The following is a 66,262-nucleotide window of genomic DNA, read 5'->3' on the forward strand; positions in this document are numbered from 1 at the left end:
GTCATCTTCCGCGGCGGCAGAGGGCTGGCGCCGTCGTTCGGCGTCTACGCTGCGCCGGTGACTTTCGTCTCTCTGTCTCGCTGCTGGCGCGTCGCTACTTCGCTTTAGTTTTCCGCGTCTCTCTTCTGCCGTTGCTGCTGTGGGCTTACTGTTCCAGCGCTTCGTTGCTGCGTCGACGCTGGCGGCTTATCTTTTCGGCGCTTCTCGTCTTCGGCCGTCGCTGAATTGATGCTGTTGGCTACCGTTTCGGCTCATGGTGTATTTCTCTCTCTCTCTTTGGCTTCCGATGCGTTGTTGTTGTCGGGTTTTTGTTTCTTGGTGTATTCCTCCCCGTTTCGGCGTCGGTGCCGTTATGTTTCGGTTCTTGGTGTATTCCTCGCCGTTGCTGTGTCGGTGCCGTTGGATTTCGATTCTTGGTGTATCCCTCTCCCTCTTTGGCTGCTGCTGCGTCGTTGTCGTTGGGTTTCTGCTTTCTCGGTGTATTCACGCCGTTGCTGCGTTGATGCCGTTGATTTTCGGTCCTCGATGTATTCCTCTCTCGTTTTGGCTGCTGCTGCGTCGTTGTTGTTGGGTTTTGGTTCTGAAAAGCCAGTGGCGTCCGCCGTGATCGCGGCCCGGCTGCGGGTAATCTTTATGCGGAAGCAAGTGCCGTCATGGACCTCCAGTCGCCGGACTCCCAGTCGGTAGGCGCGATCGCGTAAGAATACGGTGGTGTTGGATATGAGGTCCCGGGGCAACTGTCGACCTGGCGCGTTGGTCCGCCATTCGGGGGAGCCTCTGCCCATTCCGGGTCGTCCTGCACCGCGGCTACCGTAGGGTGGAGTCGGAGGATCTGCAGCAGGTCGGCCATCTCGCCATACTCCAGCGGGAGGCTCTCTTCGGAGTCGAAGTCACCGACTCCCTCATCGGGACGTTGTGGGGGTAGTCCGGCGTGGGCGGCTACGAGGGGAGGCGGGACGTCATCTGACCACGACGGGAGTAGTTATTATATAAGCATTTTGCTATGGGACAGTGTTAGGTACACAAAGGAGGAATATAAATTATAGAGAAAGTAGAAAGGTTCAAGGGCATCGAATCCGTTTTCAGGAAACACTTAAAAAATACCTCTAAACTATCACATTAGATTCATTGCAAAGGGATGACCTACCTGTTTGAGGGTTGTTTGAATCGCAACACGGTACCAATCGTAAAAACAGGTTCATTGACAGTAAGAGGGAGGAGAGAGAATATAAATGAGCGAAGGATCGATTTGAGAGGATTTTACATGGCTGAGAAACAGGATTGAGATCGAAGTTAGTTCATATTATCACCGATAGGTGGCGCCACCAAGTAGTAAGGATAAGGTACGGTCATATTTTAGACTGAATTACCAAATGCGCAACGTGTTGCAGCAACATATGCTTAAGAATGTGCAGCTTGGCAACATGTTGAATGTAAATGTGCATCATATTGCTATGTTATTACGTGATCATGTTAAATAAATACTTATAAGATATTTTATTAACATTGAATTGGGAAACAATTTCTGCTATGTTATTAACTGGTCAAGTTAAATAAATACTTATAGGATATTTTATAAGTATAGAGGGTTGAATGGTAAGAGAACACAAATTAATGGAGATATATACAGGAGCACACAAAGAATAAAATTATAATAGGAAGACATAAAAATTAATTAAAGCTACTTATATTAAATATACGGCCGTCCCTTATCCTTACTACTTGGTGGCGCCACCTATCGGTTCAAACGATTCAAACAACCCTCAAACAGGTAGGTCAGGTAGGTAGGTTTTCTTTCGAATATCTTTCGTAGTGATCAGACGTGTTTTTGTTTTGCGCTCCGCATTTTTTCCTTTTGTTTTGAATAAACAGCCGGTGTTTTCCTAACTAAATTCTAATTATACTTCCTAACCAGACAACAATCTGGAAACCTATTCTATTACGCGAGTGCATGCCTTTTGATTTGTGTTAAAACATTATTTAACTTTTAATTTTTCGGCGTCGGCTTGTGCTTGTGCTTGTGTTTGTGTTGTTGCAGTGAGTGAGTACGCATTACATTGCATTGCAGTCCGCTCTGGTCTGGTAGCTTTTGTTGTTTTATCACTCTCTCGCTATCACCTCAACTTCAATAACTGTTCTTTCTCTCTCGCTCTTCAAACTTTCCGAGCAATAGCGCTCTCTGCTTAGTAGCTCTCGCTATAACCGCTCTCCACTCTGCTCTCTTTTTTTTACCAATTCCGCTTTGAGCGTTTTCTGGCACATTGGTCTGATACCAATTTGTTTTGCAAATAATAGTATATATATAAATAAATAATAAAATGAAATGGAATACGCTGTGGTCTGTGCCAAAAAAAGCTGTAAGAAGCAGATCACCCACGATCAGCCGAATGTCCCCTGCTGGCTCTGCGACAGCGTAGTGCACGCAAAATGCGCTGGATTTTCTGGCCTCGTGAGTGATGCTATAGCCAAACGTAATGGCTTGCATTACAGTTGCGAGGCATGCCGTGTGGTGGAGAAAGACATGGTGGCTTTCATGAGGCAGACGCGGAGTGGCTTTAAGGAGCTGACCGTTGGTTTTAAAAACCAATATGATCGGCTCCTAGCCATGGAGGCTCAGTTTAGCGGTTTAAAACTGCTGAATGAGTCTCCGAGGCGCAAAAAGGTCACTCCGCGGGATCTGCAATTGCCAACCGTCACTCAGCCGTGCGCCGCCGAAAAACTGACTCCGACCACTCCAAGTGTGCAGCAGTTGATCTCGTTTGCCACTCCAAGGGCAACGACAGCTGCTGGCGATGCAGATTCGGTAGCCGAATTCATCGCCTCGGAGAATGTGCAGCCAAGTACGTCTGCAGCGTCCGTGTCCGTGGTGTCCGCAAGTTCGCTAGTTGTCCCGTCTATCCCGATCCCACCAGTAAATAGACGTTCCGGACCTCCGGATATTGCCACCACAGGTACTAGGCCTGTGGTGACTAAACCACTGGTGGGAGTCCCACCAAAACGACAAGTTTTTGTTTCACGGCTGGCCCCTGACCTCACTTCTAATGATGTAATTGCTTTTATTCAAAGCAAAATAAAAGCCGTGGGTTTAAAGGTGGAGAAATTTAACTTCTCTTATGCCAGGGAGATAGCCTCGTTTAAGATAAGCATCTCCCCAACTCAATTTGACACCATTTGCTCCGACAAATTTTGGCCGGAGCATTTGGTGGTGAAGGAGTTTAAGGCTAAGAAGAAGAATAGGCCCCCCATATCCCTTCCAAATCTTTCCAGTGTGCCACCCTCAACCTCAACTTCCTCTCCCTCAACTTCCCGTCTTGCTTCCACCTTTCCAAAAAACTAACTTCTCTTTTAGTAACCTATCAGAATGTAAGAGGCTTGCGTAGTAAGCTCAGCATTCTTTTCCGGGATAGTGTTGCATTTGCTTCCCACGTTATTGTGTTTACTGAAACCTGGTTAAAGCCGGACATTTTTAGTTCCGAGGTTTTGGCAGGTCGGTACACAACTTTTAGAAAGGACCGTTCGTCTCGACGGGCAGGGGGGTTCTAATTGCAGTGGACTCTTACTTCACGTCGGAACACTTCACAGTCCAAGTTCAACAGGAACTGGAATTCCTGTGTGTAAAACTGATTCTTCCCGCTTTCGCTATATTCATTACTTGCTCGTATATCCCACCTTCTTCGGATATTTCAATTTATGAGCAGCACTTGTCCGCTTTAACCGCTGTTTCTTCCTCGCTATCTGATAAAGATCGTATGATAGTTCTTGGTGACTTCAACTTGCCAGGAACTGTTTGGTCTTCGGTAAACGAGTCTAGTATCCTAGTGCCCATGTCACGACATGACTTTGTTGACGGCTTGCTTGACCTATCCCTGTCTCAAGTCAACCATGTGAAAAATTCCTTGGGTCGATTGATTGATCTGTGCTTTGTATCGGATCCGACCATAGTGTTGTTAACCCGAGCCCTTCCGCTCACTATACCTGAAGACGCCTACCACCCTACTTTCGAGGTGTCGCTAGATATAGGACCAACTGTATTGGATCGGTCGAGTAGGCTGCCCGAACGTGTCCGCTGCTTTCGTAAAGCCGAGTTTGCGAAGCTTAATAACCTCATTAGGGATTTTGATTGGTCCGCTTTGTACTTGTGCACTGATATCATAAAAGGCACAAACATTTTTTACAATGCTCTTGGCACATTTTTCGATTGTTGTGTCCCGCTTTCTTGTCCGACTAGATCTGGAAAACCCCCTTGGTTTACCAAAGAGTTATCCAGTCTAAAAAACTTAAAATCAAGACTTTATAAAAAATTTCAAGAAGTGGGATCTCCTACTTCTCACTCTCGCTATGTACTAGCTCGGTCAAACTTTTCAGTTCTTAATGCTCAATGGTATAAGAACTACCTATCTCGATGCAGGATACGTTTTTCTCAGGACCCTAAACAGTTTTACAGCTTCGTAAACAGTAAGCGTAGAACGTCCGCACACCCATCCTCGCTATCATTTTGTAATACGTCGGCAAATAATGATCAGGCAATTGCCGATCTTTTTGCCCAATTCTTCCAAACCACCTATTCTGAGGAAAGCTACTCTGGTCCGTACCCATACGGTTTACCGAGGTCGAACGGCATTTTCAGTCCCTTGTTAAATGAATGTTCCCTACTTCATGATCTTCGACTAGTTAAGCCGGTGTTTTCACCGGGTCCAGACGGGGTTCCAGGTTGTGTACTCAGGTACTGCGCCGAGGCTCTGTGTGGACCTTTGCTTAAACTATTCACCCTATCCATTGATTCTTCTTGCTTCCCCCCGATCTGGAAGGAATCGTTTATAATTCCTCTCCATAAAAAAGGTAGCAAGTCTGATGCAAAAAATTATAGAGGTATAGCAAAGTTATCCGCTATTCCTAAAATGTTTGAGAGGGTTTTAACTCCGCACTTGCAACATCTCTGCAAGTCACTTATATCTCCAACTCAGCATGGATTTATAAGGCGGCGATCAACCACCACGAACTTGTTAGAGTTTACCTCTTTCATTATTAAAGGCTTTCAATGTAACTTACAGACGGATGTTATTTACACCGACATTAGTAAAGCATTCGACTCTGTAAACCATTCCCTTTTAGCGCATAAACTTGACCTTTTAGGGTTTCCGCCCAACCTCCTGAGATGGATTTCTAGCTATCTTTGTTCTAGGTCTCAAAGAGTCCTCTTCAAAAACTCCCTCTCTTTCCCAGTAAAGGTTTCTTCGGGAGTACCACAAGGCAGCCATCTAGGCCCCTTACTCTTCACACTCTTTATTAATGACTTACCTTCAGTATTAACATACTCTCGAGTACTTATGTATGCGGATGATGTTAAACTCTGTGTCCAGTACAAGGACATTTCATTTCATTCTCGCTTGCAATCCGATCTCAATAACTTTCAGTCATGGTGTTGTGCAAACTTGTTACACCTTAATGCCTCGAAATGCAAAGTTATTACATTTCATTGTTCTAGCCCTTTGTTGGCTCCCTACACCCTATTTGGTGGTTCTCTTGAGAGAATTACCCTGGTGGATGATCTGGGTGTTATGTTAGACCCCAAGTTAAAGTTTTCCGAACACATTTCTACCATGGTAAATAAGGCCATGGGCGTGCTTGGGTTTATAAAGAGGTGGTCAAAGGAATTTGACGACCCCTATATAACAAAGACTGTCTATACCTCGCTTGTTCGTCCGATCTTAGAATACGGCTCCTGTGTATGGTGCCCTCAGTACAAAGTACACCAGGACCGTATAGAATCAGTACAGAAAAACTTTCTACTCTTTGCTCTGCCGGGCCTTAACTGGGATGCGGGTGTAAGCCTCCCATCTTACTCTAGTAGACTACTATTAGTAAACCTCCCATCCTTAGTTAACCGTAGAAAAATGCTTGGTGTGATATTTATGCACAACTTGATCAGGGGTGACATAGACAGCCCTGATCTGTTGAGCCGCATAAACTTCACGATTCCTATTAGACTAACTAGAAATTTTATACCGTTGTTCCTTCCACTTTGTAGATCGAATTATTCCTTGCATGAACCGTTTAGGGTCTTATGCTCGGATTATAATTCCCACTACCATATTATATCCACCACTAATTCTCTTCCTCTTATTAAATTATTAATCCTTACACACCTTTCTATTAATTAGTAACTGTAGTGGTATTTGTACTTTGATTGCATGCTTAGTATCTTAGTAAGTTTAGTACTAATTTTCCTCGAATGTTAGTCTAATAGCTATCTTTCTTGCATGTTCGCGTTTGGTTCGGCTACGCACCGCGCGTCATGCGGAAGCGCACCTCGGTCGGTTGGGCGGGAGGAGGGATGGGTTTTGCCTGGGATCCGCGCGTAACAGCCTTCTGCTGGTGTCACACGGGCCACTTGTCGGTGCAGTAACTGCATCGCCTCTTGAAAGATGTAGTCATTGCATGTCAACGTCCACAAAAAATATGCATGAGTCCATAGCCAGCTCTTTGTGTTGTTGTCCGGTTTTTCGGGGGCAAAGCTGCCGTCATTGAAACGGGTTTCGGGACCGGAGGGGGCTGCGGCTGCTGCTGTTCATTAGCACTGGCTGTGGAGTGGCAGGGAAAGGCGGCAAAACTAATCCAGTGTGCCCTTGACTGAGTGCCAGGCCACGCCCGTGTCGAAGCGTGCATATGCCCGCTGCCAAGATTACGAAATTATGCAGATTCAACATAATTTCTGTGAACCACATTTCAAAATATTTTGTTGTCGTCCCTGTTATTTTTGCTTGCATTGTATTCTCCGTTTCGTGAAATTGAATTAATTTCGTGATCGTTGTTAATGCGATTATGACTGCAGTTGCGTTGCGTGTCGGTGGCATGTCGGGTTCAATAGCATAAGTGCAACAATACGTACAACACAGCTCAGCTTGAACAATGGAAACAACATTCATTGCATTGCCAACTGAATGCATGAATAAGCAACAATGCAACAGAAAAGTTATGCAAATTGTTATTATTATAAAGTTGGATTCGAAATGGAATGAAATGGAAATGAAAAGGAATGACGATTTCAGGGGGAGCGCTGGGGCTGATGCGTTTCAAAATGCAATCAAAACTACATGAATGGGATAGGATGGGTCTACAAATGTCTATGTCTACCTTTCACTTCCAAGTTACAACAGCCATAAGAAATACACCGAAAAGTCCAAAGTCCAAAGCGTACAAATTATTATCGCTCCTCAGCGACACTCACACTCGAGCGCAGAAACACGCACTCGCATACGACAAAATTGTTTAATGTTGAGTCATGCCCAAAGAAGAGAAGCTTTTGGGCTTGTCGCGCATGCAAATTGCGTCGTTCGCATGGGAGTGGAGCGGAGCGAAGCGAAGCTTGAGGCTGGCTCCACTGGCGGAGTCGAGATCAACTTATGGGGGAACACTTTTGTTCTCAACACTTTTACCCGCACAAATCGAATAAACTGAAAAACTTGTTTTGCACAAGCGAAATGTGCTTGGACATAATTATAATCTAATTGTTATTTAATTGTACAACGGTTAGTCCATAAGCGCTAGCGTAAGCTGGGTCAAGTCAAAGTTGATGGGACGTGAGAAAAGCGGAGCCACACGCACATGCCATGTGCTGATAATACTCGCACACAGTCCGAATCGTATCGTATCGTATCATATAGGCGGATGGGTCACCACTCCACTCTGCTCTCCTCTCTCGTTCACTCACATAAATAACCGTAACGTGCAGCGGTAACGGTACGTTCGAGTTGACGCGCTTGCCTACAAACAGTTAAAAGTGAAATTCGAAAATGACTCTGGAAACGCGAAACAAAACGAAACGAAACGAACGCCGAACCACACCGAACACTCGGAAACTAATCTCCGCGCCAGCTGAGCGAGCGCTACGACGGCTGTTTGGCAACTGAAATGTGCTCGGAGACCGGGCCCCAGACCATGCTTCTGTCTGTCGTTCATTTGAATCTTTCGTTTGTTTGTTTGTTTGTAGATTTTATTGGTTTTCTGGTCGTCTGCCGGGCAGCAATTTCGCTCGCCCTGACTTTTGTTCCAACAATTAAGACTTAATTTCTAACTGGCAATGATGCTCAGAGGGAGGGAGCAAGCACCGGTATTTGCATAATTTGTCATTGCATGTCAACGTCCACAATCCCTTTGCAATGAATCTAATGTGATAGTTTAGAGGTATTTTTTAAGTGTTTCCTGAAAACGGATTCGATGCCCTTGAACCTTTCTACTACCTCTATAATTTATATTCCTCCTTTGTGTACCTAACACTGTCCCATAGCAAAATGCCTATATAATAACTACTCACAGCTAACAGCTAGTACATAAACTAGTAATCTTTCAACAACGATGGATGACCTTGAAATCATTTTTATCTATTCCCAACCGGAATCAACCATAAATCTGGACTCTCAGCCGAGCTCCGTAGACCTGTCCTTGATTTTTGGGATTAAGACCCAAACCTATCTCGAGAGCAACTTGACCTGGTTAAGTGACATTAAATGGGATGATGACGACGATGACCCAAGGAATGCAACGCCTAATAATGATAATCCATCATACATTTTCCCGGATGATGACAACATTTTCGATTTAGTAGAGGATCAGGATGATGATAAAAGATCTCAACTCCAGGAACTACTTCGGGATGAAGATGATGATGACTTAATTGCTGCGGTAAAATTAGCTGAGGCGAATTTTTAATAATACGAATACATATTTATATAATAAGAATATTTTATGTATTTTTCTAAAAATAATATAAACATATGTATATAATAAATATAACACATTTAACCACTATTTATTTTAAATGTTTGCTGTTTTACTTTTGATTGGTTGAATTTCACTTCCTCTTATTACAAGAGAATCATAGGATTCGTTTGAAACAGGTTTCTTCCAAGTGAGGATTACATAAAAAGAATAAGTGGATTTCAGGTAGAATAGAGGTTGTAACCTTTCCCTCATATTATTAGATTGACCCAGTAGGAATCGTTTGAAACAGGTTTGTGAGCAGGTACTGTTTGTTTTGGATATAAAAGATTAAGAAGGTGTTTGGAGGCCTAAAAAGATACAATTTAAAAAGGAAACCCTTAGTCCTATTTCAATAGTGAAAGTGGTTAGTTCGATACAAAAAAAAAAAAAAAAAAAAAAACTTAAAATGGCATCAAAAGTTAAGTGCAACATGTGTGATAAGTCCGTTGACTTTTCAGAGTTTCAATCTCATTATGAGAGATGCTCTGATTATCGTAATAATGTGGTGTGTGATCTTTGCTCTAAGTCCATCGACTTAATAGAGTTTGATAGTCATTATGAAGCATGCTTGGGACCTAGGAATGCTTTTGAGATTCTTATGAGCAAAGGATATAATTCAAGTGATCTTCAAGGTCCTTCAACGTCAGGAGCTTCAAAACGGCCTCGATTGGATACTCCGATGGAACTAAGGATTATTGACTGTTCAATTTGCGGTGAAAGTTACCCTTCGTCTAGGGAAAGACGCCATATGATGTCGGACAAACATAAGAATGCAAGAGCAGCTCAACTAGAGGAAAATGAAAACGTTATTTTAATTTCAACGGAGTCGCGATTTCCTTTAAAATCATATCGTGTTCACTCAAATAAAAGTGAACAGATTGATTTAAAAGAGTTTTTTCATGATTGCAAAAATGATATTATCAATTTATTGCGTCACTGCATGAGTGAGTACAGATCCATAAAATACAATTTAAAAGTATATGGATTATACGTTAAAAACACTGATGATGAAAGCTTAACAGAAACAATGAAGCATTTCATTACTCCATACAAACCAATATATGAAAACGAGCTGATTGATGATCATCTAAATGATACCATAGAAAATTTGATAACTCTCAGCAGTGAATTCCAGGAGAAGGATTCAGGTTGGGCAATAAAGTGTTTTAAATATTTTGAACTTACCATGATAAAACTAGAGCATATCGCTGCAAACAGGTTTATCCAAGCTCCCAAAAAAATTAAGTCACGAAATGCACTCATAAATGTTAAAAATGACGATGATTTTTGTTTCAAGTGGTGTGTTTTAGCATCATTGGCCTATGAAAAACACCTTAAAACTATATATCAAACAGCAGCATTAAAAAAAATTTCCCGAGATAAGTTAACAATACCATCATCCTATCGATGTGGAAACATACGGCAAGACATCATTTATTATGAAGGAGTAAGATTAAATTTTTCCGGAATTGAGTTTCCAATAACAAGCAAAGGAATCAAGCGATTCGAATCAGCAAATGAGGATTTTAGCATCAATGTTTATGAAGTCGATGAGAATGGAAAAAACGTTGTGGGACCCACAGTGAGGACTAAGAAAATTCGGACTCACCACATAAACTTGCTTGGAATTAATAGTGATAATATGCAAATGATGCATTATGCATATATAACGTGCATGAGAAAATTATGTTATTCACAACATAGTAAATCCCATAATACTGCATATTTTTGCGAGAACTGCTTGCAATTTTATAGTACAACAAATACTATACATAACACTAAAGAGCGTGGAAAAGTTGCTGCTTTGTATCCTGAACCTAATACCAAAACTGTATTCAAAAGTTTTTCTAAAAAACTATCTCCACCAGTAGTAATTTATGCTGACATCGAAGCAGTTTTGGAAAATTACCATATAAATCTTAATGATCCATCAAAATCATCAACTACTATGGCACAGAGGCATACAGCATGTGCAGCACCATTTTATATTGTACATAAATACAATGAACATCTAAATGAGATGTGGACATACGAAGGTAAATATTTTAACATTCCAGCAAAGGCAATAAACTCATAAACATTATGATTTCGTTATTTCAGGACCGGATTGTATCCAAAAATTTTGTCAAGCACTTAGGATGAAAACCGATGGACTTTATGAGAAGTACTGGAAGTCCTATAAAAAACCAATCTATCAGTTTAACATTTGGGATGAGGATTATCAGGAACACGGTGATTGCTATGCCTGCGAGAAACAAATTTCTGATGATGATCGGGAAAAATTCTTTGATCAGTTTACAGGACAATATGTAGGTCCTATTCATAAGCTGGGTAAACAGACATTTAGATTAAGCGATCCCTTTTCCGGTAGTTTTTCATAACTTGTCTCGTTATGATATACATTTATTTGTTACGTCAATAAAAGATGAACTAAGACCCATTCCTTGCAATAAAGAGTTATATATTGCGTTAACTCAAAATTGTAAGCTCGATGAATCTTATCTTCATCAATATAAAATTAGATATATAGATTCAAATAGATTTTTAAATTCAAGCTTAGAAAAACTCGCTAGTTATATGAACATAGCGAATTTTAAAATTTTGAAAACTAAATATCAAGGTGAAAAATTTGATATGCTACGAGGAAATTCGTAATTATTCGGAAATTAAGCAATTCGCTTCTAGCTCTTGCTTAAGCCGGTTGTGTTTTTTTCTTGCTCCCGCATTCTCCGCCCTTTGCCTAAATATCATACAACATTGTTGTGTCTTTGTTTTGATTTATTATCGCATCTCTTTAATTTGATTCTACTTTGTGTTAACCACCAGTGTTTTGTTTGTAAACAAGTGTTTAATATAAATTCAATATTGCAACGTAACACATCGGACTCGTGCAGGCAATTTGTTATTGTTTTTTGCCCAGTCTGCTTTTCGTTATCGCTTCTTCGGTGTGCACTGTTCTCGCGCATCAGCGTTTGCATCGCCCACACTCTCTCGTGAGCATACGCGGGCTTCTCGCATTGTTGCTCTCACTCTCTCTGGATTGCCTACACTCTCCCTCTCTGTGGACTTTTCTTTTGTGTCTCTGCTTTGGTGAGTTTACCGCTCGTTTTCTGCACTTCGTTGGATCATCTGCTTTGAATTATTGCCGCTGCAGCTGATTGTCTGGCTCGCTCTGCTGTCTGCTCTCCTACTTTACCTGCGATCTCACTCCGTTCTCTTATTATTCGTGCACAGTGATTCTACTGCTGTCAATAATGGCAATCGTTTGTAGTGCAAAGAAATGTGAATTCGGTGGTGTTATCATTGGTGATTCATTTCTTAGCTGCTGGCTGTGCGACAATTTTGCCCACATAAAATGTGCTGGTGGTGGAAATTTTGGCCGGCTGAATGATCTGATCTCGAAACGCATGGGCCTGTCTTGGTCATGTCTGGCTTGTCGGGAGATTGAGGCCGAAATGCGCACATTTATGAGACAGACTCGAACTGGGTTTCTGGATGTCCGGAAACAATTTGTGGCTCTCAACGAGAAATTTCTTGCCCTTGAATCACAGTTTCTTGGGCTCAAACTCTTGAGCGAATCGCCTAGACGGAAAATTCCGCATAATGATACCAATCTCTTGCAACCTAATCCGATTGTTACGCCTGCCTCCCACCTTCATCCATCGGAAGCATTTCCGTGTAGGCATGCCACGCCGTTGTCTGTAAATCCGCCAACGGTGGCTCCGGAGTTCTTTACACCGAGCAATGTGCTTCCTTCGAGCACCCAACTCCCCAACAGCATCAATCCCATCCCTGCAGTTTCTGTGGCCGTCACTTCTGACGCGGTGAGTGCTCCTAGTGCGGGTGTGCTGGTTGCTGACGACGTCTTGCCAATTCCTGCTCCAATTCCTGCTCCAATTCCTGCTGCAATTCCTACTCCAATTCCTGCTACAGCCATTGCTGCCAATTCCTCTGCCCTTGTACCGAGATCTCTTTTAGGTGTGGCTCCACCATCTCGATCTCGCTCGGGACTTCAACTTAAAGCAGTGGTCCCTCGGAAAGCAATATTTGTTTCTCGTCTTATTCCTGAGGCTACAACGGAGGATGTTAAACAACATCTTGCCACTAAACTTAACACTTCGCCTGTTGATATAGTTGTGACTAAATTTTCATTTAAACATAAGCGCAACATATCATCATTTAAAATTCTTCTCCCTGATTCTTTACTATCCTGTTTCTAGAACCGTCAATATGGCCTGAGCATACAATTGTGCATGAGTTCCTTCTCAAAGATTCGAACTCGAATCCAAGAATTACCGAACATGCTCCAAAAAACTAATGTACTATTTTTCCATGCACTATCAGAACGTTCGCAGTTTGCTGGGAAAGTTGCGTCAAATTCATACTAATAGCGCGTCCTTTGATTTCGATGCCATCGCGTTTACCGAAACCTGGCTTAACTCCTCTGTCAATGATCACGAAATTTTCATTGATAGTTACACTATTTATAGAATGGACCGCCCATCTTTTGCAGGTGGGGTTCTGATTGCAGTTAAATCTGTTTTCTCATCTGAGTTATTCCCATTCAATAACATTCATGGAATTGAATTTGTTGCAGTCAAAGTTCGTGTTGGCTCCGCATTTTTCTATTTAACCTGCTCTTACATTCCTCCCAGGTCTGATGCTGAGCTTTACTTACACCACCTTTCAGCAATTAATAATGTTGTTTCTACATTAGGGTGCAATGATCGAATTATTGTCATGGGGGACTTTAACCTCCCATTTCTTTCTTGGCTGCCTTGTAATGACGCTAACCTGTTGTTTCCCAATTGCCATAATGACTTTATCAATGGGCTAACGGATATTTCCCTTGTCCAAATTAATGCCGTTAAAAACATTAGGGACAGACTTCTTGACCTCGTTTTTGTTAACGATGGTTCTCTTACTACTGTATCTAGAGCAAGCCCAATATCTCTCCCTGAAGATCCTTACCATCCAACTTTGTTGATATCACTGGAGTGTACACAATCTGGAGGTGCTGACAGTTCCATGGCTCCTTGTCACATAAAGTGTTTTCGCAAAACAAACTTTATTGATTTAGATCTACATCTCTCGCGTGTTGATTGGTCGTTTCTTTATTCATTACCGAACATAGATGCAACTGTTAACTCGTTTTATAGTTCTATTTACTCCGCCCTTAATACGTTTGTTCCAGATATCACTGTACCTGTATCGTCCAAGCCTCCCTGGTTCTCCAAGTATTTGTCATACTTAAAAAATAATAAATCCCGGCTCTATAAAAAGTACCAGAAGTCGGGCTCCACGTTGGCCTTAGCTCTATACTCCTCCGCTCGCTCTCTGTTCCTTGCCGTCAATAGTCAGTGTTATAATCATTACCTTTCACAATGTAGTAGTAATTTTCGTAGTGATCCTAAAAAATTCTATTCGTTCGTTAATTCTAAGCGCAAGTCAAACGTTTTTCCTCCGTCCCTTCATTACCAGAACAAAACAGAAGCTTCTGCTGTTGGTATTGCAAATTTATTCGCTAACTTTTTCCAAACAACGTACTCGTCTCATATTTACAACGCATCCACTCCGTATCCGTACCAGCTACCTCAAGCTAACAGTATTTTTCTGCCCTTTTTCGAGGAAAGCGTTGTTCTTGAAGGTTTGTCATCTATGGACATATCGTTTTCTGCGGGTCCAGATAAGGTACCAAGTTGCATCTTAAAACACTGTGCCCAGTCCCTTTGCAAGCCCTTGACCTTTCTCTTCAACCTCTCCTTGGAACAGTCTTGTCTCCCAGTAATTTGGAATGAGTCCTACATCATTCCGCTTCACAAAAAAGGTTCAAGATCAAACATTGAAAACTATCGTGGTATCGCAAAGCTTTCCGCCATCCCGAAGCTTCTTGAGTTCCTGGTCACCCGGCAACTGCAACATCTTTGTTGCAGCTTGATATCTCCGTCGCAACACGGTTTTTTCAGACATCGTTCAACATCGACTAACCTTCTTGAGTTTTCTAACCTAATCCACCGTGGTTTTCAAATTGGTTTGCAGACGGATGTAGTTTTTACGGACTTCAGCAAGGCATTCGATTCTGTGAACCATGCTCTGCTTATTCAAAAGCTCTCCTTATTAGGGTTCCCAACGAATCTTCTAGATTGGATTTTGTCCTATCTCTCTAACCGTACTCAACGTGTTTTGTTTTCTAACGTGTTGTCAAATACTGTTAATGTTACTTCAGGTGTGCCACAGGGAAGTCATCTGGGCCCGCTTCTGTTTATTTTATTTGTGAACGACCTTCCTCAAGTTATAACATACTCTACTACACTAATGTATGCTGATGATGTCAAAATCTGTCTTTCTTACTCTGATTGGTATTTGCACACACGCCTTCAACTTGATCTAAGTGAACTACTATTGTGGTGTTCAACTAATCTTCTTTTTCTGAACCTTTCCAAATGCAAACTTATGACATTTTACCGTCGCGCTCCTCATTTTGTCTCATATGTTCTAGGAAATCATGTCCTTGAGCGAATTTCGAGTTCAAATGACCTCGGAGTCCTTTTTGATCATAAGATGTGTTTCAACACCCATATAGCTGAAACTGTAAATAAAGCTAAGGGTGTTTTAGCGTTCATCAAGCGTTGGTCCAAGGAGTTTGACGACCCGTACGTTACGAAACAACTGTACATCTCGTTAGTACGTCCTATATTGGAGTATTGTTCTTGTGTGTGGAGCCCGCAGTATAAAGAGCAGCAGGCTGTTATTGAATCCGTGCAAAAGCAATTTTTAATTTTTGCCCTTCGGAACTTTAACTGGGACTCGGGTAGAATCTTGCCACCCTACCGGTCTAGGCTAAATCTTATTGACCTGCCGTCGTTGCACCATCGCAGAATATGCAATGGCGTAATGTTCGTGCACAAGCTCCTTCTTGGGACTGTTGACTCCCAAACTCTCTTGGGTCAGATTGACTTGGCCGTTCCATCCAGACCTACCCGTACTTTTAGGCCTATCCGTCTACCCATATGTAGGTCTAATTATGCTGATCATGAACCTTTTAGGGTTTTATGCCATAATTATAACTCCCTCTGTCTAACCCTATCCCCTGAACTGTCTCTTAAACTAATTGCATGCAATATTTATAATCATTTAAATTTAGCTAACTTTTAACTTATCTTTTTCTGCCTTTAGTAACTAAGTACCATTATTAACAGATAATTTGTTAATTTAATAAATAAATAAAGGGAGTATTTCCCTATGATTATTTGGATAGTTTTGAAAAATTTGATGAATCCCTGCTTCCTTCGCGAGATAATTTTTATAATTCACTGAATGATGAGGAATGTAGTGTTGAAGACTACAACTTTGCTCAGAAGGTTTGGAGCGCATTTACTTGCAAATCTATTAGAGATTATTTAAAATTATATTTGGAAAGCGATGTTTTAATTCTTGCTGATGTATTTGAGAATTTTAGGAGTCTTTGTTCCCGAGTGTACAGGTTAGACCCCATTAATTATGTTACTGCTCCTTCAGTTTCATGGGATGCAATGTTAAAATACACAAGGGTAGAATTATAACTTGTTAGTGATCCTGACATTTATAATTTTTTAAAAACTGCTGTTCGTGGAGGGTTGACCCAATGTACTCAACGGATTGCAACAGCAAATAACAAATATTTAAATAATAAATTTAAGCCTACCGAACCCATAAATTTCCTTTCATATATTGACGCCAACAACTTATATGGATGGGCTATGAGTCAACCCCTTCCATTTTCTAATTTTAAATTTCTAAGTAACGATGAAATTTCATCTTTCAACGTTCTTAGCATATCGGTATCTAGTGATGTTGGATATATTTTAGAAGTAGATATGCGATATCCTGATGATATTCATAATAAGCATAATAGTTTACCTTTTTGCCCCGAAAATAAGATTCCACCAGGAGGAAAGCAGACAAAACTAATAGCTGACTTAAGTGATAAAAAGAACTTTATAATCCATTTGAAGCAGCTACAGTTATGTATAGAGCAAGGTATGATTTTAGAAAAAATATCTAGAGTTTTATCATTTAATCAGTCCTGTTGGCTGAAACCTTATATTGACCTCAATACATCTCTTAGAAAATTAGCTAGCAATGACTTTGAGATAAACTTTTACAAATTAATGGTTAATGCCGTTTACGGTAAAACAATGGAGAATGTAGAAAAACGTCGTGAGGTTGCATTAGTTAAGCATTATGATTCAAGACAAAACTCAGCAGGGTTTAGACAACGCATAGCAAGACATAATTTCCACAGTGTTGAAATCTTTGGAGATAATTTGGCTGCCATTGAATCAACTAAGTCCCGAATTTTTTATGATAAGCCCATATACATTGGAGTTAGTGTACTAGAACTTTCAAAATGGTTAATGTATGACTATTTCTATAATTTTCATTCTGTAAAATGTCCATCATCAAAAATACTCTATATGGATACAGATTCATTTATTATATCATCAGAAGAAGATTTTTATGATTTAATTAAATTCAATCCTAATCGCTTTGATACAACCAATTACCTAGCCTCAAACAGATTCGGTATCAATCTCGCTAATAACAAAGAGCTTGGATTAATGAAAGACGAAAATGCAGGAAAAATAATGACGTCGTTTGCAGGATTAAAAGCGAAAGCATACTCATATTTAATTGCTAAAGATGATAACACTGACTATAACGTAAAAAAGGTTAAAGGTGTAAAAAAGTCAGTAGTGAAACGATTAACTCATACTCATTATATTGAATGCATTAAACATAAAAAAACTTATTATGGACAACAGAGAGTTATTAGAAGTAGAGGTCATAAAATTTATACTGAAATTGTAAATAAGATAAGTCTAAATTATAAGGATGACAAAAGATTTATATTACCTGATAATATTTCAACATTAGCTCATAATCACTATGAAATTAAAAATATTTTAGGTGTTAGTAATAATACACAAAATATGGTATAAGTAAATTTAACATTATATTATTATTATTTTTTAATTTGTGTATAATTAAAACTATATTTCAATGTAAAAAATACACAAAAATAAATTAAATCTGATAAATATTTTGCGTGCTTAATTATTTTAATATACTCTTTTTATCTATCTATGAATTGTGTGTTTCATCGAAACCTAACCATTTAACAAAAACTTGTTCTTTTTTCCTTCTGAGTATTTTTTCCACTAAGAAAGCATTTTCATCTTTAACTTTTTGGAGTTCTTGATCATAAAATGAGCCTTTGATCATTTCCCCCTTATAGTCCTCCAGTTCATATGTTACAGGATTAGTAGACTTTACTTTTAAAATTTTAAAAACTTCGGTTGTCCAGTTTGGATCATAGCCCTTTTTAAAAATACCTTTATATTTACTTATTCTAACAGGATCACCAATGGAAAACTTGTGTTTAGGAAATACCTTACAAATATTATAAGCTGTTTTCAAAATAAACTCTTCATTTTGTTTGTTTACATCTATAGGCCTCATTTTTATAGTACGGTGATATGAATTAATATAATCTTTTAGTAAGTCATGCAAGGTATAAATCCACGTATGATTACCCTGCATACTAAAGATTTTCCACATACGATTTTTTAATGTTCTATTAAAACGTTCACAAATAGATGCCTTAAGGTGTGTATATGTATGGTAATGGTTAATGTTATTCTTTTTCATTAACTCTCCGAAGTCTACATAAAAAACTCCTTTCCTTGATCAGACTGAATATTTTTAGGTTTATGTTTAGATATTTTTAATATTTTCTTCAATGCTGATAAAACATCTAAAGCTGTTTTAGACTTAACGGGAACTGCATATGCATACTTCGAGAACGTGTCAATTACTGTCGTCAGCAAGTACCTATATCCTTTGTTTTCCTTATAAAAGGGTATCATTTCAACTAAATCGATTTGCCACATGTCATTAATTCCCTTTTGTACGAATTTACGACGAATGAAATTTCTTCTAGCAGGCTTATGTATTTCATTAACAACTTGTTGCTTACTCATTTTTAATATAATTTTTATTTTCTATTGTTATGTTGGGATGATTGCTTATTTAAAAGTGTTTGCTTATACTCAAGAACATCGCGTTTTATTTGATTACACATTTTTTTGGAAATTTCAAAGCATAAACGGGTTAAATCTATTTGCACATTTCTATCATAAGTACCGTCTAAATCAGCTAGTTGAACATCAAATTTTTGTAAGGCTGCACACTTAGGAATAATATTATTATAGTAGAGGTATATAATTTGTTGCTTAAGTATCGTATTCCAACATAAAAATGTGGTAAAAAAAATGCCTAATCTTAAAAACGATCTCCAGGACTCACTATCAAATTCAATTTTATTTCCAAACTGATTTATTATAAACACATACTGCTTATCTGATTTTCGAAATCTAAAATTACACTTAATTGTGGGCAATAATGGATGGTCTATAATTGTATCAGGCATCAAAAAATCATACTGATCAAGTTTCAATTGGATATACTCCTTGTATGTAACCAATTGCATCCATTCATCTTTATCTAAACCGACGAAATTGTTTTTGCTTTGCTGCATCCATATCATTGGAGTGAATTTTCTTGTAGTTGAAAAACCGCATTTAAGTTTTAAATTATGTACTACATAATATTCGAGACCGAAAATGACTTCGTGATCCTGCTTCTTTCTAGTGGACCTAATTCTTTTTGATTGAAACGTGTCCATTTGGGTTGAATGCTTTTGTTAAACTAAGAACTCTTACTGAATTGGGCTGTATATAAAGGAGATAGGAATCAACGACTCATTCAGTTTATTACAAAATCTCAACCCAACATGAACACAATCGACAGGAATTCAAGCGTTATAGTTGATTTTCAATATCTCTTTGGAAATAATAAACAACTTTTTATTAAGGAATTGGCGTTTCATTTCAAACCACCATATAATCTGAATGAATTGGATAATGAAATGATTAAACAACAAAATATTAATCGTCAAACCATAAATGGATTGGAATGGTCAGATGAGGAAATATCATATTTAAGTTTAGGTGAAATACTTTCACCACTAAATAGATTTAACAACGTTATTGTACGTGGTGAAATTAAAAAAAAATTTTTATCTAAGTATTTAACAAATAATATTATTGATATCGATATAGGAAAAAGTCTCACATTTTATCCAAATTTTTTTACAAACTGTAGAATCCACAAAAAAAATTCCTCTGAGATGTGCTCTAAATAATTTATTTAAGCTATTTAAGATAACAAATCTTGGAAAATTCTAACTACGCTATCTACTGTAATAGTGACTCATATGTTTAGATTTTCAGTTTATATTCAGCACTTGTAGTAACTAGTTGTTTAAAATGGATTCAATTAAGCGTTTGTTTGAAAAGGATCCTCACAAAAGCGGATACACACAAGTTGTTTATTGTAATTATTGCGGATCTGATACTCACTTAGAAAAAAACTGCCCCAAAAAGCGCGATCAGGAGACGCGTAATTAGAATATCTTAGATGTTAGAAAACATTTATAAAATATTAATAAATAAATCATAACCCAAAAATGTTTAAGCAATTTATACATCCTTTTACAATGCTTATTTGCGGACCTTCAGGATCTGGTAAGACAACGTTTTTAGAAAATTTAATAAACAAAAGGAATGATTTGCTGAGCATTTCAATTAATCGCATAATTTGGTGTTATGGAGAGGAGCATGCTAAGCCAAATTTTAATACCATCGAATACTATAAAGGAGTTCCCGAAACAATTGAAAAAAAAAATCATGAGCCTATTCTTTTAATACTAGATGACTTAATGATGGGTGCATTTAATAAAAATGTCTGTGAGCTATTTACAAAAGGATCACACCACAGGAATTTATCCGTAATAGTGGTTACACAAAATATATTTCATAAATCATCACATACTCCAGATATTTCACTAAACACAAAATACATCGTTGCGTTCAAAAATCCTAGAGATAAGCTACAATTTCAATGCTTAGCAAGACAAATTTATTCTGAAAATTCTCAGGAGCTTTTCAGAATATATAAGGAGGTGACAGATGAACCACATGGTTAGTTACTTATTGATCTTACTCAGGGAATAAATGATCTCCTTAGATTTCGTACACATATTTTTAATTCTGAGTATACGGTTTGCTTTTCATATGAAAATGGTTTACAAAAAGAATCTAAATCGACTGAAAGCGAACTAACATTTATTGTATGTGCTCAAAAGGGCAAATAATAAACTTCGAAATGCAATTATAAGTAATTGTGACATTGAGTTAGTAAAAGCATTAGTGGAGATAGTGTTGAATACTCTACGAGGAAATCATAAGATATCAAAAAGCAACTATATGCTCTAAAAAAGTATAAAAATGCATTACGTCTTATTTCATGTCCAAAACGGTCAATAAATTCTAAGAGAAAAGTTCTCATCCAAAAAGGAGGATTTTTACCTGTTTTAATAAGTTCATTGCTTTCGGGGATTTTTGGAAAAATATTGAACAATGCTTAAAAATAAGCATCAATTAACCAAAGTTATTTTAATTCATCCGAATGCATATCAAAAATTGGTAAATAATGCCCAGAAAAACGATTTAATAAATATAACGTTTTTGCCTATTTTAAATGATAAAAAAAACTAGTGACTTTAATAAATGGATTAAAATACGTCAAGAATTGTGTTACTATCAAAATAAAAAAAGAAATAAGACAATGGATATACGAACTACGCAGAACAAACGACTTTCACCACCTCAAAGCATTGAAATACAAACACAAGACGAGTCAGTTTGGTTAGATGTAAAACCTAACACTTCCATTCTTAACAATACAAATAATGAGTCCTCAAAAAAGGAACTCTCTATCACAAATGAGTTCTCTGATTTACCTAACGACATCGATGATGAAGATTTTCTGACCGAAAAATCTTTCAACTCAAAACCTAATAAGCGTAAAGTTGAGGATACTTCATTTTTAGACACTCAAGCATCAAAAAAATCAGCATTGACTAAAGTGAAGCTTACTGATAAACAGCGAAAGCTAAGAGTAAAACTTAAGAGGTATAAAAGTGAACCAAATCCATTTCAAGACTTGAAATACGTAAGTGGACGAGAAAAGTTGATGAGGGCTGTTAGAAACAGTAAGGCCGTGCAAATTGGAAAAAACAAAATTAATTGGTTTTCCTATAATTAATAAACTGCAAAGAACGTAGAACTAAAAATGGTAAATGTAACAGAGTTTTTCGTGACAGTACTTAGTAATGATTCGTTAAATGTATATCATGATAACGTTAAGTGTGCATTTACAAACATTGTAAATATTCCTGAAAACATGAACGATGACTGGGAAGTAGGAATTACAGACTTATATCTAAATAAATGTATAAAAAGCAGACCTGAGAATACCTCAATCGCATCTGAAGAAACAACAGAATTCGTTATTAGCTTAGTAAATGGAGAAACATTTCGATATGAAAATGAGTCAATAGAGTCTGAACAGTTTCAAAATGGGTTGATTTTTGTTTACACTGAAATTATCAAACCAAGATGTGTTGGAAATAAAAGACCTCGATGTCTTCGAGTATTACATTATAATGGAAAAGAGCAACTTATACAATTCAATAATATTGAATATTATCCCATTGAAATATGGTCTACAAAAGAAATTTCGATCTTAATTACCGATTCCAAAGGGTATAAAGTACCATTTGAATCTTCTTTTTGTTACCCTTCACTTTAAAAAACGAAAAGAAATGATATAAATAATACTGTAAAGATGGAAATTTATTCAGAGTAGAAATAACCACCATGACGAAATCTTATCAACAATATTATTTAAATCAGTGTGGAGGAGGGTTGAATCATATAGGAAGTCTTTATGTTTCACCCAGAGTTATCCAACAAGGTAGAGGAATTGGGAATTTTTTTAGTGGTCTTTTTAATTACATAAAACCACTATTCCTTTCGGGGATAAACACTATTAAAAACCAAGCTTCTGAGACTGGAAAGGCAGTAATGAATGAGTTTGGTCGAAAACCTTTAAGAACTATTATCCAAGAACAAAGCAAAATTGCTTTGCAAAACCTGTCAAATAAAGCCATTAATAAGTTAACCCGATTCCAGAATGGGGCAGGTAAAAAGAATAAAAAGAGAAGGTCTAGGAAAAAACTATCTCATTTATCATCTAAAGAAGGAAGCAAACATACGCAGTCGAGACCCAAAAAAAAAAAATCAACAAAGAAATTAACTATAAGAGACATTTTTTCTAAATCAAAATGACCACCCATATTGAATGTATGAAAAGCGAATTGGATCTCTTTGAGCCACATCCTACACAAAGCTCTATTCTGAGAACAGAAGAAGTTTCATATAACCCCATAGCTTCGTTGGACAGTGCTTCTTCAATTGAATTCGTTTGCTTAGGAAATGGGGAAACATATCGAGACCTGTCAAGTGTTTACTTAAGACTTGTTGTGCAACTAAGAAAAAGTGATAATACCAACATTGAAGGAAACGATGTTGGAGTAGTGAATAATATTTTGCATTCAATGTTTAGAAGTTCGTCCGTATATTTAAATAATATTTTGGTTTCTCAGAGTGATAATAACTATCATTATAGATCGTATTTGCAAACGATTTTAAACTATGGTAGTGATGCCAGTGAAAGTCACTTAGCCACTCAAGGTTATTATCCTAATTATGGTAAATTAATATCTGGTAGATACGTTAACACCGATGGATCCATTATGCTCAAAAATATTTTTCAAAACAGTAATAAGGTTGAACTATTCGGAAAAGTTCATGGAGATATATTTAATCAACCAAAACTGCTTATAAATAATGTAGATTTGAGGATTACTTTTGTGTGGACGTTGACATGCAATGACTGCATCTTTCAAGAGGCGATGCAGTTACTGCACCGTCAAGTGGCCCGTGTGACACCAGCAGAAGGCTGTTACGCGCGGATCCCAGGCAAAACGCAGCCCTCCTCCCTCCCATCCGACCGAGGGGCGCTGCCGGATGGCGCGCGGTGCGTAGCCGAACCAAACGCGAACATGCAAGAAAGATAGCTATTAGACTAACATTCGAGGAAAATTAGTACTAAACTTACTAAGAAACTAAGCATGCAATCAAAGTACAAATACCACTACAGTTACTAATTAATAGAAAGGTGTGTAAGGATTAATAATTTAATAAGAGGAAGAGAATTAGTGGTGGATATAATATGGTAGAGGGAATTATAATCCGAGCATAAGACCCTAAACGGTTCATGCAAGGAATAATTCGATCTACAAAGTGGAAGGAACAACGGTATAAAATTTCTAGTCAGTCTAATAGGAATCGTGAAGTTTATGCGGCTCAACAGATCAGGGCTGTCTATGTCACCCCTGATCAAGTTGTGCATAAATATCACACCAAGCATTTTTCTACGGTTAACTAAGGATGGGAGGTTTACTAATAGTAGTCTACTAGAGTAAGATGGGAGTCTTACACCCGCATCCCAGTTAAGGCCCCGCAGAGCAAAGAGTAAAAAGTTTTTCTGTACTGATTCTATACGGTCCTGGTGTACTTTGTACTGAGGGCACCATACACAGGAGCCGTATTCTAAGATCGGACGAACAAGCGAGGTATAGAGAGTCTTTGTTATATAGGGGTCGTCAAATTCCTTTGACCACCTCTTTATAAACCCAAGCACGCCCATGGCCTTATTTACCATGGTAGAAATGTGTTCGGAAAACTTTAACTTGGGGTCTAACATAACACCCAGATCATCCACCAGGGTAATTCTCTCAAGAGAACCACCAAATAGGGTGTAGGGAGCCAACAAAGGGCTAGAACGATGAAATGTCATAACTTTGCATTTCGAGGCATTAAGGTGTAACAAGTTTGCACAACACCATGACTGAAAGTTATTGAGATCGGATTGCAAGCGAGAATGAAATGAAATGTCCTTGTACTGGACACAGAGTTTAACATCATCCGCATACATAAGTACTCGAGAGTATGTTAATACTGAAGGTAAGTCATTAATAAAGAGTGTGAAGAGTAAGGGGCCTAGATGGCTGCCTTGTGGTACTCCCGAAGAAACCTTTACTGGGAAAGAGAGGGAGTTTTTGAAGAGGACTCTTTGAGACCTAGAACAAAGATAGCTAGAAATCCATCTCAGGAGGTTGGGCGGAAACCCTAAAAGGTCAAGTTTATGCGCTAAAAGGGAATGGTTTACAGAGTCGAATGCTTTACTAAAGTCGGTGTAAATAACATCCGTCTGTAAGTTACATTGAAAGCCTTTAATAATGAAAGAGGTAAGCTCTAACAAGTTCGTGGTGGTTGATCGCCGCCTTATAAATCCATGCTGAGTTGGAGATATAAGTGACTTGCAGAGATGTTGCAAGTGCGGAGTTAAAACCTTCTCAAACATTTTAGGAATAGCGGATAACTTTGCTATACCTCTATAATTTTTTGCATCAGACTTGCTACCTTTTTTATGGAGAGGAATTATAAACGATTCCTTCCAGATCGGGGGGAAGCAAGAAGAATCAATGGATAGGGTGAATAGTTTAAGCAAAGGTCCACACAGAGCCTCGGCGCAGTACCTGAGTACACAACCTGGAACCCCGTCTGGACCCGGTGAAAACACCGGCTTAACTAGTCGAAGATCATGAAGTAGGGAACATTCATTTAACAAGGGACTGAAAATGCCGTTCGACCTCGGTAAACCGTATGGGTACGGATGACCAGAGTAGCTTTCCTCAGAATAGGTGGTTTGGAAGAATTGGGCAAAAAGATCGGCAATTGCCTGATCATTATTTGCCGACGTATTACAAAATGATAGCGAGGATGGGTGTGCGGACGTTCTACGCTTACTGTTTACGAAGCTGTAAAACTGTTTAGGGTCCTGAGAAAAACGTATCCTGCATCGAGATAGGTAGTTCTTATAGCATTGAGCATTAAGAACTGAAAAGTTTGACTGAGCTAATACATAGCGAGAGTGAGAAGTAGGAGAACCCACTTCTTGAAATTTTTTATAAAGTCTTGATTTTAAGTTTTTTAGACTGGATAACTCTTTGGTAAACCAAGGGGGTTTTCCAGATCTAGTCGGACAAGAAAGCAGGACACAAGAATCGAAAAATGTGCCAAGAGCATTGTAAAAAATGTTTGTGCCTTTTATGATATCAGTGCACAAGTACAAAGCGGACCAATCAAAATCCCTAATGAGGTTATTAAGCTTCGCAAACTCGGCTTTACGAAAGCAGCGGACACGTTCGGGCAGCCTACTCGACCGATCCAATACAGTTGGTCCTATATCTAGCGACACCTCGAAAGTAGGGTGGTAGGCGTCTTCAGGTATAGTGAGCGGAAGGGCTCGGGTTAACAACACTATGGTCGGATCCGATACAAAGCACAGATCAAGTAATCGACCCAAGGAATTATTCACATGGTTGACTTGAGACAGGGATAGGTCAAGCAAGCCGTCAACAAAGTCATGTCGTGACATGGGCACTAGGATACTAGACTCGTTTACCGAAGACCAAACAGTTCCTGGCAAGTTGAAGTCACCAAGAACTATCATACGATCTTTATCAGATAGCGAGGAAGAAACAGCGGTTAAAGCGGACAAGTGCTGCTCATAAATTGAAATATCCGAAGAAGGTGGGATATACGAGCAAGTAATGAATATAGCGAAAGCGGGAAGAATCAGTTTTACACACAGGAATTCCAGTTCCTGTTGAACTTGGACTGTGAAGTGTTCCGACGTGAAGTAAGAGTCCACTGCAATTAGAACCCCCCCTGCCCGTCGAGACGAACGGTCCTTTCTAAAAGTTGTGTACCGACCTGCCAAAACCTCGGAACTAAGAATGTCCGGCTTTAACCAGGTTTCAGTAAACAAACAGCATTTTATTTAATGGAATCTGAAACTGAATCAAATCTTAAAATATTGGAGGCCCAACTATTCATGAACCACATAACTATTAATCCGAGCATTTTATTGGCTCATCATCATGTTTTACAAACTAAAAATGCCATTTATCCATACAGCAAAGTTCAAGTAAAATCATTTACAATATATCCAGGAAATAATAAATTATCAATTGACAATGCAGTTATTGGACAGCTTCCCAATTTTTTGGCTTTTTGCATGGTAAAAAACAAATCATATTCTGGAAATCGGGCATTAAACCCCTTCCATTTTGATCATTTTAAAATTCAACGCTTTAATCTATTGAGTTTGATTTCTCGAACTCTGAAAATGCTCAAAGCTCTAGAGGATATAATATGCTATTCAGATCAAGTGGAATAAAACATTATGATCGAGGCTTACAAATTACAAAGGAAATGTTTGATAAAAATAGTTTTATATTAGCATTTGACCTAACTGCAGACCATCACAATTCAACTGTATGCTCAAATTTAATTTCACAAGGAGCCATCCGAATTGAAGGACGATTTTCGGAGCCTCTTACAGAAGCAGTTACTTGTCTGGTATACTGTGAATATGACTCAATGATTGATATTGATAAACATAGAAATATTCGTGTTCTATTGTAAAAATGAATACATTGCAAATCGATAAGTTGCTTTCCAAGCATTCAAAAACAAAAACAATTTTTAAAGGAGTTTATCCCTCTGATCAGCTGCCTCAAGTAATTTCGAAATATCCCCCTTTAATAATAGCAAAAACAGATTCTTCAAGCCATTCAGGAACTCATTGGGTTGCTTTTTACTTTGAAAACAAATATTCAGCAGAATTTTTTGATTCATATGGTCAATATCCCCAAAATAAAGAATTTTTAAAAATATTAAGGAAAAATTCCACAAAGTTATCATTTAATAAACAACCACTGCAAGGTTATTTTTCAAATACATGCGGTCATTACTGTATCCTATATGGAATATTTAAAAGCAGCAAAAAAACATTAAATTGTTTTTTAAAACAATTTAAGAAAAATGATTTTAACTATAATGATAAGTTAATAATACAAATGTTTAAGAAAATTCGTTTAAAATAAAACACAATATTATTTCAGAGACATTTAAGATGTTTATTGATTTTTTAGCTGGGATACAATCTTTTATTTAAGTTATAGTACTTTAACATTAGGTCTATAGCTTCTGCTTTCTTATTTGGTAGGGTATGACACAGGCATGTGTCAGGTCCGTCCGTTGCATCGTCATCACTCCAGGGGCATAGCTTATAATGAAAGCCAAGCTTGGAGTACTGAAGCTCCTTTTCCTCCAGATCCTCCAAAATGCTCATCAAATTTTCAAGAATTTGTACGTGCTCCTCGAAGATCATCTCCTCGAATTGCACTAAAAAAAGTTGTATTTGTTTGGCATGCATCTTGCAGCTGTCTTCTTGACTCTATTACTGATAATGATTCAAAGAGCAGGACTCTTTATATCCACGTCTTTGCTCTGTTTCCCTTATATTTTTCTTTACCCATGTATTGGAAATGATAAGTACTATATCTAGCCATCTCTTTTTTACATATGTATATTCTTAACCTTTTTGTTTATTTTTGTCTTTACATGTATGTAAGATTAATAATAATGTATCGTTTATTAATAGTGTTTTTCGAAAAAGAGTACAAAGTGTATGATTTAAGATGTGCAATTAATGAGTCTGTTCTTCCGACTTTTTGTTCAACTTTCTGCTTCTACTTCCAACAACCGACTCCCGTATCGATAACCCCTTATCGGTTAGGTCTTTTAAACATCGGTTAAGTCTGGTTATATCGGTTAGGTCTTATCGATGGTATCTTAAGTTCAAATGTTAATTTAGATGGGATAGTGCTAACTGCTTGATACACTGTCCTTTACATTCGGCCCTCCTGCTCATCTTCATCTGTCCCAGATGATAATATATCATCGTTCTCTGAGACAAAACGCCATAGCTTCATATTGTCACTGCTCGTTGCTGACGTCGTAGCGACCGTTCCGCTTTACCTTGGTGACTTCATATGGGCCTAGATACTCGCTGGCCAACTTGCGTGCTGCGACGAACTGCGTCCTCTTGATCGCGACCATGTCTAGTCTGTAGCCTAGTCTGTAGCCGTGCTCAGGTCGTCGTTTTTTATCATAATAGCGCTTGTACACCTCTTGCGCCTTCTCAATGTTTTGTTTCGCTTGGTCACGCAGTTCTTGACGCTCGTTGTTAAACTGCGTAACCAACTCCTCGTTGAGCACCTCCAATAGTCGACTTTCAGCTTGTCTGTGCATCTTTGTCCCAAACATGACCTCGAATGGCGACGACTTCAACGTAGAATGCACATGCGAATTAATCGCCATCTGGACCTGTGGCACATGCTTGTACCACTTCGTTGACTCCTGAGCTGAGAGCATTGCGATGATACCCAAAACTGAACGGTTCACCCGCTCAATCTGACCGTTGCCTCTCGCCACACCTGTCGTTGTACACACATTTTCGACTTTGTTCTCGTTGAGAAACTCGCTGAATGCGTTGGATGTAAACGCTGCTCCTCTGTCGCTGACTATGCGCTTGGGAAAACCAAACAAAAATGACCAATCTCTCAGCCTCTTCACAACTTCTTCGTGACCTGTTGACTTAGTTGGGAACAGCCACACAAACTTGGAGAATGCATCTACCACAGCAAAAATGTACTTGTATTGCTTGGCTGACGCATCCATTGGTCCCAAATGATCAACGTGCAGCGTGTATAGTGGTGTGTCACCCTTGTCAATGCAATGAAGATAGCCTTCTTGTTTGCCCAACTTTTTGCTGAAAATTATACAACTGATACAATTAGTAATCAACTTATTTACTTTCCGTTCAAGGTGCGGAATCCAGTATTGCTGCTGAACTGAGTGCATTGTCTTCGCTGTGGAGAAATGATCAACTTCATGCGATCCTTGAATGATTTCCCTTTCCATCAGCCTTGGAACCACCAATACGTCATTGCCATTTACAGATTTGAAGAGAAGACCTCCTTTAAGCTTGTAGTCTTGATATGGGTGCTGCTTCAGGATCTCAACTGTGGCTTTGATGAAATCGTCATCCTGCTGTGCTTTCTTTATCCGAGCTGTTAGCTCCGTCGTCACGAACATGCATGTCTACGGAAAACGACTGAGACAGTCCACGTGTCTCATTCTGTCCCCTGGGCGGTGTACTGCTTTGAATGTAAAGTCCTCCATATACAGAATCTACTGGGAAACTTCTCTGGGTATATCTACTTTCGATGTTGTCTGCTTAAACGCCGCACAGTCAGTGGCAAGATCAAATTTGATCCCCAACAGGTAGTGACGAAACTTCTTGAGTGCGAGGTATGCAGCTTTGACCTCCAAATAGTAACTGTGACGTTTGGACTCGGCTTGTGTAGTCTTTTTACTCCAATAGTAAATCGAGTGGAAATTGCCATCAGACTGCTGCAACAAAACTGCTCCGAAACCTTCTTTGGATGCATCCGTGTGGAGTTCCGTTGGCGCTTCTCGTGAGTATAAATGTAATACAGGTGCGATTACAAGCAGATTCTTTAAGGTTTGTAGCGATTGTTGCTCTGCTTCGCCAATGTTGAAAACTGCTTCCTTCCTGAGTAGATTCGTGAGCGGCCGGGCAACTTGTGCATAGCCAGGGATGAACTTTCTGAAAAAGCCTGTGAGTCCCAGAAATGCTTGAACTGCTTTAATGTCTTTGGGCGTAGCAAACCGACTGACAGCTGCTGTCTTCTCTTTGCCGGGCCAGATTCTCCCGTCCTCAATGATATGGCCCAGAAAGCTAATGCGTGGCTGCATGAAGCTACATTTCTTCCACTTGATCTTTAGGCCAAACTGCGCAGCTGTCTCCAGGACCAACTTTGTCTTCCTCATGCATACCTCGGGCGACGCGGCGTAAACAATTATGTCGTCCATATAAAGCTGCATAATGTCAGAGTTGATTAATTCTTGAAAAATATAGCTTACGAACCGAATGAACGCAGCTGGCGAGTTCTTGAATCCGAAAGGCGCTTTATTAAACTCGAATAATCCCTCCTTTGTAACAAAGGCCGTATACGACTTGCTTTGCTCTTCCATAGGCACATGGAAAAATCCGTTTTCAAGGTCCATTATGGTAAACCACTTAGCCGACTGCAGCTTTTCCAAGTCTTCCTCCATGATCGGGACTGGGAAGCAGTCCAGCAATACCATGCTGTTTAACTTCCTGTAGTCTACGCAAACTCTAAGTGTACCATCTTTTTTCTTCACGACGACAACTCTGCTCGCTACATTTGAAGACGACTTGCGCACGATTCCTTGCTCGATCCATTCTTCGACTTGCTTCTTTACGGCACTGGCTTCGTCTGTTGATAAACGACTCGGTGAGTGATGAAACGGCTTGATTACTCCGTCGGGAACTATCTTCAGTTGGATTGGAGACTGCTTTGCAACTTCTGTGGGCATTTGGTAACTGTTTCTTATCATCTGTTCAACGTCTTTTTGATATTGCGGCGGAGCTACAAAGGATGACTCTTCAGTTACATTATATATAAGAGCATGCTCATCTGTTGGCACAGGATCTGCGTCATGCTTCAAAAACGTGTATCCTTGTAAATCAGCGACGAAACTGAACCTTTTAATGAAATCATGCCCCAAAAGTGCGTCGAAATCAATCTGGCTACTGGGGACTACTAAAAACTTCTGTGTGGTCTGCAACTTATCCACGGTAACTTCTGCATTAAAGTATCCAACAGGCTTTGTTGATATCTGACCCAGACCGCGCAACATAGTTGTGCACTTCAAAAGTTTAACGTTTTTCATGGTCTTCACTATACTCTCTTTGATTATGGTTACATCTGACCCTGTATCCACAAGACAGTCAACAACAATGCCGTTTATTTGAATTTTTTTCATGCGACTGCGATCCAAAATGACGCGAACTTTATCAACTTTATCAGCTTCATAAGGACAGTTACGCGAAATGTGACCATTCTGATTGCACTTCAAACACTTTGTTTCGGCTTTGCAGTCGTTGCGTTTGTGTTCTCCTGATCCACAGTTATAGCAATATTCTTTTTTACCGCTTTGCCCACTTTGCTGCTTGAAACTCGTTTTATGCTGTTCGTTATTGCCCTTCTTCTCCGATATGTTCAAACGATCATAGATATCGAACTCTTCTTTCAAGGCCCTGAAGGTCTTACAGCGATACATGGCATACCTATACTCGTTTCTTATGTCCACACCGTTCACAATATGGCTTATAACAGCCGCGTCTTCAACATGTCCGACTGCTGCTATTTTTCTCATCTGCAGCAAGTACTCGTGCATCGACTCACTACTCTTCCTCTTTCTTTCTTGCAGCAGCTTATGAATGTCTGCACTGTTATAGCTACATGTGAATTCATCCAATAATACGTTCTTGAGTTCCTCATAGGTGCACACGCATTCAGCTTCAAGGAAAAGCTTAGCTGCACCGGTCATTTTTCCTCTGGCCTGCACATACTTTTGCTTTTCAGTAAGCTCATATGCGTCGACATTTTTTTCGAATATCTCAAACCATTTTTCTATGGGAACCGATTTTCCATCACAATCGCTCACAACTTTTGTAAAATTATCTGGAGCGATCTTCATTTCTCGTTGCTCATCGCAAAGCAGTTTCAAACTTAGCAACTTTATCATTTGATCAATCTTGTCATCAGTATTGTTTTCTGCATTTTCTAAATCTTCCATCTCGTTTGCACTCGGGCGCGACGTTCCTGGTACAGCTTCTTCCTTCTCTCTCTCTTTCCAATGCAACGGCGGCGGTGTTTGCATCATTTTGCGGCTCTTTTCGACTTGTGTCTGTGTACCCGACGAGTGCTTGTCTTTTCTGTTTATAAGGGTGTATCACACACAACGTGTCTGTGCGTGTTTTTTCTGCTTGTGTACGTACTGCGCACGGACAAGGCGACGCTGCGGCGCGACAATGAATTTCACAATTTTCCAACCGAATTAAACGACCGATCTTTTATTAAACTCCGTGTCTACTGTTAGGCTCACAGAATTTGGATTGTTCAACTTAATGTTTATAGCCACCAACAACAACTTTACAACTTTATGTAGCTACAAACAACAACTTTAACAACTTTTCAACAATCCTCTTCTTGCATCAGCTTCTGCTTTCTTCTGTTTTTCTTTTTCACACACTCCGAGCTCTGTATTCGACGCGGACGAGCCCCCAAATGTAAGATTAATAATAATGTATCGTTTATTAATAGTGTTTTTCGAAAAAGAGTACAAAGTGTATGATTTAAGATGTGCAATTAATGAGTCTGTTCTTCCGACTTTTTGTTCAACTTTCTGCTTCTACTTCCAACAACCGACTCCCGTATCGATAACCCCTTATCGGTTAGGTCTTTTAAACATCGGTTAAGTCTGGTTATATCGGTTAGGTCTTATCGATGGTATCTTAAGTTCAAATGTTAATTTAGATGGAATAGTGCTAACTGCTTGATACACTGTCCTTTACATGTATAGTTGTCTCTTCTTCTCTTACATATATATATAATGGGAAATCTTTATTTACTCTTTACATATAAATTGGAAATGGGCAGTGCTATATCTATTCATCCCTTTTCCTTTATATATAAGATGTGAGATTCCATGCTCCTTCAACATCTTAAAGGGCGTTTTTGTGGAAAATTTGGTTACATAACTTTTAGGTAAAAATATCCAAAGCGGTTCGTTGTCCTTATCAGTTAAATAAAGGACTACTTTATTTCCAAATGATGTTTTTTTTATTTTACATCCATTGATCTTGTACTCAAATCCTATGCACAGGTCCTCACCCTTTGTGTATCCAACCGCCGGCTTTGTCTCGTTAAGTAATTCTAGGAAAGCCTAGGTATATATTTGATTAAGTGCTTATCATTTTCTATATAGAGATTTAAATATTCTTACATACCATTATAGTCATAGAAACTATTCAAACTACTAATGATTTTATACTAAATTATTTGAAAGATTGCATGATCTTTTATACTCTCATTAATTCTATTTTATACAAATGTGATCTGAGCAGATTGGTAGTTGAGTGATAATAAGTAAATGGTTTTAAAGCTGTAATGGCCAGATGTCTTAAGTCTGATTGGTGGTTGAGTAATAAGGGATGAATTATGGATACACTGCTGTATATTGGTTTAAATATTATATTTACATTTTTGGTCTTATATAACAGTCAACATGAAAAAATTATAAAACAGAACAAAATGCATAGAATTTTTGTTTATATGCTGATCACTTCCTATATAAGAGCAGGAAGTTACTGAGATAGGTTAGTTCACTTTTACTTCGAAATGAGGACATTTCATTGCGAGTTGTGCTATTTAAAAACATCTTTTAGTTCCCGCAATGAACTGAAAAAACACACCTTAAAAATCCACAACTTTAGTTATTCAAAATCAAAATCATCATTTTATCGATGTTACTTATGTCCAGGAACTGAACTGTTTTGGTTGAGAATTGACTTCAATATGCATATTTTATTTAAGCATAACCTGGAATTAAAGCGAAAAATATAAAATAAATATTCAGAAATGAAATAATCTGCGCGTTTTTAAATATAAATACCTTTACATAAATTTACCAACTAAGTATAATATGATGTAAAAATGACTCAATAAATTCATTCAAAAGCATCAGTATTCTACCTGAAATCTACTTATTCTTTTTATGTAATCCTCACTTGGAAGAAACCTGTTTCAAACGAATCCTATGATTCTCTTGTAATAAGAGGAAGTGAAATTCAACCAATCAAAAGTAAAACAGCAAACATTTAAAATAAATAGTGGTTAAATGTGTTATATTTATTATATACATATGTTTATATTATTTTTAGAAAAATACATAAAATATTCTTAATATATAAATATGTATTCGTATTATTAAAATTTCGCCTCAGCTAATTTTACCGCAGCAATTAAGTCATCATCATCTTCATCCCGAAGTAGTTCCTGGAGTTGAGATCTTTTATCATCATCCTGATTATCTACTAAATCGAAAATGTTGTCATCATCCGGGAAAATGTATGATGGATTATCATTATTAGGCGTTGCATTCCTTGGGTCATCGTCGTCATCATCCCATTTAATGTCACTTAACCAGGTCAAGTTGCTCTCGAGATAGGTTTGGGTCTTAATCCCAAAAATCAAGGACAGGTCTACGGAGCTCGGCTGAGAGTCCAGATTTATGGTTGATTCCGGTTGGGAATCGATAAAAATGATTTCAAGGTCATCCATCGTTGTTGAAAGATTACTAGTTTATGTACTAGCTGTTAGCTGTGAGTAGTTATTATATAGACATTTTGCTATGGGACAGTGTTAGGTACACAAAGGAGGAATATAAATTATAGAGAAAGTAGAAAGGTTCATGGGCATCGAATCCGTTTTCAGGAAACACTTAAAAAATACCTCTAAACTATCACATTAGATTCATTGCAAAGGGATGACCTACCTGTTTGAGGGTTGTTTGAATCGCAACACGGGACCAATCGTAAAAACAGGTTCATTGACAGTAAGAGGGAGGAGAGAGAATATAAATGAGCGAAGGATCGATTTGAGAGGATTTTACATGGTTGAGAAACAGGATTGAGATCGAAGTTAGTTCACATTATCACCGATAGGTGGCGCCAAGTAGTAAGGATAAGGGACGGCCGTATATTTAATATAAGTAGCTTTAATTCATTTTTATGTCTTCCTATTATAATTTTATTCTTTGTGTGCTCCTGTATATATCTCCATTAATTTGTGTTCTCTTACCATTCAACCCTCTATACTTATAAAATATCCTATAAGTATTTATTTAACTTGACCAGTTAATAACATAGCAGAAATTGTTTCCCAATTCAATGTTAATAAAATATCTTATAAGTATTTATTTAACATGATCACGTAATAACATAGCAATATGATGCACATTTACATTCAACATGTTGCCAAGCTGCACATTCTTAAGCATATGTTGCTGCAACATGCTGCGAATTTGGTAATTCAGTCTAAAATATGACCGTCCCTTATCCTTACTACTTGGTGGCGCCACCTATCGGTGATAATGTGAACTAACTTCGATCTCAATCCTGTTTCTCAACCATGTAAAATCCTCTCAAATCGATCCTTCGCTCATTTATATTCTCTCTCCTCCCTCTTACTGTCAATGAACCTGTTTTTACGATTGGTCCCGTGTTGCGATTCAAACAACCCTCAAACAGGTAGGTCATCCCTTTGCAATGAATCTAATGTGATAGTTTAGAGGTATTTTTTAAGTGTTTCCTGAAAACGGATTCGATGCCCTTGAACCTTTCTACTTTCTCTATAATTTATATTCCTCCTTTGTGTACCTAACACTGTCCCATAGCAAAATGCCTATATAATAACTACTAACGGGTTGGCTGGTGCCCACTGCTGGTTCGCATGGGGCGCGAAGCCCAGGCTCATGAGGGACCCGGAATCGGACCCTCCGTCGTCGCGTTGGGGTCCTACTTCCCTCCTGTATCGCTTGCGTGGGACACGTCGGAGTAGTGTGGTCCAGCACCGTCCCCGGATTCGTCCTCGTGGTGTACTGCTGGAGGGGTGGCTGCCCGACCTTGACCGGCCAGGTTCCACTCGGCCCAAAGGGGCGAGTCCCATTCGTTCCCGCGAGCCAGTGGGTGTCTGTTCCCTTCGTCCTGCAGCGTGGACGCCAGGCTTTGAGCGTCGCGTATTATCGTCTCGTGCTCGTCGGTGTCCGTTGTCGCGTTGTCGTCGTCGATGGCAGCCCCAGAACTCCCGAACCAACGGCGATTCAGGGCGGCGACGTCGTGATTGGGCGCCGAGCGGACACCGTCGGTTGCGAAGCGGCCATCGGGCTCTACTTCCTCTTCGGCGTCGGTCCCCGGGTCCTGGGTTTGTTGGTCGATCCACCCTTGGATGGCTGCCGCGCGCTGGCCCCATGGCATCCTGTCCTGTTGTCGAAGTGTCGCCTCTCCGACCCGCCTCAGCTGGGCTTGACGGGAGGCGGATGGCCCATTGGGGTCGACGATCCAGCCGCGAGCCCGGTTTGTCGTTGGTTCGTCGGCAGGTGCCAGGACTTCAGGCAGCTGGTCTCCGCTAGGGTGTCCCGTCGTATCACCATTTGCCCCTAGGGGCCGACCTTGCCTTCCGTCTCTTAGACGCTTCATGTCTTCAGTCGATTCTAGGGAGAAAATGCCTGTCGGTTAGAACCTGCCTGTCTTAACTAGAAGTATTAATACCCTCCCCCTATCCTGCTTGAGCGGTGCGAGTAAGAAGATGTTTACATTGGGTGTAGTACTTATCTAATCCCATAAGGGGATGTATGCGTAGCTTACGGTTTCGTGGGTCGCGCCCCTTACGGGGCGAGGACGTGACGGTAGCGCGCTACCGCAAGTGGCCCTTGCGAAGTCGGCAGGTCATTCAGGTCTCTCCAACGTCGTTGGGATCTCCTCGGGGTGGTCCACTCCGTGGAACGCCTTTAAGTCGGCTAAACTCGCTGTTTTACTTGGTTTGCCTTGATGAATCTGTAGCGAGGTTCACGGTAACTGGGTTAGTCGAGTCTGATCTTCGAAAAGGGTTGCGTTGTCGACCGGCCGCGGCATCGGCTAACGGGGCGAGTTGATAATTCGTTGGGGGGGTGAGGTGCGAGTTGGTCTACCTTGACCCGCCCATGTCCTTCGGGGCCGTGGTCTTCCAGGCGTAGCGGGTCGTGGTGTAGAGCGATGCTGGTTTCCCGTGGGGTCGTTCGCTCTGATTGAGCCGCACTGCTGGGCATTTCTGATTTGGCTCGCGTCGATCGTGTTATAGTTTTAGCGCAGCCGGGTCCGTCTCGGTCGGGGCTTAGATGCGTTGTCCTTGTATTGCAGCTGGGTCTGGCGTGGTCGAGGCTTCGATGCGTTGTCCTTGTATTGCTGCTGAGTCTGGCGTGGTCGATACTTAGAAACGTTGTCCTGATGTTACTGCTGGTTCTGGCGTGGTCGTGGCTTAGCTCCGTTGTCTTGGTAGGGATATTCTGGGTGGTTTTCGAGGCAGACGGACTGGCCCTGGGTGGGTCCAGCGGTGTCGCAGTCGTCTCCGTCGAATCTTCGTTGCTCTGGGTGTTCTTCGAGGCGGACGGACTGGCCCTGGGTGTGTCCAGCGGTGTCGCAGTCGTCTCCGTCGAATCTTCGTTGCTTTGGGTGTTCTTCGAGGCGGACGGACTGGCCCTGGGTGTGTCCAGCGGTGTCGCAGTCATCTCCGTCGAATCTTCGTTGATGGTTCTGGCGTGGTCGTATCGAATTGCGGGTCGGGTTCGGGTGGCGTTGCTGGGTCTGGCGTGTTCGAGATCCTGGGGCGTTGTCATGGTTACGTTGCTGGGACTGGCGTGGTCGAGATTCTGGTGCGTTGTCATGGTTACGTTGATGGGTCTGGCGTGGTCGGGATTCTGGTGCGTTGTCACTGGTACGTTGCTGGGTCTGGCGTGGTCGAGATTCTGGTGCGTTGTCATGGTTACGTTGATGGGTCTGGCGTGGTTGGGATTCTGGTGCGTTGTCACTGGTACGTTGATGGGTCTGGCGTGTTCGAGACTCCGGTGCGTTGTCACTGGTACATTGCTCGGTCTGGCGTGGTCGGGATTCTGGTGCGTTGTCACTGGTACGTTGATGGGTCTGGCGTTTTCGAGACTCCGGTGCGTTGTCATGGTCACGTTGCTGGGTCTGGCGTGGTCGAGATTCTGGTGCGTTGTCATGGTTACGTTGATGGGTCTGGCGTGGTTGGGATTCTGGTGCGTCGGCTTCGTCCGGGGGGTCGCTGTTGGATTGGTCGAGCGGGTAGGGGCAGCGGATGCAGTCGCGGGACTTTCGTCACTAAAAGTAACCAGTAACCGATTCGAGGATGATGTGGGGATCGGGCTGGTTTCCCGGATCGCCCGCTGGGTCAACTGCAAGTACGCTCGTCCGCATTGTATTATGGCCTGGACGCCGCAAAGGAAATCGAGCCCCAGTATGATGTCGTCCACTACCATGGGTAGGACTAATCGAATCACCCGCGTTTCCTGTTGATCCAGACGCACCTTGACCGAAACTGCTTGCGTCACCCCCTTTGCTGTACCGTTCGCCAGGCGGACGGTAGTCCTTATATTCCGTGCGTTCCCTCCGGTACTTACTTCATGAGCGATGCGTTGACTGACGAACGACCGCGTTGCTCCCGTGTCGAGGGTAGCTGTGAGCGGTACTCCTTCGATGGTTACCAGCGCGGCGATCCTGCCTCCTTCCAAACTTAAGGGATGAGTTACTCCTGGGGGCCCTGCAGGTATGTCTCCGATCGGATCCCTGACGAGCGGAGACTCGGCCCGTTTCACGACTCGGATAGCCTACAGCAGTCGATCGTCCGGATGCCGCGGCGGCCACACTGCCAACAGAATAGCACTCGCCGATTCCTGCATGAACTGCTGAAATGACCTTCCTCCCCGCAATTCCGGCAGGCCCGGCGTGTGGTCACCGGCCGGTCTCCATCCTGGGTCACTACGCGGCTTGCCGTCTCGGCGCTCCGGGAGGGCCCGGTGTCGTCTGCAGGGGCATGCTGTGGGGTGGATAATCCGGGTCCTTGGTATGATGGCGTTCTGGCTTTCATATTTGGGCGGTCGTTAGCTGGGTGGGTTTGTTCGCGGTCCCGCGTTGTCTCGTACGCTACTATCAATTGGGTCAGTTCTCGCAACGTCTCGAACTCATGTCTACGGGTGAACAGTTGGTATTCCGGCCGAAGGTTCTCGTAGATCCTGTCCAGCTCCCTGTCTGGAGTATACTGAGCTCGTTGCATCATGAGTCGGAGGTCGATCAAGTAGTCCGGAAAGGCTTCTCGGGGTCGTTGGCGACGGGAGCGGATCGTATCTTCCAAGCGCTGAAAGTATCCGGAACTCGGTCCATGGCTTGCCTTGCATCTGGAACGTCCTAAACCATCCTTCTGCCTTGCCAGTTACTAGCCCGGAGATGGCTCGCGGCAGTTGTGCTGGGCTTCCGCCATATGAGTCGACCCTTTCTTCCAACCGTTCGATGAAAGCCAGCGCATCCGAGTGTCCGTCGAACTTCAGACCCAGTCAGTCGTGGCTTCAAGCCGGCCAGAGTCGCCGTGAGCTGCGCGTGGGAACTCGGGAATTATGATAGATAGAGGCTGCTCCGCACAGATCCCTTCCTTCCGCTCTCGCTGACTCGGTCCCGGCGACGGGGACGTGTTCCTCGGGCTTCTCGGACTGGGCGCGCTGTCGAAGACCATTCCGAGCTCTTTGATCCGTTTTTCGATCCCAGTCGGATGCTCACCGCGCGAAATAAAGGCCGAGATCCGGCTGCGCAGTTCGTCCACTGTCCCGGTTTCACCGAGGCCGAATTCGGCGGCGATGGCCTGCAATTCGTCCTTGCGCCGATACGAAATCCACTGTACCCCCATGTCGAAGCACGGTGGTCGAACTGGCACTTCGAGGTCTTTCGCGTTTCCGACGGTAGTATCACGTATTGACCCTCCGGTAGAATCTTTTCTTAGGTCACGCACTGAATACCGGAGTCCTTGGGGCTAGTCACGGAAGCACGGCGTATGCACGGTTAACACGGTTGTCCAGTGGAGGCGTCCTTGCTGCTTGGGGTCCTGGTCGATAGTCCTTGCTATCGTTGTCCTTGGAATTGTCCTGACTGTTGATCCTGGCTAGGCCGGTCGATAGTCCTTGCTGTCGTTGTCCTGGGGATTGTCCTTGTGGTCCTGGTCGTGCTGGGTTCGTTGACTTAAGCTTTGGATCTCGTCCCGTGTTGATGGCTGAACGCCGACTGATCACTTCGAAGGCCGAGCGTTTATTTTCGGCTATAGTTTTGTAGGCTGGGCTTTGAATGATCACGCTGAAGACCGTTCATTGAATGACTGCTCTGAAGACCGGGCGTTGACTGCTCGGGCATCGACTATTCTCGCTGAGGGCCGGGCGTTGACTATCGGCTATTGTTTTGTATGCCGGGCATTGAATGATCGCGCTGAAGACCGGGCGTCGAATGACTGCTCTGAAGACCGGGCGTTGACTGCTCGCGCTGAGGGCCGGGCATTGACTATCCTCGCTGAGGGCCGGACGTTGACTATTCTCGCTGAGGGTCGGGCATCGACTATTCTCGTTGAGGGCCGGGCGTTGACTCTTCTCGCTGCGGGCCGGGCGTTGACTATTCTCGCTGAGGGCCGGGCGTTGACTCCTCTCGCTGAGGGACTGAGTACGAAATATATAGCCGGGCTGGTTGGTCTTCGGGAGGATTCCGCCGCTCGCTCGGCCTCTACCGCTCACGACTCGCTGCTCGCCGCGTACGTGTCGCTCTCTCTCTAGCGATTTCTGCCCAGCTTCGGCTCGGTTCTCTTTCTCTGCCGCCTCGACGCGGCACTCTCCTCCTCGTGTGGGCGCGGCGGCCACGTGTTGACGCTATTGCTAGGGAGGTTAGGGAAGCCAGCCTCGGCTTACGTGAATAATGGGCGGCCTCACGTGCGGTTTTACAGAGATATACAGCTATTCTTGTCCTAATGATTCCGACTGGCCGTGCTTGCGCATGGTACAGTCCCGATTCCCCCTGCTACACGTTTTCTGTTCGACTGTTCCACTTAGCGCCCCAAAACATAACGGAATCCCGGAGTCCCTGCTCGGGCGCCATCTGTAAGGAAGCGATCCTGGGCTGGGGTACATATCTCAGTCTACTCCAGGGTCGAAATTACAGCAATATTTATAATTTTCCGGGACTCCGTATTTCGGACCGAAGATGGGGGACGGGGCCGCAGTCCCGCGGACGGGGGCGATCGTAGCGTGGGACGGGGCAGTTGGTTTCACCGAGAACACTCCGGTTATCGCCGAATAGCGCCTTCAGGGCCCCACCGAACTCAGAATCAATACGGAGGTCTTTACTATGCGATAATACCGACAGGTGTCGCCGAGAGTACCTAGGCTATCGCCAGACAGTACTTACGGGACCCCGCCGGCCTGAGAGTTACTACGAAGCGGAAAGGGGGACTATGCTATGCGGGAATACCGACAAGTATCGCCGAGAGTACCTAGGCTATCGCCGGACGGTACTTACGGGACCCTGTCGGCCTAAGCATTACTACGACGCGGAAAGGGGACTTTGCTATGCGGAAATACCGGCAAGTATCGCCGAGAGTACCTAGGCTATCGCCGGACGGTACTCACGGGACCCTGTCGGCCTAAGAATTACTACGACGCGGAAAGGGGAACTTTGCAATGCGGGAATACCGACAAGTATCGCCGAGAGTACCTAGGCTATCGCCGGACGGTACTTACGGGACCCTGTCGGCCTAAGAATTACTACGACGCGGAAAGGGGAACTTTGCTATGCGGGAATACCGACAAGTATCGCCGAGAGTACCTAGGCTATCGCCGGACGGTACTTACGGGACCCTGTCGGCCTAAGAATTACTACGACGCGGAAAGGGGAACTTTGCTATGCGGAAATACCGACAAGTATCGCCGAGAGTACCTAGGCTATCGCCGGACGGTACTTACGGGACCCTGTCGGCCTAAGAATTACTACGACGCGGAAAGGGGAACTTTGCTATGCGGGAATACCGACAAGTATCGCCGAGAGTACCTAGGCTATCGCCGGACGGTACTTACGGGACCCTGTCGGCCTAAGAATTACTACGACGCGGAAAGGGGAACTTTGCTATGCGGAAATACCGACAAGTATCGCCGAGAGTACCTAGGCTATCGCCGGACGGTACTTACGGGACACTGTCGAACTAAGAATTACTACGGGGGACAGGGATATCCACAGGCATCGCCGAGAGTGCCTAGGCAATCGCCGGAAAGCACTTACAGGACACCGCCGAACTAAGAATTACTACGGGGTCGGGGATATCGACAGGCATCGCCGAGAATGCCTAGGCAATCGCCGGATAGCACTTACGGGACACCGCCGAACTAAGAATTACTACGAGTACGAGAATACCGACGCGTATCGCCGAGAGCGCTTAGGCAATCGCCGGATAGCACTCACGGGACACTATCGGGCTAAACATTACTGCGAAAGTCTCTATCATACAGGGCAGGTATCGCCGAGAGGGTTTAGGCAATCGCCGGACAGCCCCTTCGGGACCCAGGGAACTACGGGGATCAGGCGAGACACCAACAGGAGTCACCGGGGGCGCTTAGACGATCGCCGGATAGCGGCCTCGGGACCCTGCGGGGTCACAAACTACGGGATGGGATCATGCGGAGGGAACGCCGACAGGTATCACCGGGAACGCCTAGGCAATCGCCGGACAGCGGCCTCCGGATCCTGTCGGGCTACGAACTACTGGATGGAATCACACAGACTCGGGCAAGAGGCGGGAGGAAAGGCAGAGAAGATGAAGCCCTGGGCCTCCAGGTTCCCTAGTGTATAGGTTGTTGGAGGTCGTGCTATGTTTCTGTTATATTCGTTACATTTCACTTTATTCTTTCTTGGTTCCCTACCTATCGCACCGCTCAGCAGCCCGTATACACGTCTAGAGACTAGCTTACCCCTGAACTCCCACGCTTGTACTCGTCGAAAGCCTCCTCTTCCCCGTGGGTGCAGCGTAGATGCAGGATCTCCTCTCCGTAAGTGTGGTATCGATGCAGGGTCTTCTCCCCGTAAGCGCAGCGTCGATGCCGGATCTTCCCCGTGTCACTGATAGCGTTGGCGTGGATCCGGGCCGCCACGTGTTTTTACTTTTTCCAAGCCACTCGAATTTTATCCGCAAACACGTCCGACTCCTACGACTGCTCCTAATCGACTTTTTTCTTCCACGTTTTCCCAGCTCAGAGCCGGCGTTCTGCTGGCTCTCCGATCCAGCGTCAGCGTGGGCGGCTAGCGTCGTCATCTTCCGCGGCGGCAGAGGGCTGGCGCCGTCGTTCGGCGTCTACGCTGCGCCGGTGACTTTCGTCTCTCTGTCTCGCTGCTGGCGCGTCGTTACTTCGCTTTAGTTTTCCGCGTCTCTCTTCTGCCGTTGCTGCTGTGGGCTTACTGTTCCAGCGCTTCGTTGCTGCGTCGACGCTGGCGGCTTATCTTTTCGGCGCTTCTCGTCTTCGGCCGTCGCTGAATTGATGCTGTTGGCTACCGTTTCGGCTCTTGGGGTATTTCTCTCTCTCTCTTTGGCTTCCGATGCGTTGTTGTTGTCGGGTTTTTGTTTCTTGGTGTATTCCTCCCCGTTTTGGCGTCGGTGCCGTTATGTTTCGGTTCTTGGTGTATTCCTCGCCGTTGCTGTGTCGGTGCCGTTGGATTTCGATTCTTGGTGTATCCCTCTCCCTCTTTGGCTGCTGCTGCGTCGTTGTCGTTGGGTTTCTGCTTTCTCGGTGTATTCACGCCGTTGCTGCGTTGATGCCGTTGATTTTCGGTCCTCGGTGTATTCCTCTCTCGTTTTGGCTCGTTTTGCCTCATAAGCCATTGTAGGGACACATGGTCCGTTATAACTTGGAAATCCTGTCCTTCTACGTAAGCTCTAAACTTCTTTATTCCTTTAATCACTGCCAAGCACTCGAGTTCGGTGACCGAATAGTTTCGTTGCGCCTTGGAAAGTTGCTCGGACATAAAAGCTATAGGTAACTCTATCCCTTCCTCGTTTAATTGAGCTAGTACGCAGCCCAAACCAAAAGTGCTTGCGTCCCATATTAACAAAAAGGGTTTCTTAAAATCGGGGAGCAGATGTTAAGCAGGATTTGAGTTTATTGAAAGCTTCTTCGGCTGATGCGTTCCACTTAAGTGGTTGATGCTTTTTTAGTAGTTCCGTTAAGGGGTAGCTGACGGTGGCATAGTTATCGACAAAGCGTCTGTACCATCCAGAAAGTCCTAGAAATCTCCTTATCTTTTTCCCGGTTTTTGGGATCGGGAACTCCATTATGGATTTTATTTTCCCCGGATCTGTCTTTAACTGACCATAACCTATTATGAACCCCAGATATTTAATCTCCCGTATACAAAAGTTTGACTTGGCTATATTAATCGTGAGATTTGCCTTACGCAAATGCATCGCTTTTCAAATGTTCGCATACGCACGTATTATGAAATCGGTGGTGACAAGGCAAGGTAGCTATCAACTGGTCTTGCCTCAAATTTCCCTGGCAAATAATGCAAAACGAGTCTTGGTTGATCAATGCCGAAGCTAAATTTTCATTACTACGGTGGACCTCCGTGATTTGTATGAATTTCTTAATAATAATAAATAAAAAAAAAATAATAATAATGAAAATAAAATTATGAAACTAATAAGCAAATATGAGTTAATGAATATGAAATTTTTCTTATTTCCGTCGGTAAATAATTATTATGTTCGCCCTCTCCAGGCATGATCTAGGTGGTCTACTACTAACTGTACGTTTCCATTTGAATAGTTGAGTAATTAAGTTGGGTATGTTGGCCAGTTCTATTACCAGTTTCGAAGGTATAAGTCCGGATAATGGACAGTCTCTACTTATCATAAATAGACGATCGTGATTCCTAAAATCTGACTGACACAAACTAGAATTTTATAAGGGAATCTCTACAGCCAAGCTCGAGATAATTTAATGAATATAACTTTGAGTCGGGGTATCCGTCTTTTGAATAACTCCCGCAGTTCCCTAAGTCAACATCTTTAGTTATCTCGTTGGTGGAGTCCTATATCGTGATATTAGCATATTGTAACCACCTATATAAGCTAGTCCATACGGCGTAAGAGACAACAGATTATACATAGGTCGACTTTTCAACCATGAAAAATAGTCGTAGATTCCGTAGGCAACAGCTGTCTTACTCCCACCCGGAGAGATCTATCAGTATGGCATTACCAGAGAATTATTGTTTTGGATGGAATATAGAGCTATGGTAGAGCCTAGCCCCAGAATGACATGCCTCTGGTACTAAAGTTAAGTACCAACTTTACGAGAGGTCATGTCCCTTCGGGCCCCACGTTGGGCGCCAATTATGTAGCGTGCAGGTGTGGGATAGCTGTCGTTTACCCATACTAGTATGAAGAGATTTTGTGTGCACCTCTAGCTATGCTCTGACTAAGCTCGCCGGATTGTCGGGGTTCGTTCTACTCTCTCCTATCACATACTGACACACACTCGCATAATGTTTTAGGTGCACATTTAAAAATTCAAAAAAAAGAAGAACCAAACATAAAACTTACAACAGAATCCAGGTTTAACCGGAGCAAGGAATTGGTTATGGGACTAACAAGTTGGTTGTGGAAAGTGTGGACATACTTATCAATTACTCTACTCAAATGATGAGAAGCTCCGGTGTTAGTGAGAATCTCTATCTTCTCTACCCTCCCAACCTATGCTATACAGGTAACCTGACCGTATAGACCCTTGAATAACGTTAAACAGTTATCATCCCACCACCTTGATCATGCCTTTCTGAGGACGGACTCCTGAATTTAGAACATATTATGGTTGTACTTCAAAATCAATATCATTATATATGTATTTCAATAAATCCCTAATCATATAATTAAATTCTTGGAGGGGGGTTTTCTTAACTTATAATTAAATTCATTTTTTTGCTGTGTCTCGATAGCTTAATATATATGTAAAGAATTGAGAAGAAATATTAGGAAAAATAAAGATTTCAAAATGACCATCAAATATGGGTAACAGATTCTAAAGGGGTGAGAGGTACCAATACATTATGGTTACGGATATATAAAGGTGATATCAATAGAAAAATATATGTAACACGCAGGTTACTTCCCAGCTCAGTGCATGGGTTATTTACAACAATCCAACAATAATGCAATCAATTCGAGTTCATTATTGGGTGTCGCTGGCGCAGCTAAATCAGTTGACGATGGGGTACATTAGCTCCTTAGCTTGACTTCAGGTTGCCGATCCGATTCGACGTCGGTCTGCGGACTACACTTTCATTGGAGGCTCGATAACAGGGGGCATCAATGACGCCAAAAATAAAGTTCCGGAGGCGCCTCTTGGTTTTCGCCGTGCATCCACACGGTTGTTGAGGCTTTCGACAGACAACGCCAAGCTGCAGGTCTCGCTGTTCGGTGTTTTCCCGCGGGTTCACTACTTGTTTTTTCGATCCGCCCCACAACTCTCGTAGACCACACCGTATATGCACTCCTATGCAACGGATGATCGCACGAGCAGTACCGTGGCTACGGGCCGCCGTCCTATAACACAAATTCTTCTATATATATATATGTAGTAGTTTAAGTTGCTTGATGGCAACGAGTAACATTTATTTGATAAGTATGTTGGACTTAAAATTATAACAGCTCCAAGTTTTACAAGTATGTTTGTGACTAATTATATGCGTGTACGTCTGATGCGTGGCTGACAACTGACAACTGACTGATCTCTCTCTCTTGCTATCGGCTCTCTCAGAGCCGATTACTGGTCTATCCCGACGACACGACGAAAACACGACCGCTTCGTGTCTCTCTCTTTCCTGTCCTGACGGACCATTCGCCTCGGATGGGTCTAGGTTCATATATTCTGAAACTGTAGAGGTCTTATAGGGACCCTCAGTATCCTCAATCTTCTCGACTTCGTACCTTCCATGATTCTTTACCCTAACCACCTTATACGGCCCTAGATACTTTCCTTTTAGCTTTAATCCAGTACCATACTGAGTACGCTTGATAGCTACTAGCTCATTAACCTCATACTGTCTATCTAGTTTCCTTTTAAAGTCAAAACTCTTCTTGTTTTCCTGCTGTAACCGTGCAATGTTTTCAACTACTTCCTTTCTAATTTTTTCGCGGTCCTTGTTCAACTCTTTGATAAGTGATTCTTCCAATATTTCTTTTATTTTTGGATCCATTCCTATACGCATGTCTAGCCCAGTCAATATCTTGAAAGGTGTTACCTTGGTACTTCGCGGCTCAACACTGTTGATCATTTGCTGTACTTTTCCTAGATGCTTATACCAACTACCGGAATTACCCTGACACAATTTCGACAACATAGGCACCACTATCTTGTGCATCCTTTCGACTTGACCATTCCCACGTGGAACGCCTGTGGCAATCATTAAATGCTGTATTTTCTCCCTCTCACAATATTCACGAAACAAATTGGATATAAACGCTGCACCCCTATCTGTCACTATTCTGTACGGATTACCAAAACTAGTCCCCTGAATTTCCAAACACTTAACGACCTCTTCAACGCCTGTACTACGTGTAGAATATAACCAAACAAACTTAGAAAATCCATCAACGACAACCAGTATATAATTGTACTGTTTTTTAGTCATTTCCATTGGTCCAACGTGATCAATGTGATACGTTTGTAACGGCCTATCACCCTTGTCTATTGGTTGCAAATAACCCTCACGTTTTCCTGTCTTTTCATTGACAATGATACACTCGACACAACTATTTATTACGCGCCATACTTTGTCTTTTAACTTCGGAATATAATACGACTTTTCAATGATATCTTGTGTCTTTTTAACTGAAAAATGTCCTTGCTTATGTGCTATTGATATAATCTCATTTTCCAGCTGAGCTGGTACTACGATAAGCTCCTTATCCTGATCCTTAAACAAAATCTGATTCTGAATATAATAATCCTCATATTCCTTGTCCTCCACAATACTTTTAACAGCCTTAACCCAATCGTCGGTTAGCTGAGCTTCTTTCAAACGATGAGCTATACTTTCGGTCACCATAAAACAAGATACACGACTCAACGCGTCAACGTGCCTCATCTTCGTTCCTGAGCGATGTTCTATAACATAATTAAAATCTTGTAGGTACATGGCCCAACGTGCTACTCTCAAAGGAACGTCTTTCTTTTTGATCGTCATTGTAAATGCATTACAATCTGTGACAATTTTGAACTTTATACCCAAAACGTATACACGCCATTTCGCTAAAGCTTCGATAATTGCCAGAACCTCAAGGTCATAAGCAGGATATTTCTCTTCACATGGCTTAGTTCTACGGCTCATATATTGAACTGGATGGAATTGGCTGTCTTCCAAACTCTTTTGCAGTAACACGGCTCCATACCCCCATTTTGATGCATCAGTATGGATTTCTGTCTCCAACTTCGGGTTGTACATTTCTAAAACAGGTCTACTAATCAATGCTACCTTTAGTTGTTCAAACGCAACCTGATGTATCTCCTTAAATTCAAATTTAACATCCTTCCGCAGCAGATCTGTCAATGGTTTTGCAATAACAGCATAACCCTCAATAAACTTTCGGAAATAAGAAGTCAATCCTATGAAACGCTGCACTGTTTTTTTTATCAACTGGCACTGGGAACTTTTCGACTGCCCTCGTCTTCTCATCACTTGGTCTTATCGTATTATTTTCTATTATATACCCCAGAAAATTAACCTTTTGTCGTAACAGCTGACACTTTCTCCAATTTATACGTAGCCCATTCATTTCCGCTATCTTCAGTACTTTTTTCAACTTTAACAAACCCTCTTCTATATCTTGACTACAAATAATAACGTCATCCATATAGACTGCAGCTTCATTATTCTTTACCAAATCTCTCAACACAGCCATTATAAATCTGGTAAACACCGCTGGAGAATTTGAAATTCCAAATGGTACATATAAAAATTCGAACTGACCATTCTGAGTCACAAAAGACGTATATTTTTGAGACTCGACTTCTACAGGCACATGGAAAAAACCATTCGTTAAATACAACGTGGTGAAATACTTTGCACCCTGCAGTTTCTCCAACACTGTATCCATATGTGACATTGGAAAGTTATCGCGAACTATTTTCTCATTCAGCTTTCGGTAATCACAGCATAGTCTCTTGCTACCGTTCTTTTTGGGTACCAACACTACTGGTGATGCATACTCCGATGTACTTGGCTTTATAATCTTCTGAGCCAGCCACTCTTCCACTTGCTTGTCCACGATTTCCTGTTCACACAACGGTAATCGTCTCGGATGCTGGAAAACTGGTATCTCATCCACTAATACAATTTTCATTTTTATCGGCGCTTCTACATTTCTCTGAGGTTGGTACTTTCCTACCATACCCCTAACCTCTCTAGCATGTGCTTCACTGAGATGACCAACATCAATTGAAAACTCCTTCTCAACTTCGTCAATACTTGACATGCAAATGCCTTTATATTCATTAAACAATTCCACGCATGAGGACGATGCTACCTGATCAAGTTTTTTATCTTTATCCTCGCCACAAACTCTACGAACAAATCTTGTTCCTGTCTTAGAGACTTGCATGTCCACATGATCCAGAATAGTCCTTTGTTGGAATACGCCTGTTCCCACATTCAAATAATAACATTAAATACTAATAAATAAATAGGCTGGCGAAAATCCTCTAGCTGCACCCTCCACGAGGGTGCCGGCTGGGCAATGGACACTGCATTACCCGGGACAAGGGTAATGCACTGTCGCTTGCTCTGTCCGGGGTAATGCAGTGTCTAGCTAAGGCTATGGTCCGGCGTCTTCCCGATTCAAAGTCGGGGGAACCGAACCAGGGCCATGGCTAGAGGTGCCTGGCGGTCAGGCCTAAAACGCTAGGGGGTGGTCCCCCCGAAAAATATTAACCAGTATGGACCCTCGGGCCAAATATGGAGGCGAAGAAGGAGAAAGCACGGGTTGGGATGTCAACCCAAACGTCGGTGGGAAGCGTGACTGCTCCCCCCGGCGGGCACGGGGAGGAGCAATCCTCTCTGCGTGTCGCCAGCGGTCACACCTCAGACTTGGCGGGAGCAGGCCAAGTCAGTTGTAAAACTACTGCCACAACAACAACAACAAAAACAACTCACTCCGCAGCCTGCAAGTTGAGCCGCACAGATGCCGTAGTCGACACAGACACGGATCTGGAGAGCGTGCTCTCTATGAGCAGGACGGAGGAAGAGAGCCTTCTCCGCTCACCGGAACCAGGCACCAGCTCCCTGCGTAGGGAAGGGCCGAAGCGTTCCAAGGAGGGGATGAAGGCCAAAGCACAATACAAAGCGGCCCTCAATATCAAAAGCCGGCTGCAAGGTAAAGTAGACATCTCCCAGGAGGAGAAGGTCAAGCTAGCCTGGGCCGAGCAGCGAGTAGAGGAGGGCCGACTACATTACGCCCAGATGCCACAGATGAGGGCGTCGAATGGCGAATATGCCAATAAGGTGGAGGAGATGATGGCCACCAAGAGGCAACGCTCGACTGAGAGTGCCATTAAAGACACTCCGGCGAGCAAGCGGCAACGCGGGCCCAAGAGTGCAGCCCCTCCACCGAAAGGGGCCAAGAAGCCATCGAAATCGAACGCGAAGGTCAGCGATGTGACCAAACGACATTTGATCGTGGCACTCATCGACCGGAGCGAGGAAAACGGCAAGATGTCAGCGGCACAGTGGAAGCTTGTGCACGCGCGTCTCGTCGACGCACTGTTTGCACACATGGAAGAAGACCCCGCGGCCCCTATGCCCACGTTCGATGGTGCTGGGTGGCTAAATGGGGTTAAGATCCTAAAGTGCAACGACGATCCAACCCTAAGGTGGCTGACGCGTACGGTCTGCCAACTGGAGGCGATGTGGGAGGGGGCCAAGCTGGAGGTTGTGGACCGGGAGCTTATCCCGTCCAAGCCTAAGGCGAAGGTACTCTTCCCCATCACAATCCAGGGAGACCGAGCGCTGAAGCTCCTTCAGCGGCAAAACGCGGACGTGCCAATCGTGGAGGCCGCCCAGGGTCTTGCGCTTGAGGACGAAGACGAGGAAGACGGTGACCTGACGTTAGTAGTCAACCCGTCGGATGCAAGTGAGCCAGCCACCCATGCTGAGTGTGCTGCAGCTAAACTTGCATAAAAGCAAGGTATCGTCGGCGGAGCTCCTTATCGCCATGGAGCAAGGGCTCGCCGACATAGCTCTAGTCCAGGAGCCCTGGATTGCGACAGGCAATTCAGTGGCCGGACTAAAGTCCTCAAATCACAAACTGTTCTACGCAACATCGGTAAGCAGGAACAGAACCGTCGTACTCGTACGAAAGGGAATCCATGCTTACCTTATGTCTCATTACAGCACGGATGACCTGACGGTTGTGATGCTGGAAAGCGAGGAAAAGCGCCTTCTGGTGGCTTCCTGCTACATGGCTCACGACAGACCCGCACCACCCGACGAACTCAGGAGCCTGGTGACAGAAGCCGGCACCAAAAACTATCAACTCGTCATCGGGACGGATGCCAATGCCCACCACAATGTGTGGGGAAGCACCGACATCAATGATAGAGGTGAGTCACTCTTAGACTTTATACTTTATACTAATCTATATATAGCAAACGTCGGGGAGGAGCACACCTTCGTGGGTCCGACTTCATCCAACGTGCTAGACCTAACACTAGCAACGGGAAACAGTACTACGGTATCTAGCTGGAGGGTCCTTGAAAGACCCTCCTTCTCAGATCACAAGTACATTCAGTTTAAGTGCGACTTCAAACATTCTTCGAAGGTAATAGTCTATAGAAACCCCCGGAATACAAACTGGGAAAAGTTTAAAAAGACAGTTACTTCGAAGCTCGCGAGTCCGGGCACAGTGAAATCCGCGGAGGACATAGAGAAGTCTCTAGAGACCCTATCCAACGCGTTGCTGGACGCCTACCACACATCGTGCAAACCCTCGAGGACGAAGAAGAGGTCCAAGCCACTCTGGTGGAGCCGGGATCTCTCTCTTCAAAGGGACAACCTCAAGGAATTCTTTAAGATCGCCAAACAAGCGAACGAAGGGATCGTCTATGAGGAATACAGACTCCTACTCAGGAGCTACAAGAAGGAAATACGTAAAGCACAACGGAACTCGTGGAGGACCTTCTGCTCCAACATCGAGAAAGTACCAGAAACCGCACGGCTACGGAAGCTGCTCTCTAAGCAGCCTACCATACAAAGCCAATTAAAGCTAGATGACGGACAGTGGACAGAGGGCAGTGACGAAGCCCTAACAGCACTAATGGAGGAACATTTCCCTGGTTGCACCGAGGTCGCTGATGCCAAAGAGCACCAGGACCTAGCAACCGAGGAACAACACCCCCCAACAGATTTGTTAACCACCAAGCGAATCCACTGGGCAATAAACTCCTTTGCGGGCACAAAAGCACCAGGACTTGACGGGATATTCCCAGCCATGATGCAGGTGACCAAAGAGGCGATTACCCCATGGCTCTCCGCAATATTCACAGCTTGTATAAGTACTGGCTATATCCCTATCCAATGGAGAACCTCGAGAGTTGTCTTCCTCCCAAAGGCAGGAAAGTACAGCCATGCGAGTCCCAAGGACTATAGACCGATAAGCCTTACCTCCTTTATATTAAAAACGCTAGAAAAGCTGCTGGACTTACACATCAGAAATGAGGTAGGGGGACTGATGTCAACCAACCAGCATGCCTATACTAAAGGGAAATCGGTGGAGACCGCACTACATTCGGTAGTAGCTACCATTGAGAAAGCCCTTCACAATAAAAAGTATGCACTGGGAGTATTCGTGGACATCTCCGGAGCATTCAACAACGTGGCTACGGAAGAAATAACAAATTGCCTGGTAGCAACTAATACACACCCAGCAATCAACCTGTGGATAAGGAACCTCCTAGGTTGCAGACGGGTGCAATCGGAGTGGGGCACCGCTTCCATGGTGAAAGAGGCACACAGAGGCCCACCCCAGGGTGGAGTCCTGTCGCCCCTCCTGTGGAATCTGGTGGTCGACGACCTCATCAAGAGATACGAAAGGAAGGCCCCAATAATAAAAGCTTATGCGGACGACATAAGCATACTTATTACGGGTGTTTGCCCATCGACCCTCAGCTCACTAATGCAACGAACACTCAGGGAGATACGCGAGTGGGCGGAAGAAGTAGGACTCAGTATCAACGCGGACAAGACGGACCTCATCCTCTTTACCAAGAGGTACAAGGTACCGATATGGACCCCCCCGAAGATCAATCAAACTAGGCTAACCCCAAAAACACAAGTCAAATACCTGGGCACAGTACTGGATAGTAAACTGGCATGGAAACCCAATGTATTGGAAAGGGTGAAGAAGGCCACCATTGCGCTTTATGCATCCAAGAAGATGCTCAGCAGCACATGGGGCCTATCTCCGGCTCTGATGCATTGGATTTACATCTCGGTGGTGCGACCAACTCTGCTGTATGGAGTCTTAGTGTGGTGGCAAGCTACTGGAAAGAAAACGTATCATAAGCTTATGGAAAGGACTCAGCGACAGGCTTTGCTCTGTATTACAGGGGCGCTGAGGTCAACCCCAACAAAAGCACTCGAAACCCTACTTGGAATCGAACCCCTAGACATCCACGCCCGTCTGACTGCAGGAAAGGCAGCACAACGCCTCATCGCTTCAGGAAATATGTCGCCACAAGAATACGGGCATAGTTCAATTGGAAGGGAAATGAACAGATCAACTGATTACATGACCCCCCAAACATGCCTCGACGTAAAAACAACTGCATCCTTGGGACCTGAAGACTGGAAAATCGGAAGAGACCAAACGGAGCACCTCAATATATATACGGACGGCTCCAAGATGGACGGAGGAGTAGGAGCGGGCCTATACTGTACAGACCCTGAGATAAGGCTGTCATATAAGCTACCGGACCATTGTAGCATATTCCAGGCAGAGGTTTTTGCCATCAGGAAAGCAGCGGAAGTCGCTCTTCTCACTGAAAGAGCACACGATGCGGTCAACCTATTCGTCGACAGCCAAGCGGCGATAAGATCCATGCAGTCGTCCGCAGTCAGTTCCAGAAATGTCTTGGCGAGCAGGGAGGCACTAGATACCCTAAGCACGACAAAGTCAGTGCGGATCTACTGGATTCCCAGCCACCAGGGCATCGAAGGGAACGAGACGGCGGACGTACTAGCTAAGGAAGGCGTCGGGCTGGCGAATACGAGGACCGAGAACGTGCCTGGCTCCCTCAGAACGCTGCAAAGCGATCTAGAAAAGCAGGCCGGATCACAAACCGAATGTAGGTGGAGATGCCACTGGAAGATGCCTCCAAGAGGACGCCACAGCAACTACTGGCCTATGCGAAAAATACCTCGATCCTCGAGGACTTCAAAACCCACTAAACACTGCCGCGACGGTTCATACCCCCCCCCCCCCCCCCCCCTATCCGGACAACTAAGGGCCATACTGGCCTATGTGGGGCCCCCTCTGAGGGCCGTCCGGGTCAACCTAACCTAATAAATAAATACATTAATACTATCGATATATTAAGTATTATTATGTAAAGTTAGTCTGGTCACACTTGAAGTGCCCACTTCCTCTTTCTTTTGTGTGATCTCGAATTGAGTGTGTGGACCGGTGTTGCAGCAAAAAGTAATCAAGAAATACATAAATAATCTTTAAAGAAAAATATAACTTGGTACTGTCATTCGTTTACTAATTGTCATAGCTAGTTATCCAATAGGCTATTGGCCCAGTCCACGCCAATTTAAATAAATTAAATTAATAACAAATAGTTGTAAAATTAGTTCCGCGTGCGTTCTTGTGTAGTTTTTTTTTTTTGGTAGTGTGTGTGTGTATAATATATACATACATACATAGAAAATGGAAAGAAATAAGCAACATATTAAGCCTTTTTGTGCCGAGAAATATTCTATATGGAAATTTAGAATCAGAGCTTTGTTTGCTGAATTAGAGTTGCTCCAAGTAGTCGATAACATAATGCCTAACGAAGTAGATGATAATTGGAAAAAGGCAGAGCGATGTGCGAAGAGCATTTTAATTCAATATTTAGGCGACGCATTTCTAAACTTCGCGCCAGGCGACATTTCGGCACGTGATGTTCTGAAGAATTTAGACGCCATATATGAGCGTAGAAGCCTTGCGTCGCAATTAGCTGCACGTAAATGTTTAATAACACTCAAACTCTCAAGTGAAATGACACTTTCGAGTCATTTTGTTATTTTTGATGAAACAGTGAGTGAGTTGTTAGGGGCGGGCGCTAAAATGGATGAGATGGACAAAGTGGCACATTTGCTGCAGACTCTACCTTCAACCTATAATGGTGTCATCACGGCAATCGAAACTTTGTCGGATGAAACTCTATTATTAGCGTTTGTAAAAAATAAATTGTTCGACAACGAGACCAAATTAAGAAATGAAAGTACTGATACAAGTAGTAAAGTCATGAAGGCAGTTGTAAGAAATAATAACAATTTTAATAATCGTAAAACGTTTGGATCTAGAAACACACGGCAAAAGATATTATTTAAGGGAAAAGCTAGAAGTAACATTAAATGCCATCACTGTGGCAAAGAAGGGCACATGAAAAAAGACTGCTACCAGTTTATAAGGTTAAATCAAAATAAAGAAAATTATAAACATAATAAACAAGCTCAGCTTGCAGCATCGGGCCACGGGTTCGCATTTATGATGCGGAAAATGACAAAGAGTGATCAAATAAATAATGAACTCGGTTTTATACTCGATTCTGGTGCAACGGATCATTTGATCAATGATGACTCGCTGTACGCCGATTGCATCGAATTGGAGCAGCCAATTAAAATCGCTGTGGCAAAAGAAGGCGAGTTTTTATATGCCACTAAGCGTGGAATTGTGCGGCTGCACAATGGACACAATATCACACTGGAGGATGTGCTCTACTGCAAGGAGGCAGCAGGAAACCTCATGTCTGTCAAGCGTCTGCAACAGGCAGGGATGTCAATTAAGTTTGACTGTGGTGGTGTCTCCATATCAAAAAATGGAGTAATTGTTGTTAAATATACAGGTATGTTGGATATACCTGTAGTCAAATTCCAAGCATACAGTGTAGATGCTAGGAACAAAAATAATTATCGATTATGGCATGAGAGGTTGGGGCATATAAGCAATGCAAAATTGCTTGAAATAAAGAATAATAATTTATTTAATGACAGTAATCTTCTTGTTACTTTAAAAATATCAGATGAAGTTTGTGAGTCATGTTTAAATGGGAACAGGCTAGGTTGCCATTTAAGCAATCTAAAGATAAAAGTTATATAAAACGACCCTTGTTTGTAATACATTCAGATGTATGTGGCCCCATTAAACCAGTTACACTAGACGATAAAAATTATTTTGTGATCTTCGTAGATCAATTTACACATTATTGTGTAACCTATTTGTTAAAATATAAATCAGATGTATTCAATGTATTTAAAGATTTTGTAGCAAAGAGCGAGGCTCATTTTAATTTCAAGATTGTCAATTTGTACATTGACAACGGTAGAGAATACCTGTCGAATGAAATGCGTGAGTTCTGCGTTAATAAAGGAATAAGTTATCATTTGACAGTGCCACATACACCTCAGTTGAATGGTGTTTCGGAGCGAATGATAAGAACCATTACAGAGAAAGCTCGTGCTATGGTAAATAGTGCAAAATTAGACAAAAGTTTTTGGGGTGAAGCTGTGCTAACTGCAACATATCTAATCAACAGAATTCCAAGCAAAGCACTTGGTGATTGTAAAATGACCCCATATGAGCTGTGGCACAATAGAAAGCCCAATTTAAAGTTTTTAAGAGTGTTCGGTTCAACCGTGCACAACAAAATTAAAACAGGTAAATTTGATGAAAAATCATTCAAAGCTATCTTGATAGGGTATGAACAAAATGGACTCAAATTATGGGATGTCATTAAAGGAAAAGTTATTGTTGCAAGAGATGTTGTCGTAGACGAGACTAATATGCTTTATTCTATAGAAGTAAAATTTGAACAGATTTCCCGAAAGAGAGTAAGGAAAGAAGTCAACAAGAATTCCTGAATGAGAGTAAGGAATCTGATCAGCTTAATTTCCCGAATGATAGTACGGAATGTGGAATCCTGAATGAGAGTAAGGAATGTGATCAGTTTTATTTCCCGAATGATAGTACGGAATGTGGAATCCTGAATGAGAGTAAGGAATGTGATCAGTTTAATTTCCCGAATGAAAGTACGGAATGTGAAATCCTGAATGAAAGTAAGGAATGCGAAAAGCTGAATTTTCCGAATGAAAGTAGGAAAAGAAAAACTGATTTCCTGAATGATAGTAAGGAATTATATATCCCGAATGAGAGTAAGGATTGTGAAAAAGCTGATCAGCCAGATAATTGTCGTGAAGAAAATAAGGATACTAATATAATTAGTAGAAAAAATGAGAGGTTAAAGTCTAATCCGAAGGTGTCTTATAAAGAACATGATAAAAGCTTTAACAAATTTATATTAAATGCCCATATAATGTTTGATGAAGTTCCAAATTCTTTTGATGAAATAAATTTTAGGAATGATAAATCTGATTGGGAGGAGGCAATAAATACAGAGTTAAATGCCCATGAAATTAATAACACCTGGACAATTATAAAGAAGCCAGAAAACAAAAATATTGCAGACAGTAGATGGGTATTTTCCATTAAATATAATGAACTAGGAGTCCCAATAAAATACAAAGCTAGACTGGTTGCAAGAGGATTTACTCAAAAGTACCAAGTAGACTATGAAGAAAAATTTGCTCCCGTTGCTAGAATTGCCAGTTTTAGGTTCGTACTATCATTGGCAGTCCAGTTTAATTTGAAAGTCCATCAGATGGATGTTAAAACAGCTTTCCTCAATGGTATATTAAGTGAGGAGATATATATGCGGCCTCCTCAGGGCGTATCATGCGGTGCTGGGCATGTATGCAAACTGAACAAAGCCATTTATGGGCTCAAACAAGAAGCTAGATGCTGGTTTCAAGTATTTGAGCAAGCATTGAAAGAATTCGATTTTGTAAACTCTCCCGTGGATCGTTGCATATATATTCTTGATAGAGGTGACATAAAGAAAAACATATATGTATTGTTATATGTTGATGATGTAGTAATAGCGACAAGGGATATGGATAGAATGAATAATTTAAAAAGTATTTAAGCGAAAGATTTAGAATGACCGACTTAAATGAGATAAAACATTTTATCGGTATCAGAGTAGAAATGTTTGAAGACAAAATATATTTGAGTCAAGCTGCATATGTAAAAAGAATTTTAAATAAATTTTACATGGATAGTTGCAATTTAGTCAGTACTCCATTATGAGTTACTTAACTCAGATGAAGACTGCAATGCTCCATGTCGTAACCTTATTGGCTGTTTAATGTACATAATGCTGTGTACACGACCAGATTTAGCTGCCGCTGTAAATATCTTGAGTAGATATAGTAGCAAGAAAAAGTACAACGGGTTATTGTTTAAAGTGTTCGATTCCAATTTAATTTGTTGGAATACAAAAAGACAGAATTCAGTGGCAGCTTCATCAACTGAAGCTGAATATATGGCCCTATTTGAAGCTGTAAGAGAAGCTTTATGGCTAAAGTCTCTTCTAAATAGTATTAATCTTAAACTGGACAAACCCATTAAAAAGACAACCAAGGCTGTATTAGCATTGCAAATAATCCCTCATGTCATAAAAGAGCAAAGCATATTGATATAAAATATCATATTGAACCAAAAGAACCAATGAATTGTTAAAGTAATTTAATTTTATGTTAATCTAATTTTAAAGTGAATTGATCGGGTTTTTCTGGGTTTCCCCCGTATCCTTAGAGCAAATGCTAGATCACATAACACTTCCCAGAATGCACACCAACCACATTAGAATAACAATTGAATGTTACCTTTTTGATTTAATGATGAAAACATTTTTTTTTTATTTTTATGATTTTGATGATTAATGTTATTTTTGAGGGGGGCGTGTTGGAATACGCCTATTCCCACATTCAAATAATAACATTAAATACTATTAAATAATACTATCGATATATTAAGTATTATTATGTAAAGTTAGTCTGGTCACACTTGAAGTGTCCACTTCCTCTTTCTTTTGTGTGATCTTGAATTGAGTGTGTGGACCGGTGTTGCAGCAAAAAGTAATCAAGAAATACATAAATAATCTTTAAAGAAAAATATAACTTGGTACTGTCATTCGTTTACTAATTGTCAGAGCTAGTTATCCAATATCCTTCCTAAAATGGCTTCAAAACCAATATCCTCGTCTGGAATGATATGAAATTCTACCTCCATTTCAATCTCATCGATTTTCACTGGTATCGAAAAGCTACCAAAAGTTACAACTTGACTATCTCCCATACCTGTTAAACATTTCTCCTGGCCGATCAGTTCAAGATTTCCAAATTTCAAAAATACCCTCCTGCGAATTAAACACAAATCTGCTCCAGTATCAATCAAACCTTGGAATACCAAATTCGCGTACTTAATATCCTTTAATTCCAAACCTGATGGAGTGAAAATACCTGACGGCTTATCAACGACTTCCTTATCTCGAATAATGTTCGTATTCGATCTCTTTTCTTGTTTGGTTTCGACCTTGACATTACAGCTTGCACCACGGTGTCCTGGTTGGCCACATTTGAAACAACAAAAATCATTTTTGGGACAATCTTTCCTCAAATGCGATTTGTCTCCACACTTAAAACATTTCCTAAAATTCTCTGTCATCGACCCTTTCACCGAACTCTCACTTTTATTTCTCAGCGGCCAATTCTTACTCATCGGCTTGGATCCGCCTCTAGCTTTCTGGTAAACATCGATCTGAAATTTAAGCTCCTTTAAGTTTCTAGCTTGGTACAGCATTGCCTTACTTGCCCTAGCGTCTGGTATACCATCCACAAAATATTCGATTAAACTCTCATCATCTAGTTTAATTCGGGAGTGGATTTACATTAACGCATACAAAAACTCATGCAACGACTCTCCTTTTTTCTGCTGGCGCTTTTGCAACATTCTATGTACTTCTACGGACGACAGTTTAACACTAAACTCATCCAACAGAGCTGCCTTCAACGAATTCCAGTTACGAATATCACGCAAACTACGAGCGAAAGATTTTGCTGCACCAACTAACAACTGCTTGGCATAAATGAATAATTGTAATTGACTCCATTGAACGGTAGCTGCGCATTCTTCTAATTCCTCTATCCATTGATTGATGTTATTGTTATTAGAACCAGAAAATTGTGACACACTACCTTCCACGTCTTTTAGCGTAAACCAAGATATATACTCTGCCTGTCGCGTACCTGGTTGAACTGCTACGGTATCATCCACTGCTGTTACTACGGACTCATTCTCTGACTCTTCTTCATTCTCAACTGGAAAGCCGTGATGTATTAATAGCATTGCTCGCAAACAACGGTCAACACTTTTTCCCTTTGCTGTCTCGTCACTGACAAAACAGAAAAAGACCACGCAGACACGGTCTCTCACTGAGCAGAACCAAAGACTATACAATTGTATAGTATTGTATAGTCTTTGGCCATGATGCAATTATACGAGGTGGTCTCGTCGGGAGCCGAAGTTCGTTCGTGTTGTCCCTTATCGTCAGTGCATGCTTGCTTGTTGATGATGAAGGTTGTTCACGGACGAATTTTTTGATATATTCTTAACCCTTATGTCCCGACAACAACAAAATTATAGAAGCATATAAAACGAGGGGGAACGTTGTGAGTTGCTGCGGACACCGCAACTAATATTACGTGACGTCGTGCGCTGCGTAGCCAGTGCAAATTGATTTGTTCCTTTTGGGTATAAAAATGATCCGATCTGATCCAGATTCAGCAGTCTGATAGATATGGTCATTATCTATGATTCTGCGTTTTTAGTTTTCTCGAATCTGCAATATTGTGGATGCAACAGATTTTCGTTCTTTGTGGGGGCGGCAGGGGGTGGGGCGAAATTCTGAGCTATACGTTTTATAGTGAGATCTAACAGAAGTGCGGATACCAAATTTGGTTACTCTAGCCTTAATAGTCTCTGAGATTTGTGGATGCCACAGATTTTCGTCCTTTGCGGGGGCGGAAGGGGGTGTGGCGAAATTTGGACACGAAACGGTCAAGGTCCGATATCACAGAAGTGTGGATACCAAATTTGGTTGCTCTGGCTCTTATAGGTTCTGAGATCCTTGAACTCATATTTTGCAATTGGAAAAGCCGACCATGAAACCTGTGTGTTAGAGAGAGACAGAGCGAGAAAGAATGAAATTGTTTTCTTGATTCTGGCTATAATAATTATACGATCTGGTTGAGATTTTACACTCTAGAACATATAGTCATCCTCTACGATTCTGCGTTGTAAGAAATGCAGTTGTAAGAAATAATAACAATTTTAATAATCGTAAAACGTTTGGATCTAGAAACACACGGCAAAAGATATTATTTAAGGGAAAAGCTAGAAGTAACATTAAATGCCATCACTGTGGCAAAGAAGGGCACATGAAAAAAGACTGCTACCAGTTTATAAGGTTAAATCAAAATAAAGAAAATTATAAACATAATAAACAAGCTCAGCTTGCAGCATCGGGCCACGGGTTCGCATTTATGATGCGGAAAATGACAAAGAGTGATCAAATAAATAATGAACTCGGTTTTATACTCGATTCTGGTGCAACGGATCATTTGATCAATGATGACTCGCTGTACGCCGATTGCATCGAATTGGAGCAGCCAATTAAAATCGCTGTGGCAAAAGAAGGCGAGTTTTTATATGCCACTAAGCGTGGAATTGTGCGGCTGCACAATGGACACAATATCACACTGGAGGATGTGCTCTACTGCAAGGAGGCAGCAGGAAACCTCATGTCTGTCAAGCGTCTGCAACAGGCAGGGATGTCAATTAAGTTTGACTGTGGTGGTGTCTCCATATCAAAAAATGGAGTAATTGTTGTTAAATATACAGGTATGTTGGATATACCTGTAGTCAAATTCCAAGCATACAGTGTAGATGCTAGGAACAAAAATAATTATCGATTATGGCATGAGAGGTTGGGGCATATAAGCAATGCAAAATTGCTTGAAATAAAGAATGGGAAACAGGCTAGGTTGCCATTTAAGCAATCTAAAGATAAAAGTTATATAAAACGACCCTTGTTTGTAATACATTCAGATGTATGTGGCCCCATTAAACCAGTTACACTAGACGATAAAAATTATTTTGTGATCTTCGTAGATCAATTTACACATTATTGTGTAACCTATTTGTTAAAATATAAATCAGATGTATTCAATGTATTTAAAGATTTTGTAGCAAAGAGCGAGGCTCATTTTAATTTCAAGATTGTCAATTTGTACATTGACAACGGTAGAGAATACCTGTCGAATGAAATGCGTGAGTTCTGCGTTAATAAAGGAATAAGTTATCATTTGACAGTGCCACATACACCTCAGTTGAATGGTGTTTCGGAGCGAATGATAAGAACCATTACAGAGAAAGCTCGTGCTATGGTAAATAGTGCAAAATTAGACAAAAGTTTTTGGGGTGAAGCTGTGCTAACTGCAACATATCTAATCAACAGAATTCAAAGCAAAGCACTTGGTGATTGTAAAATGACCCCATATGAGCTGTGGCACAATAGAAAGCCCAATTTAAAGTTTTTAAGAGTGTTCGGTTCAACCGTGCACAACAAAATTAAAACAGGTAAATTTGATGAAAAATCATTCAAAGCTATCTTGATAGGGTATGAACAAAATGGACTCAAATTATGGGATGTCATTAAAGGAAAAGTTATTGTTGCAAGAGATGTTGTCGTAGACGAGACTAATATGCTTTATTCTATAGAAGTAAAATTTGAGCAGATTTCCCGAAAGAGAGTAAGGAAAGAAGTCAACAAGAATTCCTGAATGAGAGTAAGGAATCTGATCAGCTTAATTTCCCGAATGATAGTACGGAATGTGGAATCCTGAATGAGAGTAAGGAATGTGATCAGTTTTATTTCCCGAATGATAGTACGGAATGTGGAATCCTGAATGAGAGTAAGGAATGTGATCAGTTTAATTTCCCGAATGAAAGTACGGAATGTGAAATCCTGAATGAAAGTAAGGAATGCGAAAAGCTGAATTTTCCGAATGAAAGTAGGAAAAGAAAAACTGATTTCCTGAATGATAGTAAGGAATTATATATCCCGAATGAGAGTAAGGATTGTGAAAAAGCTGATCAGCCAGATAATTGTCGTGAAGAAAATAAGGATACTAATATAATTAGTAGAAAAAATGAGAGGTTAAAGTCTAAGCCGAAGGTGTCTTATAAAGAACATGATAAAAGCTTTAACAAATTTATATTAAATGCCCATATAATGTTTGATGAAGTTCCAAATTCTTTTGATGAAATAAATTTTAGGAATGATAAATCTGATTGGGAGGAGGCAATAAATACAGAGTTAAATGCCCATGAAATTAATAACACCTGGACAATTATAAAGCCAGAAAACAAAAATATTGCAGACAGTAGATGGGTATTTTCCATTAAATATAATGAACTAGGAGTCCCAATAAAATACAAAGCTAGACTGGTTGCAAGAGGATTTACTCAAAAGTACCAAGTAGACTATGAAGAAAAATTTGCTCCCGTTGCTAGAATTGCCAGTTTTAGGTTCGTACTATCATTGGCAGTCCAGTTTAATTTGAAAGTCCATCAGATGGATGTTAAAACAGCTTTCCTCAATGGTACATTAAGTGAGGAGATATATATGCGGCCTCCTCAGGGCGTATCATGCGGTGCTGGGCATGTATGCAAACTGAACAAAGCCATTTATGGGCTCAAACAAGCAGCTAGATGCTGGTTTCAAGTATTTGAGCAAGCATTGAAAGAATTCGATTTTGTAAACTCTCCCGTGGATCGTTGCATATATATTCTTGATAGAGGTGACATAAAGAAAAACATATATGTATTGTTATATGTTGATGATGTAGTAATAGCGACAAGGGATATGGATAGAATGAATAATTTAAAAAAGTATTTAAGCGAAAGATTTAGAATGACTGACTTAAATGAGATAAAACATTTTATCGGTATCAGAGTAGAAATGTTTGAAGACAAAATATATTTGAGTCAAGCTGCATATGTAAAAAGAATTTTAAATAAATTTAACATGGATAGTTGCAATTTAGTCAGTACTCCATTACTATATAAACTAAATTATGAGTAACTTAACTCAGATGAAGACTGCAATGCTCCATGTCGTAACCTTATTGGCTGTTTAATGTACATAATGCTGTATACACGACCAGATTTAGCTGCCGCTGTAAATATCTTGAGTAGATATAGTAGCAAGAAAAAGTACAACGGGTTATTGTTTAAAGTGTTCGATTCCAATTTAATTTGTTGGAATACAAAAAGACAGAATTCAGTGGCAGCTTCATCAACTGAAGCTGAATATATGGCCCTATTTGAAGCTGTTAGAGAAGCTTTATGGCTAAAGTCTCTTCTAAATAGTATTAATCTTAAACTCGACAAACCCATTAAAAAGACAACCAAGGCTGTATTAGCATTGCAAATAATCCCTCATGTCATAAAAGAGCAAAGCATATTGATATAAAATATCATTTTTCAAGAGAACAGATAGAAACTAATGAGATTTCTCTTGAGTATATTAATACAGACAACCAACTTGCTGACATCTTCACGAAGCCACTACCTGCTGGAAGATTTGCGGAACTGCGGAACAATTTAGGACTACTACAAGAAGAATGATTCCAATTTAAGGAAAACATGAACATGATGCTTTATTAACAAATTTATTACATTAATTCATATTTAATTTTATTTTTTTTTTATTTTTTTTTTTTTTTGTTTGAACCAAAAGAATCAATGAATTGTTAAAGTAATTTAATTTTATGTTAATCTAATTTTAAAGTGAATTGATCGGGTTTTTCTGGGTTTTCCCCGTATCCTTAGAGCAAATGCTAGATCACATAACACTTCCCAGAATGCACACCAACCACATTAGAATAACAATTGAATGTTACCTTTTTGATTTAATGATGAAAACATTTTTTTTTTATTTTTATGATTTTGATGATTAATGTTATTTTTGAGGGGGGCGTGTTGGAATACGCCTATTCCCACATTCAAATAATAACATTAAATACTATTAAATAATACTATCGATATATTAAGTATTATTATGTAAAGTTAGTCTGGTCACACTTGAAGTGCCCACTTCCTCTTTCTTTTGTGTGACCTTGAATTGAGTGTGTGGACCGGTGTTGCAGCAAAAAGTAATCAAGAAATACATAAATAATCTTTAAAGAAAAATATAACTTGGTACTGTCATTCGTTTACTAATTGTCAGAGCTAGTTATCCAATATCCTTCCTAAAATGGCTTCAAAACCAATATCCTCGTCTGGAATGATATGAAATTCTACCTCCATTTCAATCTCATCGATTTTCACTGGTATCGAAAAGCTACCAAAAGTTACAACTTGACTATCTCCCATACCTGTTAAACATTTCTCCTGGCCGATCAGTTCAAGATTTCCAAATTTCAAAAATACCCTCCTGCGAATTAAACACAAATCTGCTCCAGTATCAATCAAACCTTGGAATACCAAATTCGCGTACTTAATATCCTTTAATTCCAAACCTGATGGAGTGAAAATACCTGACGGCTTATCAACGACTTCCTTATCTCGAATAATGTTCGTATTCGATCTATTTTCTTGTTTGGTTTCGACCTTGACATTACAGCTTGCACCACGGTGTCCTGGTTGGCCACATTTGAAACAACAAAAATCATTTTTGGGACAATCTTTCCTCAAATGCGATTTGTCTCCACACTTAAA

General features: G+C 41.5%; 1 protein-coding gene across 1 annotated transcript; it reads right to left on the reverse strand.

Moving 5' to 3' along the window:
- Positions 1-36,109: 36,109 nt before the first annotated feature.
- On the reverse strand, positions 36,110-43,252 carry LOC117191872. Its single transcript, XM_033396639.1, has 2 exons — positions 43,239-43,252; positions 36,110-36,911 (listed from the first exon to the last, which is right to left on the reverse strand). The coding sequence occupies exon 2, from the start codon at positions 36,895-36,897 to the stop codon at positions 36,217-36,219; it is 681 nt and encodes a 226-aa protein (XP_033252530.1). The 5' UTR covers positions 36,898-36,911; positions 43,239-43,252; the 3' UTR covers positions 36,110-36,216.
- Positions 43,253-66,262: the final 23,010 nt, after the last annotated feature.

This window comes from Drosophila miranda (genome assembly GCF_003369915.1).
Source record: "Drosophila miranda strain MSH22 chromosome Y unlocalized genomic scaffold, D.miranda_PacBio2.1 Contig_Y1_pilon, whole genome shotgun sequence".
Classification (NCBI taxonomy): Eukaryota; Metazoa; Arthropoda; class Insecta; order Diptera; family Drosophilidae; genus Drosophila; species Drosophila miranda.

Excerpts from the sequence above, each read along its gene's own strand:
- LOC117191872 (XM_033396639.1), bottom strand. The coding sequence starts at position 36,897 with ATGAAGCGTCTAAGAGACGGAAGGCAAGGTCGGCCCCTAGGGGCAAAT.